The sequence below is a fragment of the Lygodium microphyllum genome, chromosome 3, assembly GCF_053477565.2.
Source record: "Lygodium microphyllum isolate KBCC chromosome 3, Lygodium_microphyllum_v1.1.10, whole genome shotgun sequence".
Lineage (NCBI taxonomy): Eukaryota > Viridiplantae > Streptophyta > Polypodiopsida > Schizaeales > Lygodiaceae > Lygodium > Lygodium microphyllum.
In genome coordinates this window covers 55,828,543-55,889,490 of record NC_141137.1, presented here as the reverse complement: position 1 = coordinate 55,889,490, position 60,948 = coordinate 55,828,543, and the positions used below count along the sequence as shown (strand labels likewise).

The 60,948-nt window shown below is 40.6% G+C and overlaps 1 protein-coding gene across 2 annotated transcripts; it reads right to left on the bottom strand.

Annotated features, from left to right (window-relative positions):
* Window positions 1-5,080: 5,080 nt before the first annotated feature.
* LOC148038363 (uncharacterized) lies at window positions 5,081-9,233 on the bottom strand. Of its 2 annotated transcripts, none has more exons than XM_087671073.1 (4): window positions 8,968-9,233; window positions 8,550-8,673; window positions 7,849-8,022; window positions 5,081-5,385 (listed from the first exon to the last, which is right to left on the bottom strand). In XM_087671073.1, the coding sequence occupies exons 2-4, from the start codon at window positions 8,646-8,648 to the stop codon at window positions 5,305-5,307; spliced, it is 354 nt and encodes a 117-aa protein (XP_087527199.1). In that variant the 5' UTR covers window positions 8,649-8,673; window positions 8,968-9,233; the 3' UTR covers window positions 5,081-5,304. The 2 variants fall into 2 exon arrangements, with proteins under 2 accessions (XP_087527199.1, XP_087527193.1); XM_087671067.1 differs by having other exon boundaries at window positions 8,550-8,657; window positions 8,968-9,227.
* Between the last annotated feature and the right edge of the window lie 51,715 nt (window positions 9,234-60,948).

Sequence of the window (60,948 nt, the reverse complement as noted above, 5' to 3'; positions counted from 1 at the left end):
CGAACAACACCTTTAACATGAGGCAACGACTACTTAGATCTCCCTCAGATAGACCTAACCTAAATTTGGGACTTCATGCCTTAATTACTAGTCCCCAACAAGAAAAAATTCCCCACAAGTACATGTACACATAAAAACAAGGTACTCATAGAAGGAAAGAGATCACTTGGATTGGGTCACACGAAGCTTCTTTGGCGCAGCAAAGGCTCTCCCCAAGTTCTGCTAAATCTATTTAGCACAAGACTAAAACAGAAAACTATTTACCACACTTGCACTAGATAGACACATGGCCCTCTTGGCCTAAAGAAATAGAACATTTTAAACAACCAAATACATGGTTTTCTTGGCGTATACATTGCATCTTATCTGGCTAGCCAAGGTGAGCCAAAGATGTTATGAGATGTAAGGGCTAGCACCATGCTACTTATGCCACACAACTCAACGCTTGATCTTGGGCTTTTGTAGATCCACTAGCCCAAGCCTTTCCACCATTGATATAACCTCAATATGGGATATTCCTCTTTGTGTGCTATTAGCTAAATGAATAACCTCCTTAGGCTCGAGTGTCTAATCATCCAAATAGACTGGTTTTTCCAGCTTTCCAGAAACTTCACCTACAAGGAGAATCATAGATTTATGATCATTCAACCCTTCCTTATTTGGATCATTACATGCATCAATGGTACAACCCAAACTAGGTAGAGCTTTAGTCATAGGCCCATCACATAGATGCATCTTAGGGCGGTGCATATCGTTAGATGTATCAATATGGCCTTTGGTCTCCTCCTCAGAATTCATCAAAGCATAACCACGTGGAATGCTTGGCCTTCCACCTAACACACCAATAGTATTTTTAGGGGTTTTGGGCCTCCAAACTCAAGATATATTTCTCTTTATATGCTTATACATTCTCGATTTGCCACATTGGTCTAATGGACTCAATGCGGGCTTATTGTTATAACCAGATGGCCTTGCATCCTTGTGACTTCCATTGAGCACAGGTGGACCTTTGGCATTATGTATCTTTTTCATATGAGATATCTTTACTTGCCTTTGTCCACTCTACAACTGCTTAGCCATAGGAACCTTGCTTTTACTAAAAGGAATAGCATCTGCTTAAAAGCATGATTCAGTAATAGGCAGTATAGATCTCTTATGAGCCTGACTAGGAGCAAGATAAGAACCACTCATAGGATGCTCATCCACGCTTGTAGACCTAATGGTTCTGTCACTGGTGCCTCCATAGCTACCTCTCATGGAATTGTTGCAAGCCTCGATGGGACTTGCTTGGCTCGAAATCTTTTTACCACCAAGAGGCATCTTATCCTTGCTCATAGGATTGCCACTTCCTACTTGGAGATTTTGGCTACCAATATCTTTTGCTAAGGTTGTCTTGGTATTAGCAAATGAATTTTCTCCTTGCAAAATTGGTTGGATATTTGGATGCACTTGCACTGAATGGGGGAAACTCCAAAAGTTTTCCTAACATCTTCGAATATATTTCTCATAGTCAATTGCGTGCATCTTGGACTCATTTAATGACTTAGGATCTCGCATTCTTACTTGGATTTGCGTAGTAAGCACTAGACCACTCATAAAGAGCTCACATAGCACATCACCTGGCAACATAGTGGCTCTTCTTGGACAAAGCCTGAGAATATCATCAAAGGCTTTAGCGTATTCTTTAGCAGAAGGGTAAGACTCCTGTCTAATCTATAGAAGCTGCCTCCCTAGAACCTCACTCATAGGCACTTTCTTTTTTTATTCATCTAAAAATTTATCACATAGCTCATTGAAAAAGAGCTCGGATTTGAGATCTATCTAGCCAAATGGCTTCGTGACGTCGAAATCCTTAAACCTAGGCCCCGTGACACACTTTTGAGCTCCCGGATTATGTAGCTACTTCATAATGCGAAACCTTGTGCGGATTAAATGGGGGGTTAAACGAACTCCGATCGACGAATTGAGACTTGTGTTGGGTTCCTGGCATCAAACTCCATTTAGGGAAACTCCAGCTCATCAATCTACAAACATTTCATTTTGCATGAAAAATTGGTTTTTATGGCTTCCTGACCTCTTTTCTGTTTCAAAAAGTGTATTTAAAATCCACTTTCATCTCTCTCTCTCTCTCTCTCTCTCCTTCTTCTTCTTCTTCTCTCTCTCTTCTTTTTCTTATCTCTTTCTCTCTCTATCTCTCTCTTCTTCTCCCTCTCTTTCTCTCTCTCTCTCTCTCTCTCTCTCTCTCTCCTTCTTCTTCTTCCTCTTCTCTCTCTCTCTCTCACACGAATTTTATGGGTTGGTTAGTTGGGTAGAGGGAGAGGGAGAGGGAGAGGGAGAGGGAGAGGGAGAGAGAGAAGTAGGTTAGTAACGTTGGTTAGTTAAGTAGGGAGAGAGAGGGGGAAGAGAGGGAGAGTAGGTTGACCATGTTGGTTACATTACTTACTTGATGAGTTGGTTGGTAAGTTAGTTACTTAGCTAGACACAGAGAAGGAGAGAATTGTTTATGTACCTCTCAAGGTTAACATGTGCTTTTTATCCAGTAGTATGGAGGCTTTTGCAACAAACAAGTGTGTGTGCATAGAAAATGTTGTATGCAAAATGAAAGAGGTCACAAAAGTAAGAAGGCAATTTGTCATGCACTCAAGCATATTGGAGGGTATGATACTTTTGGTGGTTTCTTGAGGATCGTTCATCACTTGGATGGGATTGAAAAGCACGTGAGGACATTGTATTGGTGTCAAAAAGCTTCGATTTCTCTTGGTGAGAACATTGGTGACCATTTGCAAAGGATCAAGTGAATATTGGAAGAGAGATATAAAGGGAACCTTGCTAATAGAGTAATGATACAAGGTGAGTTAGAAGAGATTAGGGGTTATATAGGTGACGTTTATGAACACATCTAGAAAAATTGGTGGCTGCGTGTGCTGGGTCTTCGGATTATCAAGCTGAAGAGAAGTTGAAAGATATTATTAACAGTGCAAGTCATATAGAGTATGGAGTATGTAAGTTAATTGCCCACAAGAATAAGAGCTTGGTTGCACCAAAGAACATTGCTCTTGATATGCAGCTTATTTCTTTGAAAATTATCTTAACAGATTCTCGATAATGTTAACATAGATGAATTATCACATAGACTCATCGCCATAGTTTGCATGCTATATGCAGTCTCTACATGACATTTGAAATGAGTTTTTGGTGAAAATCTCTATTTTGAAGCACATTGTCTAACTCTCGTGGATCATAATACTATTTTTCTACCAATTTGATAGTGCATTCTTCCCTCTATCTCACTCTCAATTATTGATGTTGTTACATGGCCTCGAAGTTCTCTCGTGTACTGATGCTGTGTGCTGATGCTCAGTTATTTCTTTTAACCAATGTACCTTGAAGCTTATGTGGCAATAAATAGTTTCATTAAATAAAACATGGTGGATACAATTTGATTAAAGTGCTCCCATTACTTGGTTTAGATACATAAAATAGTTGAAGCTTAAAGATGTTGGGACACAAAAATAACTTCATAGCATGTTTTTGTATGGAAAAGCCCTTGAAAAGTGGGATTCAGATTTGCAATTGAATTTGTTGTTGAGTTGTGTGCTCAGGCTCTACCACTACATTCTTCGATAATAATATATTGCTATTTTGCTCATGCTCATTTCTTTTGAAATCAGTGAGTCTCTAGGTGTTTTGGCAGTAGGTAATGATACAACAATGGGTTTGTGACATTCTCGCTTAATGCAGGTTGTATAGAGGATGGAGTGTGTGAGTTAATTGCCTACAAGAATGAGAGCTGATTGCACCAAAGAACATTGCTCTTGATGTGCAACTTACTTTTTTGAAAGTTTATCTTAATAGGTTTTCAGCAATGTTAATGCAGATGAATCATCATGTAGGCTCATTGCCATAGTTTGCTTGATGAAAATCTCAATTTGGAATGAGTTTTTGATGAAAATCTCCATTTTGAAGCATGTTGTCTAACTCTTGCGGATTATAATGCTATTTTTAAGCCATTTTGATAGTGCATTCTTTCCTTTGTCTCACTCTCCATTGTTGATGTTGTGACCTGGCCTCAAAGTTCTTTCGTGTATTGGTACTTTGTTGGTCCTTTTAACCAATGTACCTTGAAGCTTATGTGGCAATAAATAGTTTCATTAAATCAAACATAGTAAATATAATTTGACTAAAGTGCTCCCATTACCTGGTTTAGATACATAAAATAGTAGTTCTGAGACTTCGACACCTTCCCATCTAGGGCACATTCTTTTCGCCCAATAATATATCTTTATACATGTGTAGATGAATGGACAATATCCATTGGCAAGGCCTTTGGACAATGCTTGGCTAGCCTTTAGTGAGCATCCTGTGTGCATGGCGCTCCTGGATGGCCATATATGCATTTGTTCATGCATTTAAGGTTTGCGGTTGCGAGTTGTTTGCCACTCATGTCTTGAATAGCTTTGAGATTTGTTTGTTGTGTGACTCTTATATTTTCTTGAAGGTTTGATATGGTCATGGAACAAATTAGAGCCATGAAGATGTTTTAGACATAGTGCTTTCAACTCCATTGAATACAATGGAGTTTAATAGAGTTAAACAAAAAGGCCACAATATCATCTCTTCGACGCTTGCCAACTTGGAGCCATTCGCATGGGTATGGAAGATAGTTGTTTGGATTGTGCTTACATATTGAAGGTGCTATGTATATTTTTGAAGATGATCATTTGTATATTTTGTTACAACAAAAAATGCCACTCTAATAGAGTGAATGTGTGAAAGATGAAAGAGGTGGCAATAAGGAGACAAGGAACACATGTTGCTAAGGATATAAGAACTGTAAGGATTCAAAGAAACACAAGGAGTACTTTGAGTTCTTCAAACTTTAAAAACCTTGAGACAAAGATGAATGAGTTGATGGAAATGCAGATGGGTCTATGCGCAAGTGTGGATCATGCACTTACCATGTACTTGGTGGAGTTGCATGAATAGACTAAAGGTTTGCATGTTCAACTTACTACACCTTCAAAAAGTGACCAACATAGCCTTTTAGAAAAGAGTTACATGCTACATAATCTTTAAGGAATTAGCGAAAAAGAGTCAATACCATTCAAGTTTAGGACATATTAACAATGAGGGAATATAAAGCTTGATTGGTAATGAGTCTTCTATATTTACCTTGATTGAAATTGCTAAGTTGACTTCAATTATGCTTTGATGTGAATCATGGTGGAGATATTTCAAAAAAAATTGCTACATTTTTGAACAATGATCAAAGATGGAGCTCATTGATTTAGTCTCCAATGATTCTTAATGATAGGGGTGGTTGTGTATAATGTTGGTCAATATATTCTTCACGGTTGTAGCATCCACGAAAGGATGGCCTCTAACCTGCAAACACAATCAATGGTTTGTAAATACATAGTATGGCTTATAGGTTCAAGGGGTGCACATACAAAAAACCTTGCATATCACATGCATTCAAGGGTTAAGTTGAAAACCCCTTTGACAACATGTTGTGAGGTAATAAAATGATCACTCTCTAATAACGTGTGGTTTAAAAAAAGTTGCAATTTAAGTTTCCCATTTGTAACATAATCTTCAAAATTACCCAAACTTTATAAAATAAAATGCCCTCCTAGTAAACTCACATGATAGAGTTACACTTTTGGAGGTGCACCTTTAAGCTTATAAGGAATTTCTATGCATAAAATGATCTGTACATAAGGCAAATATATATTATATTTTTGGAGATGCACTTAATTCTAATTTGAGTTGGAAAAGTTAAGAGTAAGGCAAATCCCATATAAGAGCTCAATCAATTGAACTTTACTAGGTATGGAAGGATTAAGAGCATTTGAGGCCATTTGTTACAAATTAGTCAAATTAGACACATAAAGAATAATTCTAGCGCGAATAATATTTAAAGTTCTTGAAAATACAATAAATGTGATCAAATAAAAAGACGATCATTTGATAATATAATAATAATGACAATATAATACATACAACAATATTCCTCCACACACACACACACACACACACACACACACACACACACACACACACACACACACACACACACACACACACACACACACACACACACACACACACACACACACACACACACACACACACACACACACACACACACACACACACACACACACACACACACACACACACACACACACACACACACACACACACACACACACACACACACACACACACACACACACACACACACACACACACACACACACACACATTTTTACTTTATATATATATATAGTCCAAGTGAGACTTCTTAGTTTAAACAACATTCTTAAACTCCATAGAATTTCTATCCTAAAAATGTCAAATATATGTATTTTACTTCAAAAATTCTTCAAAATGTGCAGTGGACAATTTTGGGGACTCTTGTATCTATAATGGGATATGACTTTTGTGAACCCATTAATATAAGTGAGATGTGACTAGATTTATGTTTCAAAAAATCCCTAATTGCTAAGAAAATAACCATATGATATGATAATGTATAATGAATGTTTTCCAACAAAAGCTTAATAATAGGTTTATGCAACTTATTTGATAATAGATTATTCGATAGTCATGGTCATATAATGTTAATGGTACTATAGTGGTTGTAACACATGAAGATAATAATGATAATTATTTAGCTTGAAAAAAGAAGAATAAGTATAAGTGATAATAATGATGATGTTAGTGATAGTGGGGATTTACCTTAAGAATAATATTAATTCTAAATGCAATTATGAGTAACACAATAAAAATAAGAAGTGGTAATAATAGTGATTTAGCTTCATGAATAATAGTGGTACTAATAAGAATAGTGATAGCAATATTGCTATTGATGATTATGATGATAATGATGATGATGATTTAGTTTAGCCTAAAGAAGAATAATGACAATAATAGACAAATAGAGCCATTGGGGTTGCAACCCAAGTGGACTAAGTGCGTGGGTGTGTGCATGTGTATGTGCATTCGAGGCGTTAGTATATCTATTGTGACACTTTTAAAGTTCATGCACCTTCTTAAAAATGATAATAGATAAATAGTTATAATAAACATGATAACAATGACAATAAATGATGGCCTTGAAGATGATGATTAAGTTTAGGAATAATAATGATACTATTGATAGATTATAGTGATAACTAATGATAGGAATAGTAGTAGTAATAACAATGCCAATAGTTATGATGGTAAGAGAGGTAGGAATTTTTGTGATGATGATAATATTAATAGAGATGATAGTAATGATTATGATGATGATGAATGCACAAATAGATAAATGAATTGACGATATGATTATAGTTGTAGGAACTAGGAAGGTAGTGGGATGCATTCACAAGAAGAGTTTTAGATATATTCCTATAAAAATTCCCACTTTGGGAATTATGCCCAAATTATGATAACAACATCATGAGCTTTTGTAGGGGAGGGATTGCATACCTAGCTAGGTGCGGTTGGGGGCAAAAGGCTCCTGGCCCAGGGTAGGTATTGCCTCCTGAGCAAAAGCTCGTGATGTTGTGAACACTATAGCGAGGCCGGTCATCCCACCCCCAACTACATCTAGCTAGGTATGTGGTGCCTCTCTCAAGAAGAAGCTCGTGATGTTAAACATTATAGTGGCTCCTCGCCCCCAAAGAGACCTAGCTAGGTATGTGCTGCCTTGCCTGGGAAGAAGCTCAAGATATTAAACATTATAATGGGTCTCCCAAGCGTCTAAGCATATGGAGTAAAACAAGGGAAAAGAGCCCTCTAAAATGTCTAAGAAAGACTACTTGTTGTGCAGGGGTTATAGTAGGGAATTGTAATTGCCTGGGAGAGGAGGGCGTCGAGAATGATGCAGGGCTGGGTGGAGATGTCGGTCTCGCAGAGGAGGAGGCCGCTCACCTCCAGCCCCTGCACCAGCGCCCGCAGCAGCCCCGGCACCTTCTCGCACACCACATGCACGTGAAGCGACCCGCTGCTGTGCATCTGTTCCACCTCCATCTGCATGATCATCATCATAGTATTATCACCTCATGATCATCATGATACTACTCTCTCTCTCTCTCTCTCTCTCTCTCTCTCTCTCTCATATTCATCCATCCATTCATCGCTTCTAGGGTTATACATCCTCAGTTCTAAGTACCTGTGATGCTATATAATCTTACCTTAAGCGGCAATACAGTAAGGTTGTCTATACATAAGATGATGATGCAGCCACTGCCTGGGCCAATACATGAGATATTGTTATAAACTGCAATGCCGGATTCTGTCAGTGCTTTACGAATAGGTTTAACCCAAAAGACTGCTGCAAACCTTTTACTTGCTGATGCATATCGGTTCTATCTATCACCTAAAGGTTATCATGGTCTATAGACTAAAGGTTATCATAGTCTATAAAACTGCTTGTAAATCAACACGGCGCACATCAGGAGTTCATAAGATCCATTAAACACTTTCCACTGCAGCTTTAACATGCAGCTGGTTCAATGGTGAACGTTAGCATATTAAGTGCACCTTAATCCAATTACCTCGAGAAGAATGGGGCCTCCTTCTTCTTCTACTGTACTGTCTTCTTCTTCTTCTTCTTCTTCTTCTTCTTCTTGTTTATGATCTCTATCGGCGGCCATCAGCCACCCCTACACAACAGTCAGTCTGCTATGATGAGAAAAAGAAAAGAAGATTACTGTGCTCAGAAGATGGTGGTGATCATGAGTGGGTTGGTTTGCGCATGACGACGATGATCATGTGTGACAAAAACGATCAATTTGTTAGAAGTAGTACGAAGCTGGCAGTACCCTCAAACAAGCAGCAAGAAACTGAGATGACGATACGATCACGAATTGACAGAAGAACGATAACTGTTCTCCATTATCCGACAAGAAACACTCATCGGGGGTTAGCGATATCTATCTAATATATCAAACACTGAGAGTCTGAGACCTGTACCTGTGTCCGAATGGGGCTGATGGATGAAAGAAGAAACGCAGCACAACCCAAGAGAGGAAAACGGAAGAACTAACGAAGAAAGAGGGTGATAGATGATGATAATGATGTAGTTTCTTCTTGTCGTAGTAATATATAATGCACATACAAAAGAAGCATGGTTTCTGAAGGCTCCGGAAAACAGCAATTTAACAGCAATTCGAGGGGGGATGGATGGCGTTTCAGACCTAATGCGATTCAATGCGGCCGGCTCCCTCGCTCTCGCCCACACACACACACACACACACACACACTCTCTCTCTCTCTCTCTCTCTCTCTCTCTCTCTCTCTCTCTCAACACTCTCTCTCTCTCTCTCTCTCTCTCTCTCAGTGGCACGAGGAAATTCCAACACATACTCCGCATTAAAAGCCAAGGAGACTAGCATGAAAGGCACTTCTCTCATCATCACCACCACCCGTACCTCACAACATTCTCCCCAATCCCTAAAGGCTAGCTAACAACCCTAAGGCCTAAAGGGTAAGCCAACAACGGCAATTTGTAATTCCTTAACTTATATTATACTATAACTGTACTCAAAGGCTAACGTACTACAACGACATGAGATCCTTGATTTTAAGTGAATAAACGATCCAATACATCTAGATTCTATAGCATCTTCACAAATTATCAATGATGCTCTTTTTTTTTTTTTGGTAATGCAAGTAATATATTATCATGATGAAAATAAAGTAGTTACAACATCATTTGGATGTATCAAGGCCCTATGCTTGGATACTAAGCTTTCCGAAGAAAAGCTTAAATAATCGAAACTTTAACTTAAGAGACCCTAAGTCAACTAAAACCTTTCTTCAATTGCCTTGTGCATGTGCCAGGCTTCTCTTCTCTGCTTTGAACAAGTTAGCACATGTTCCTTGTAGACCATGTGAATTTAATGATCCTTTGATATAATGGACATTATATGATTCAACACACACATGTGCTATATAATGCACATCTGCATAGGTGTATGTGTAGGCATGTGCATATATGCATGTTGCACACAATTAGTTTGTGTAATGCTTATGGAAGTGACATTGCTTTCCAAAAATGTGATATATGTCATATATGCAACATTTGTGCTTTAACATTTTCAAGAGGCTACTTTAACTAGTGTGGGGTTTAACTTATGACCACATTGTACTATTTGTTTTACCATTAGGCCAACTTACTTTCCTCCAAAAGAAACTACACCTATTAGCACGTAAGAAAAGCCTCTTTTGTCAATGGGAAGGGGAGAGAAACATGAAAACACATGTAAAAATCCCTTTTGATTAGGTCAATAAAATGCATGTAAAAGAGCATGTGGATCCAATATAAAGCATTGATTTACACTAATTATGTAGAGAGAATGTTAGAGAAGATTTTACAAATGTATTAAACATGAATTGTGTAAGCTAATTTGTAAGAGCTTACAATAATTAAAATTTCAAATATTGAAAAATTTTATGTGCTTATTCAAATACTATAGCTATTAAATTCTTAAAGTATGGGTATGAGTTCTCTAAGGTTGCTCATACAGTATTGCAACTTAGATAGAATTATAAGTGAATATGAACTTCTTTTGTGACAAGTGAAGTGCATATGTTGATATACTCCAAGTTATAATGAAAGGGTTCAAAATAGCAAAAGGCATATCATGTGCTAGGAAAGGTTTATTGCTTTCAATAAAAAGAGGAGAGGTTTGTCTTATGCAAATAAATGCAAATTGACATTCATATGCATGTAAGCTCTTGATCATACTCAATAAAACACTTTGTATTTCTCACATTCTTTATTTTATATAGTGTGTTCTACTGCCATTTCTTTTAGACACTTTCTTCATGATTCTTGTTTTCTTGATTCCTCCTCTTTTGCACCATATGCACAATACTTATTTCTTAGTCCAACATGCTTTTACACATTTATTGATTTCCAATAACCAAAGCATTTTTATTTGCAACACTCACATTTATGCCTTTTGCAACATGATGTGGTCCTATAATGTTTTTCCAAGGTTTAAGAACACACAAGAAACACATGGTGGGCTTCACCCTTATGCTACCAAATTTTGTGATTTGCATTTTTGTTGGTTTAAAATGCATCAAGAAAACCCCAAAGGCCTTTGTGCACCACATTAAAAGGCTGAGTAGGAGTGCAAGCACGAGTGGAATGAAGAGAGAAACAAGAGCTATGGAGGTTCAAGCAAGAGAAAGCAAGACAATCTGTGAGAAGTCTAACATTAATCACAGTACGTGGCCTATCTTCCCTTATTCTATTGTCATGTAAAGAAAAAAAAAAGTGATAGTGATAGATAGCTGCCTCCACCTACATTGTACATGTGTGTAGGCAATAAGTACAAGTAAATGTAGGTGGCTAGGCACATGCGGCCTTTAACCCTAAATAACCTCCCACTTAAAGGCGAATGTCCTTGAGTGTGGAGAAAAAAAGAAAAATGTGACAAAGTACAATGTATATATATAAGTATAATAGGATGAGGAATAGATGTTATCTCATTTTATGCATGTCAAATTCCTAAGGAAGGCATAGCGTTCCACTAGGAGACCTTTAGTGAGTAGATTTTGTAGGATTCTCACCATTTGAGATCTTAACAAGTTCTATCTACTTTTCCTCAATCACCTCTTTAATGAAGTGATAACAAGTCTCAATATGAGAGAATGCCTCACTTGATTGATCATTTTGCAATGCATTTCTTGTCTCAAATGGATCACAAGCACAATATGCCACTCCATCTTTGCCATCATAGCGGCATGGGAGACAGCGACTTGCAAGGCATCTTCCATGGGGCTTTTAGTGTGGACCTCTACACATTGACTCCTCGATTAGTAACATATTCTTCTCACTAAATATTACAATAGTTAATATTCTTGATACACATTTGTTTACCTGTGTGTGTGGTTTGGCACATCTTGCACCATTATAGCTTTGTGGGAGATGATGTCTTGCAAGGGGACTTCCACATGACTTTCAGTATGGCCCTCTGCACGATGAATTCACAATTAGCAACATATTCTTCCTTTGAAATGTTATTGTAGATAGTATTGTTGAGGCACGTTAGTTCACCAGTGTTTGTGGTTGGCACATCCTCCAACATTATAGATTGATAATAAAAAATTGTATCCTCCTATGCAAAAATACATAACATTCTTATTAACATTGTATTGTGGGAAAAGAAAACCACGAGTCACGCTTGTTTACCGGTAGCTACCATATCCCTTGGCACTAGTTGTTTGTGTTCTTGCATTCTTTCCTTCCCTACATTGGGACACACATCACTATTAACATAATATAATAATAGAATGTTTTAATGCTCTAACATAATTCAATCACGGCATGTGTGGAATTCACGAGCATCGTTTCTTTACCTTTCTGTGCACGAGACACATCCAATGTGACCTCAAATCCAAGACACTTAGTTCTTCCACCCTCTACACAATAAAAAATATTCTTGTTAATGTTACTTTGGTGATGAACAAGAATTATGTGCCTTCACATCACGAGTTTTGTGCAAAAGCAAGCTTACCATCTTGGTGCTCTATAATACATGTGTCAATTTGATGTGATGCCTCAGTGCTTCTCGTCGTTGTCGTGCATCTCTTTGTAACAATGTGTAAGGTAACACTCTCCATCGCAAGATATGGAAGAACTTGTTGTATCCTTCTATCCATGCCAATGATATGGACCTCCTTGGTGGTGCCTTCCATTGCAATCTGCCCTTCAATGGTATCAATCAAGGGGCCTACATGGTTTGGTGGTTACGATTCATATTTAATGAAATATTTTCACTACAGGGACATAAGAGATGTCTTGGCTGTAGCACTTCAAAACATAAAACCGTTTGGGTGCGGAGAAACCAAAATAAATTGGTAATGAGGGACCCTCACTAATTGGTAATGAGGGCCAATCTTTGCTTGGCCTCTCTTCAATGATATTAGATGTGCACTTTCTCTTTTGTTTCATTTTTTCACAAACCACACTACTAGTATCAGTTTCCTGTGAACCCATCATAGTCTCTTTATTAGGAGACAACAAAGTGAAATGTACTCCTAAAAATGTAACTCATTTTACTTACCATGTCTTTGGATACTTGTGTCTCATGTGTTTGTTTTTTCCTTGAGTATTTTTTGTACAAACCCTTCTCATTGGAGGGGTATTCACCTTTTAGATAGTCGAGGAACATAGGGCATCTTTGATATACCTCCTCATCCCACTCTTGCTCTATCTGGTAATCCTCATACATGTATTGATCCTCTTGTTTTAGGTTTGCCCAATCCTCACATTCTCCTGGTAGAGTTTGTATAGCCTCCCTCTCCATCTACTTATACGAGGCCGGTACATGGACCTGACTTGCAAAGTCACCATTATATTTCTAATGGATTGGCAAGATAACATCACAGACATGATAATAAAGAAGGATATTGTGAAATACCTATACAAAAGCTTCCATGCTGCCAACTTTGTTGACTTCTATGACTCTATATCTTCATTTGGCTTGAAATCATGGAAGACAGTGGGAAACATTTGCTCTCTATGTTTTCTCTTTATCTCCTAGGTGTATTGGAAGAATAAATTATGTTCGACTCAAATGTTATAGTAGTTCCTCCAACTCAAAAGCAATCTCTTTCTGCAATCTTGCAACATGGCCCAAAAAGTCTCTTGTCTTACCCAACTTTGAAATGGTACATTTCCATCTACTTGAATCAAAGTGATGCCATTTAATACCAATTTCTCAGACTTATGATGCACATAATTTAGATGAACAAGAATAACCTACGTTGAGGCATGCCCATCAACATTTGAATTTTCCTATTAGAACTCTCCATGGCCTTCAATTATCCTTACACGATCTACCTCATTTAGCTGTGAGGATGCCAATGTGTATATTCTCTCCTAGTTCAATACACCCCCCATCTTGGAGCCCCACTCCAAGCATGAGACAATTTTGCAATGACAAAAACATTGTTACTCTGGGGACCAATGTAGTTTGAGCACATATAAATGGTTGGTATAAAGAGGCAGAAACTTATTGATACCACTTCTCTTCGAGACTGGGGCCTGCAACTCTTAGTAAATGTCAAGTTTTCTTGATGAGCTTTTCATTCACACTATAGTACTCCTCGCCCCACTTGGTTCTAAGCACAAAGTCAGAGAGCTGTGTCCGTTTCTATTTGATTGGTCGCATTGCCTTATCATACTCGTTGTGCACTTGGTAATTAAGGACAACGTCATTGCATTAGGAAAAAATGCATTAGGAAAAACATTGTTAAGTTAGCTTGAAGAACTACCTACCTTCCACATAACATGGGCAAGTGCAATCAATGGTGCCTTGTACCCTGTGGGAATGGGTGCCGGCTTTCTGTGCACTTGCACCCATGCCTTTGCCTCATTAGTTAACTTGTCAAAAATAGTGGCGTGGTCAGCCTGCCCTAGCATCCTGGCTTTGCAAACAAGGTTTAGATACGAGGTGTGGACAACCGCCTTTTGTGCCAGCATGTGTACATACATTCTATGTTAGGGTCTCATGCATATTTCATCATCCATGTGACCTTTAGCACACAAAGGTAATCTAAGCATATGAGAATATGGTCCATTGCATACCTATTTATACAAGAAATAGCTAACAAAATCTCCCCCTCTACCACACTTGCCACTTTCACAAGGTGACAATCAATGCACACATGCTGCCTCACATTATCTGGAAAGGATGTTGCAAATAATCAATTATGTGAATGATGACATAAGCAACAAACACATTGCAAAATATTAAGGTCCTATGGTTTAGGGCCACTCACATGTGTGTATCTCATTCATCCATGCAATGAGCTGATGGTTACCATCCCAAATATAAAACATGGAATTTGACAAAAAGGCCCAATCAATGCTGTTGATTTTTGCCTCAAAGTCCTCATGCTTCCTTAGCCAATGGGAGTCCCACTCATTTCTAATCATATCATCAACCTCCTTGTATTGGTGCCTTGGAGTATTTAATTACACTATGAATACACCTATCCCTTTGATGTACCCATTGTTGAAAAATGTCTATGAGAGTTGCTTGTGCCTCAATGTGACTTGTCTAATTGTAGGCATGGAAACCAAACGACATAATAGGATGGGTGGCAAAGAGGTGGATGTCCACATTTGAATGAGATGATGAAGTAATTAATGTCCATCAACATAAAGAAATAAAAACCATAATCTAAATCATGCTACCTTCTCTTACAAGCACTCATCGTTAATGTTTCCAACTGGTCTTCTATGCATGCTTGCACGATACGTTTATCACAAGTGACTGTGAGAGTAGTCTCACCAGTCATTTCATCGTGGTCTTTGTCATGCGCTTGTTTTCAATTTTGTGTTCGATTTTTCTTTCTTTGTGTGCGACTATGCCTCTACTGTGCACTAAAGGACTCGATGGTCATCACTTTTCTCGTTAGTATCACTCTTTGATACTATGAGCTTTCTCTTGCCCTTCCTCATGTGCATCACTCTTTGATACTATGAGCTTTCTCTTGCCCTTCCTCATGTGCATCATCAAAGCATCCCCACCTTCTCCTGATGACACTCCTTTTCCACATGTAATTTCAATGGTTGCCTGTAGCTCGACAAAAGTCAATGATTGCGTTTGTGTTGCTCTCCCCCTCACTCTTGGAGGGCGACTCCCCCCTTGTGATTGCATGTTGCTGGTGACAATAGCATGTCTTACTCTAGGTTGTGGAGGCAAGCTAGAGTCCTCGAGAGACTCATCTGATCATTGCTCTCTTTCTTGCAAATAACAATTTGAAATAGGGTGAGAGGGGGAGATAGAGCTTCTGTAACAAAAATCAAGAGAGGGGTTGCTTACCATTTGTTCCGTTGGCCATTGCACACTTGCATTTTCCTCAACGTCAATCACAGTATTGCCTTTGCCATGGGCCTTCACACCTCTCTGATGCACGATGGTGACAAGAACTCCCAACGATTCGCAATGTGAAAAGGGGGGATGGGTCCTTTTATAGGTGAAGGAGAGAGAAAATGGGGGGAGAGAGAAAGAGTTATGAGAGAGAGGGGGAAGAGAGAGAGCACGTGATATGTGTAATTTTTTCTCACCAGAAAGAGGTCGTCATTGGTAGCCCCTTATTGGATGATTTTTTTCGTCAACCCATTCTTGGAAAAAGTAAAGTTTTTCCCAACAATCGGTGACCCCTTTTTGGTGAAAAAACAAACCATAGTTCTGAGAATAGACAGCATGGGGAGAAGAGAGAGTAACTTGTGTGGGTTTTTTTTGCCCGAGAAAGGGGTTGTTGGCAACCCCTTCTCATCGAAAAAAAGAGTCCACATGTTTGAGAATAGAGAGCATGGGGGAAAGAGAGAGTAACAGAGTGATGAGAGAGGGAGAGCATGCAATATTTTTTTATCCAAGAAGGGACTGCTAGTGATGCCTTCTTGGCAATACAAAATACTACACATTGCATGCTCACTCTCTTGTAACGTACCTGCCTTAATTATGTAATGAGTAACATTTTAGTAATCACCCAGAGTTTACCTTCTAGCCATCGCCATCCGTACTCTAACTAGAATGATCAAGATTTTGTTCGGCTAGTTGACCCTAGGTCTACCCCGCAAGGGAAGCGTCCTACCGTTACCCATAGAGGACCGACCTGAAGGTTCCTAATTGATCTAACAATCATCTACCAACAACTAGCTCACATCTGGAGGTGTTCTTCAAGAGGCTTCTTGTTCCGAAGGAGTGACTGCCATTATCCTTGGTTCACGGAGTACAACACTTTTTTCCAGTAGCAGACCAAGGATTTATGAAATCCCTCTCAATGCTCTGGCACAGCCATCGTACCTTTACCCTAAGATAATTTATAGTTCGGGTTCTGAGACCAAACCCTAGGTAAGTTAGCAAATCAACCCTTCCTAGAGTTTTTTCCTAGTGCTTGTTTTTGGGGAAACCTCTCGGCTAACCAAGACCACCCTTCTGTAGTAGGACTGGATTTGTCTAGAATCCATCCACCCACTTCCCTCTATGGAAGTTCTTAATTATTTAATTACCTACCACATTATGTGAAACTTATAAAAACAGCTTCATTAATTAAAATCCCTTTATGCATAGTTGTTTGTTTACGTAATTTACTCACGGACATACAATCAGAATAAAATAAATTCATTGATTATGTTCCATAATGTGTGTTCTCCCACCCATACACGAGAAAACTTACAATTTCACGTGCTCATCCGGTGCATTTGCACATCACCAATATCAAATCCACCTATAGCTAGCATTTATAGGTGTCCCAAGTAGAACTTGGGCCATATAGGAAACCAAGTAGTTCCTAGGTGTGAAAAGGATTTACTAGCCAGAGCCCCCCTAGTGCCTTAACCACCTCCTACTTAATACGATCCTTGTTGGGAGACCTCTTGCTTATATGTTCCAATACTTAATTCAATCATGATCTAATCTAGAAAATCACAAACAAGATTGATGTCTTCAAGCAGTTATGACTTCAATCAATCATGCAACTTAAAAAAAAAAGTGGTATTGCGATTGGTGAAGGGTTGTTATTTGCGTCCGTGACTCCGTTAGTGACTCCTGTGCTCGCAACTCCAGCTGTTGCTTCTACGTTAGTAGGGCCATTTGTGATTTTTGCATTTGAATTATTTTTCTTTGGAGCCATGACGGAAATATGATTCGTAGAAGAAGAAGAACACGGTAGTAATACCGGCTAGCAAACGTATAAGACTCACGATGATGATGATGGTTGTGGAGTGAGCTCATACTCAACCGCCAAGACCCATTGACCGCTTATTGCTTTAAGCGTTTCAAACCTACGAGTGTAGTTAGCTTACCTTGATGCCAAAATGAGCTGCCTCCTCCCTCACACACATTGGTAGCTCCATGATCCTAGATGCTAGCTCAAGCATCCTCAAGCCTTCTCCATCAGGCTTCATCCATTATAGCTGCGCGTGCATGCGAGAGAAGAGAAGAGAAGAGAAGAGAAGAGAAGAGAAGAGAAGAGAAGATGGTGAAGAGCTTCACCCTCTTGATTCCTCACTCCCACACACTCACTCCCTTACACTCTCACACTCCCTCTCTCAAGAGCATACACACAAGCAAGGTGAAGAGAAGAAGAGAAGGAGAGAGGAAGAGAGGACTCTTGTTAGCCACACACCAAAGAATGAGCTCCCATTTACTTTTTAAACTTTATATACAAACCCTAAAATCCATTGCGCACCCATCCCTTTTTACATGACCGGCCATTGTGGCAAGGTCACTTTTTCTATTTCCCTATTCTTGCCTCATGCCTTAAGCCTACATCCATCTATTCTTTTATAATTTTTTGCTTGTTGAGTTACATGATTCGAGCAGTAGCTAATTGCTAGTTATCATCATCAGAATGTGGTGGAAAAGTGGATTTAATGGAGTGACTCAAAAATCTCCAGCTCTACATGTAACCCTTAAGATTCAAGTGGATATGGAGAGAGGTGGTGGAGAGGAATGGGCGGTTACAGTAGGTGAATTGGCTGTCACTTATATCCTCAAGAATAGCTAGGCAGAAGGAAGGTAGAAAGTAGGAGGGTCTAAGGCATGTGGGTGGTTGGGGTTTGACAGAACTAGAGAGTTTGGCAATAGATGGTTGCAGTTTTGATGGTTCTTGAGATTGCGGTTAGGTCCCTTGCACAATGGGCTAATAGGGCACTACTACTTGCGAGTGGGGCTTTTTGAGCCTTAGTAGAGGTATGTGGTACTGGTCTAGGAGTAGCAGACTGAGATTTGGGTTGATAGACTTGGTCGGCCTTCATGGGCATAATCGGTTGTAAGTCTATGGACTTGGTGCCTCAAGGATTATGCGGCTTTAGGCCTTGACACGTTGTATGGCTGGGTACAGTTAAGCGTGAGGGCGGCGTTTGATCAATGCCTTCTGTTGTTTTAGCCTTAGGGATCCATATCGAGGCATTACCCTTATAATAGCCTTGCGCTTGCAATAGGGTCTTAGGAACCCATTGTGGCTTTGACCATACATCACTGTTTGTAGCTTTGTATTGGCCTCCTAGGTTTTTACGCTGCATTCTTAGCCTTGCAAAGGCATGGCCAATTGATCCTTGGTGGCAGGCTTTGATGTTTAGGTACCCATCTAAACTGGGGTTCATGGGCATTGGCTTTGGCCTTAGCGGGTTGCTGGCATAGAGGCTTAGTGGGTTGTAACAAGTCACAACCGCCCTCCTTAGACTTGGTTGTAGGTGTTTCTACCAGTGGTTTTGTGGATCTTATAGGAGTCGCGCAGCCCTTGTTGAAGGCTGATACTATGCAGACATTGCCAATGGCTAAGTGGATATGTTGTGACTCATAATTGACATTGGAGTGTGAGTTTACTTTTTAAAGGTTCAACCTAGCAGCGATTCCGTGCCTGCATCTTTAGTGTTTGGCAACACATAAAAGATCATTGGTATGCTCTCAGACTCGATAGAAACTACAGCCCTATACTTCCCTAGGAGTGCGTATGATCAGCCCCCATATGGGCTTAGTTTGGTGGTAGTGGGCTGTAATTGTGGTTTGCCAATGTGGGTCCAATGATCGTGGGTTAAGACATTGAAGTCAGCTTCCTCATCGATCAAGGCATTGAAAGTGCATGTTTGCTTGGCAGTAACTGTGATGAGGAGGTAAGCAGGTTCTAGGGCTTTCTCATTTTCATCATCAATCTCCATGATTGTGGCTACTCGTACCTTGATAGGGGGTTCTAACATTGGTGGTTCATGTAGAGGATGCATGGGAGGGTAGTACTTCTTGATGTGACTACCATCGAAGAGGCCTATGCCCTCACCTTTCAGAGTCTTGAGTTCAACATTACCAGTTTGGTTGATGGCACGAACCTTGAAAGGCCATGGACCTTTAAACTTCACTTTTTGTTTATGCCTCTTAACAGAGTACAAGTGTACTAGGTCTCCCTATTCAAAGTCGCCTGCTTGACGTGCTTGTCAAACCAACTTTTGCATCGTGCTTTCTCGCATATGAGCGCATGGGTAGCTAGAAATCGAGTTTTTGAGAGGCATTCGAGTTCAACTAGACGTTCCGTCCAGGTCTCCTTCCCTTTCCATCGTTCGTGAAGTGTGATCCTCAGGCTAGGAACGAAGAACTCTACAGGTAGAATTTCTTCAGTTTCATAGGTCAATCTAAAAGGCGTCTGATAGCCTACAACCATTTTATAGGCTGTGTGGTAAGCCCAAATGGCTTCCATCAACTTGTTATCCTAGTCACTGTGTGAAGCAGTGACTACCTTGGTCAGGATGTTTACTAGAAATTTATTTGTGGATTCTGCCTGGTTGTTTGCTTGAGGGTAGTATGGTGAGGATTTTCGATGGATAATTAGAAAGGTGGATAGAAGATGTGCAATCACTTAATTAATGAAGTGTGTGCCCTGGTCTCGCTAACCAATTCGATGGGACAGCCCAATCGTGAGATTACCTACTCCCATAGGAACTTGGCAGTTGTTCTAGCGTCATTCTTTCTCGTAGCTCTTGCTTCTGCCCATTTTGTTAGAGTCAGTGGCTACAATGATGTACTTGGCTTCTTGCAAGTATTGTGCCGCAGGACTAATGGGTCCTATGAAGTCAATTTCTCATTTTTCGAAGGGTTGTTGTGTAATTATTGGGGTTAGCTCCATCTGATCCTTGTGAATCGGGACCTTTGTTCGTTGACACTTGTCACAGTGCTTAACGAATCATGCCACATCATGAAAAAGCATGGGCCACCACAATTGAGACCGCAGCACCTTGTGGGCCATCGTATCTCCGCTGAAGTGTCCTCTAGCGATTCTGTTGTGTGCCTTTGAGAATGCATCATGCATCTCATGCTCACGTATGCATCTACGCAACAATCCGTCTTGCCCTAGCCTATATAACTGGCCTGCTCTATCAATTGATAGGGTCAGATCTTGAGGATAAGTTGCCTAAGTCAATCTTTCTCTATCGATCATTCAAGTAGTCCATGCTCAAGCACTTGGACTATGTCGTCTTCCCAATATGGCGTCAAGTTGGCTCGAAATAAATCTCTCTCGCTAGATAGGCTAAAGAAGTGCGCATTTGGCAACTCATTGGTGATGCCTTGTCCAAGGGACTCTCCCGTGGGGATGCATGACATGTGGTCGGCCATGTAGTGCTACTTTCCTTTTCGTACAACCACGAAGAGTCAAATTCTAAAAGTAGAAGGATCCATCGAGCTATGCATCCTATAGTGCAAGGTTTGTTTACTAAATATAGCAAGGCTTGATGGTCCACAAAGAAAGTGAAAGGTGTGGCTAATAAATAATGCCAAAACTTCTTCACGGCAAATACCATGGCCAGACCTTCTCTTTCTGTCGTCGCTCATCGAGTAGTTCATCTCGGTCTCAGTGAGTTGTCTGCTAGCAAAGCTCATTGGATAGTCAATATTGTGTTCACTAGGTTGGCACAACACTGTCCCCACAATGAATTTTGAAGCATCAATATGCACGTGGAAGGTAATGGTCCAATTCGAGGCTTGTAGAATCGGTGCTTTGGTCAGAGCCTTTTTCAATTCTTCATATATGCGTTGGCATTCTTTAGTCCATTCGAATATAATCAACAGTTTGTACAGAGGTCTAGCAATCAATGCATAATTCAACACAAACGATCGACAATACCCCGCATGACCTAAGAAGCATTGAACTCCCTTATAGTTGGTTGGGGGTGGAAGATCAACAATGACCCTGACTTTCAAAGAGTCTGTGGCAATGCGGTTCTTCAACACCACGTGCCCTAGGATGCATCTGTGCACGTGGTGATCCTAGGGCACAGATGCATCCTAGGGCATGTGGTGTCGAAGATCAATATGCACGTGGAAGGTAATGGTCCAATTCGGGGCTTGTAGAATCGGTGCTCTGGTCAGAGCCCTTTTCAATTCTTCATGTGTGCATTGGCATTCTTTAGTCCATTCGAATATAATCAACAATTTGTACAGAGGTCTAGTAATCAATGCATAATTCAACACAAACCATCAATAATACCCTGCCTGACCTAAGAAGCATTGAACTCCCTTATAGTTGGTTGGGGGTGGAAGATCAACAATGACCCTGACTTTTGAAAAGTTTATGGCAATGCAGTTCTTTGACACCATGTGCCCTAGGATGCATCTATGCATGTGCCCTAGGATGCATCGTCAGGATGCACCTGCACCTAATTGTATCCAGAGAAGAAGTCTAGAAAACTGTATGCCTCTTTGCCTGCCACTCTCTCAAGCATGTGCTTGGTGTAAAAAAATGGGTAGTTGTCCCTCTTAGTGGCAGCATTCACCTTCTTGTAATTGATGCACACTGTGATCTTTCCATTTTTCTTCATTACAATGACTATGGGTGACACCTAGTCTCTGTGCTCAATTTCGTAGATGAATGCCGCTCTCATCAGCTTGTCAATCTCTTCCTTGACCGCATGAGAATGTTTTGGATTCATAGGGTATGGTCGCTACTTGACCAGCATTGCGTTTGGCGTCATGGGTATGTTATGAGTCACTATACTCAGATCTATCCCCTTAAGCTCTTTTAAGGACCAAGCGAATATGTCTATATACTCTCACAAGAGAGAAACGAGACTTGTCTCCTCTTCCTCCATCAAGTCATCTTGGCAATAAAGACAGGTCGGGGTGTCTCCCCTTCCTAGGCTAGGTTCACCTCCTTGACTTTGGCAGGTCCCTCGATGGGTTTACTTGCTTGCTCTTGACCTTTGGTACCCAGCAAGGTCACTACCCTATCACCCTTCTCAAACTTTGTAAATCTCTTAGGGGGGTCCTATGGTTTTTGTTGTTTGTCTGCTCGTGCGTCCTTAGGCTGTTTTACCCTTTCTTCCTTTAACAAATACCAAGTTTGTGGCAATGCGGTTCTTCGACACCATGTGCCCTGGGATGCATCTATGCTCATGCCCTAGGATGCATCGTCAAGATGCACCTGCACCTAATTGTATCCAGAGAAGAAGTCTAGAAAACTGTAGGCCTCTTTGCCTGCTACTCTCTCAAGCATGTGCTTGGTATACGAAAATGGGTAGTTGTCCCTCTTAGTGGCAGTGTTCACCTTCTTGTAATTGATGCACACTCTAATCTTTCCATTTTTCCTCATTACAATGACTATGGGTGACACCTAGTCTCTGTGCTCAATTTCGTAAGTGAATGCTGCTCTCATCAGCTTGTCAATCTCTTCCTTGACCGCATGAGCGTGTTTTGGATTCATAGGGTATGGTCGCTACTTGACCAACGTTGCATTTGGCGTCATGGGTATGTTATGAGTCACTATACTCGGATCAACCCCCATAAGCTCTTCTAAGGACCAAGCGAATATGTCTATATACTCTCGCAAGAGAGAAACGAGACTTGTCTCATCTTCCTCCATCAAGTCATCGGCAATAAAGACAGGTTGGGGTGTCTCCCCTTTCTAGGCTAGGTTCACCTCCTTGACTTTGGTAGGTCCCTCGATGGGTTCACTTGCTTGCCCTTGACGTTTGGCCCCCAGCAGGGTCACTACCCTATCACCTTTCTTGAACTTTGTAAATCTCTTAGGGGGGTCCTATGGTTTTTGTTGTTTGTCTGCTCGTGCGTCCTTAGGCTGTTTTGCCCTTTCTTCCTTTAATTGTCTGCGCCTCGGGTGGACGGATAGGTCCCCCTTGGTACACCTAGTCTTGGAAGGCCTAGGTATTTTTGGGTCGCTCTCTGAACTCACTTCCAACTCAGAATCAAACTCCCCGTCTTTGCTAGAAGAGGTAGTCTCTCGCGGTGGTTGCAGCTTAGAGGGTGACTCTATTCTAAGCATTGGTGTGGTACCTGGTTGGGTTAGGCTTGCTTGTTCAAAGTCTATGGCTCCTATATGTCATATTCTATGGTATCTATCTCACCCTCACTCTTGTCACCAAAGGAGCGGTAGTCTTCGTATTCATCATCGAAAGAAGCATCTTCGTCTGACTGCTCATCGTCTCCTAGGTCTTGGTATGTCTGGTGTCTTTGATCGGGGATTAGGGCCCAATTGTACATGAGGTTTAGGTCATGCACTCTGGTCCATTGCCACCTTGGTTCATCTAAGAGATCTTGGAGTGGCTTGAAATTTGCTATTGAATTGCCAGCTAGCTTGGTGGTCAAATACTCTAAAATCTCCTGGAGTTCCCTCTTATTGTTTGGCACTTGGAAAGTGACAGGGTTGGGTCTTTTGCAAAGATTTCCTACCATTATGCAGGCCAATACCGAGAGTATACCCTTGGGCTTGCCGATCATTTTAATGGCATGTTCCTACTCCTCGTTGTTTGAGAACGACAGGTTGATGGTAGCAAGGACATGCATCCAATCTCACTTGTCTTCAAGACATGGGATATACTTAGTCAAGGGCCTGTAGGATTTCTTGATCTGAGCATCATCCTTAAGCATCGCAGAAATGGTGTCGAGGTCGATTGGTGTAGTCTTTTAGGAGTCCATTTCTACCCTTATGGCTTCTGTTCTATTGCCTAGGAAGATGAGACCATTCCCCCAATCTTTTATCACTCTAGCATTGCGCATCTAGGGTCAGCCCAATAGGATATCGTAGTCCACTCCCTTCATGACTATAAAGTCAACTGAGAATTGGACTCCTGCGATTTTCACTGGCCACTTTTTTAGCACCTTGAATGCCTTCACTTTCATTCCGTTAGCTAATGTGACATTGAACCTAGCAGTCTTGACTTCCTCTTTGATACGGGTGAGGTCCTCGGTTATGCTAGGTTGAATTTCTCCTTCCTCTAGCTTGGGGCTAAGATGAATGTCAATCAATAGCTGCCTAAGTGATTGAATCTCCCCATCTTGGGTTTCTATCTTCAATTCCAGCTTTTTAATCTTATCGTTCAGCTACTTGTTCAGTATGCTCAGTCCGTTGTCATACTCCTTGACTTTGTTGATGGCATTAGTAGTCATCTGCTCTATTTGGACCTTCTCCATTCTGGGGGGGCAAACTCCGTCTTATTGTGTTGGGCCTGTGGGGGAGCTCGATTCAAAGTTCAGAATAGAGGATAACCATTTCAGTGTTTGTGAGGAACAGCCATTTCATGACAGATTTAATGTCTGCAACAGGAGGGACTGTGGGACTAGGAGATGGTAGTAGGGAACTGGGGGTTGCAAAGGTGGTGGGTGGGGAGCTGATGGATTGATGGATGGCGGGAGAGGCTAGCGTTAGGTGGCACAAATAAAGCAGGTGACAAAGGGTTGAGGTGGCGTAGGTGACGAGGGGTTGCGGGATGGCGAGGGATGTGATAGTAGGACCAATGGGTAGGAACTAGCTAGTAGGCGCTCGGCGACGGAACGGGATCGCGACCTGACATGGAGCTGTCGGACGAAAACAGCTTGTCTTGTCGCACGTGTCCAACTGACGTGGAGAGAGAAAGATTCGTTAGGCCAATATTCCATCACGCCATAGCTGATGTGGAGAGAGAGAGAGAGAGAGAGAGAGAGAGAGAGATGCGTGTATCCAAGTGACGTGGAGAGAGAGAGAGAGAGAGAGAGAGAGAGAGAGAGAGAGAGAGACACACACACACACACACACACACACACACACACACACACACACACACACACACACACACACACACACACACACACACACACACACACACACACACACACACAGACAGCCAACACACCAAGCAATGCCAGAGAGAGAGAAACGTGGAGGCATGGGGCGGGTGGGTAGGCAAGACGAGTGTGGGATGATGTGGGTGTGAGCTCAAGTATGGTCGCCTCTCCCCCCCCCCCCCAAAAGTATACTCCTTGCTATATTAGTTAATTAACTTTATTTGTTAATTAGCAATTAGAAAGCTAGTTAGTTTACAAAAAAATTAATTAATCAAAATTATATTAATATTTAATAATTTTATTAGTTAATTAATTTAATTAGACAGTTAATTTTGTTAATTATACCTTTTAAGTTGAGAAAAATCAATTAGCTAGTTAATTGATGTAGTTAGTTGATTAATAGTTAATTATAATTTTTGTTAGTAATTTGTTAAAAATAGTTTATAATTAGTTTAAAAATAGTTAATAATTAGAATTTGTAATTAAATTATTAGCTCATAATTAGTTAAAAAGTAGTTAAAAATTAATAGTAACTAGTACTTAGTTTATAATTAAAATTAGTAACAAATAATTAGTAACTAGTAATTAAATTATAATTAGTAACTAATAATTAACAATAAATCATTAATATTTAATAACTATTAAGTATTAATTAAAATTTAATTAGTAACTAGTATCTGTTTGAGTAGTTAACCATTTGATAACTTGATTAGTTTATTATTGAAAATTATCTCCCTCTCTCTCTCTCATAAAGTTAATTAAGTAATTACTAGTTAATTAGTTGAGAAAATGGGGGGAGAGAGAGAAAGAGTGATGAGAGAGGGGGGAAGAGAGAGAACATGTGATATGTGTAATTTTTTCTTGCTAGAAAGGGGTCGTCAACATTCCCTTATCAGACAAAAAAAATTTCTGGGGACCCATTCTTGGTGAGAGTAAATTTTCACCCAATTGGATTTGTGGGTTTTTTCCTGCCCAATAAGGGGCTATCGACTATCCCTTTTCGTCAAAAAAACAAACCACAGTTCTAAGAATAAATAGCATGGGAAGAAGAGAGAGCAACAAAGTGTGGGTTTTTTTTCGCCCAAGAAGGGGATGCCGGAAAACCCTTCTCGGCGAAAAAACAAACCACAATTTGAAGAATAAACAGCATGGGAAGAAGAGAGCAATAGAGTGTGGGTTTTTTTCCATCCAAGAAGGGACTGGCGGCAACCCCTTCTCGACGAAAAAAAAAACCCACATGCCCAAAAATGCATGGGGGAAAGAGAGAGTAATGGAGTGATGGGAGAGGGGACGAGAGAGAGAGAGAGAGAGAGAGAGAGAGAGAGAGAGAGAGAGAGAGAGAGAGAGAGAGAGAGAGAGAGAGAGAGAGAGAGAGAGAGAGAGAGAGAGAGAGAGAGAGAGAGAGAGAGAGAGAGATGTAATCCCCATTACTTAGTGCATATACATGGTGTTGCATGTCCACACATGGAAAAACTACAGAATCTCTAGAGGATTTACAAGAAGCAGGACTAGTTTACAAGAACAGTTTGAAATCTCTAGTATCATGTTTAGATTACTTAATTCCCACTTTAGATCGATCCAAATATATACTGTGACTTATTTTGAAGAGAATAAGTCGTCCAAGACAAAAGATAAAGAAAAATTATGTGATCTACGAAAATCATCATTTTCGTCTATTTTTTATGGATTTTCATGATTTTGTTCACGTAAGCTTGTCGATTAGATGCATTTCGATCGTTTTGAGTACCCGGACAACTATATTCAAAGTTCATATTACGAAATTATGATCCAAACAAGTTGCAGACATGCACATGATTTAAAAAATGAAAATATGAAAAAAAACATAAGCTTTAAAGCTAAACACCTTAAGATTTTATGAAAAAACAATGAAAAAACACATGTGAGAGGGAGTGGAAAAAAACTATAAAAGGGAGGACAAGAAGGGGAGAAGGGCCATTATAAAAAAATCACGTGTGTGTAAGGCTTGAGGTTGAGATTTTATCCCTCACCTTCTTCGATCTTACCATCAAATTTCGAAGGTTTGAGGATGTGCTTTAAGCCCCTCGCCTACATTGAAGTTCCAACATCGCAAGTCACTATGGAGATGAGTTGAGCTTAAAGCTTCTCATCTATTTTTGAAGATCGACAACAAATTCCCAACCCTGCGATGCAAGTGACTTCACGAACCCTCGCACAAATTCCATGTGACATCTGGCTTCATACCAAGAGAGGGGGACAAGAGCAATCTTGATGAGGACGAGATGCTGATTAGGAAGGAGGAGACTCTATTCCACGAGATGAAGAGACATCATTCCATTCAACCCAAGGAAGGGGATATGTTAAAGATCTCTCATCCTCTTCTACTCTAATCTGAGAAGAGAAGACACTGAAGAACCTTATCCTATTCTATAAAACCGGTTAGAAGTCATACCTCTACTCTCATCCCTATTCTGTCTACTAGAGAGAGAGAGAGATCATACCTATTCTCTCACTCTTGCTCTATACTAGAGAAAGAGCTACTCTTGTTCTTGCCAGAGAGAGAAAAGTATTGCTCTCCATGAAGCAAGAAGAACCATCTGCAAGGCCTACATCATCAAATCCCAAAATAACCATCATCATCATCATGAGCCTTACACCTTTGCTAGTCGGCATTACTACCATGTTCTTCTTCTTCTTTGAATCATATTTTCGTCATGGCCCCGAACAAAAAGAATTCAAAAGTGAAAATCGTGAATGACCCTACTAACGTGGAAGCAACAATTGGAGTTGCGAGCACAGAAGTCACTAACAAAGTCACAAATGCAGATAACAACCCTTTACCAATCGTGATACCATAGGTTTTTTTAAAAGTTGCATGATTGATTGAAGTCAAAACTGCTTGAAGACATCAATCTTGTTTGTGATTTTCTAGATTATATCATAATTGAATTAAGTATTGGAATACATAAAAATTGAGGAGCCCTATACCTCCCTCAAGGATAGGTGTTGAATCCCCATACCAAGAGGGGATGTTTTTACCACCACGGAAGCATAGACCCGACTCCGATGGCAAGAGGTCTCCCAGCAAAGGATCGTATTAAGTAGGAGGTGGTTAAGGTACCAGGAAGGCTCTTGCTAGTAAATCCTTTTCGCACCTAAGAACTACTTGGTCCCCTATATGGCCCAAGTTCTACTTGGGACACATATAAATGCTATCTATAGGTGGATTTGATTTTGGTGACGTACAGATGCACAGGATGAGGCAGCATGTGAAATTGTAATTTTTCTCCTATATGGGGGGGAGAACACACATTATGGAACATAATCAATGAATTTGTTTTATTCTGATTATATGTCTGTGAGTAATTTACGTAAATGAACAACTCTGCATAAAGGGATTTTAATTAATGAAGCTAATTTTATATGTTTCACGTAATGTGCTAGGTAATTAGATAACTAAGAACTTCCATAGAGGGAAGTGAGTGGATGGATTCCCGATGAATCAAGTCCTATGGCAGGGTGGTCTCAGTTAGCCAAGAGGTTTTCCCAAAAACAAACACTAGGAAGAAACTCTAGGAAGGGCCAATTCGCTGACTTACCTAGGGTTTGGTTTCAAAACCCGAACTGTAAATTATCTTAGGGGAAAGGTATGGCGGCTATGCTAGAGCACTACGAGGAATTTCATAAATCCTTAGTCTGCTACTTGAAAAAAGTATTGTACTCCATGAACCAAGGATAATCGTAGTCGCTCCTTCCAAACAAGAAGCCTCTCGAAGGACACCTCTGGATGTGAGCTAGTTGTTGATAGGTGACTATTAGATCAATTACGAACCTTCAAGTTGGTTCTCTGTGGATAACGGCAGGACACTTCCCTTGTGGGGTAGACCTAGGGTTAACTAGCGAACAAAATATGATCATTTTGGTTAGAGTACAGATGGTGACGGCCTGGCTAAAAGGTAAACTCTGGGTGACTACTAAGACATTACTCATCATGTAATTAAGGTGGGTACATTAAAAATAGTATTAGATCCAAAAGAAATAAAAAACTTGGTAATTGTAACTTGAGATATGAGTTGTTTTTCCCTTTCCTTGCTAATATATGTTTTTATCCTGCCCAGAGGGATGAAGATTGGGAGCAGTTCTTAGTCTTTTGAGCAATGTTTACATTAGTGATGCATTCTTCGGATTATGAATGGAGAATGCAAGTAATGCAAATTCTGGATCGCATCTATGATCCTTCTCCACTATACTAGGAAAGACGTTGGATGATAAGCGATGGAATTTGTTATATCGATGCAAGCCATCTTGCCTTCCTTCAAACCAATTTGAAGAGGATAAGATGGATGGAAAACCTTAAAGTCGTGAAGGTTTATTTATTCCATGAAGCCAGAGTGAATTTAACTTTATTCACTAGAGACCGGGAGGTTAAACTAACTCGAGATATTTACGAGCAAGTGATAAAGGTCATCCCAGCAAACGGAATTATAGTTGTTGGTCGCTCTAAATGCCACTACTACGTCAAAGATGGACTTTTTTTATCTTCCTTCAAAGTACCAATTTTTAGATATCCATTCTTCAAAGCCCGATTATTACCCAATGGATGTATCCAAATGCCATGCTTAGATTGTACTATGGAAATCTTCTCTCCCAAATAACCAGTCATCCCTAAATAAACCATGTATTTTTTCCCTTCAACAAAAGAAATTATTTTGTCTATCCATTGAATATGAAATTGGTTACCATTCTAGCAATTAAGAATTACGAGTTAGTAGATATATCAAAAATCCATGGTTAGATTCCTTAAGTTAATTCGAAAAACTCTATCATGATGTAACACTTCTCAAGTATGCACCATCTATGGATATTATGTAGCAAGTACCCAAGTTTTGCCACAGATTGGATGATCTCCTGAACACATGGCTTGAAGCAATGCGTCCATCTGACCTCCAAGACACATTGATAAGAGCAAGACCGATTATTGTAGAGGAACTCCGGTCCAAACCAAGAAACAATAAGCCTTGGAATAATAAGTTCCAAAACAGAAATATAACTAGGGGCTATGCAAAAAGAGCCCAAGGTCAATTTCAATCTGCTAATAGCAAGAAGGCTAAGACTTCGATGGTGGAGAACTTTACTAGTAGTAATAAGGATACTTCAAATTCTATTATTGTAACGAACTTGGCCACATCCAAAGGCGATGCCTAAAACTCGAAGAAAATGAACACCAAAGCAAGTTTTGTAACGACTAGATTCGCGATGTGGAGAGAGAAAGAATTTACGCCTCTCTCAACAAGAAGGGACCAAATCGAAAGTTCTCAGTGATTCAAACACCATCCGCCTATAATGGTAAACCCTTTAAAATTTTGATTGATTGTGGAAGCACACATTCATTCATACCACCAAGGTGTGCTAGAAAACTAGGCATAGACATAATACATGCACCTAGGATGATAGTTAAGTTAGGTTATGGAAAATAAGTTTCCTCAATACAACGGCAAGTAAGGTGGAGTTTAATCTGAGTGACAATCTGACAAACATGCAATTCAGAGTGATGAACTTGGGAACCTATGAGTGCCTGTTAGGAATGGACTAGTTAATTCCAAATCATGCTCATATTCATTGTGAAAAGGGCCAAGTCACATTTTTGAATCTTGTAGGACAAGTGATCACACAAGGAGCAGCAAGGAAACCAAAGATTCAATTAATGAAAGCTTCTCGAATCGCTAAAGTTTAAGAAAAGGCTCACATGTATACCTAATCAAATTAAATAAGACTGAACATGATAAAGAAGTTGAAGATGAACCGTCGTGGCTTAGGGAATATGCTGACATATTTCCTAAATAATTAACTAGACTTCCACCATAGAGAGAAGTCAACGACGAAATCAAGCTAGTACCAGGAGATGCACCAGTTGCAAAGTGACCATATCAAATGTCCATTCTGGAAGCCATAGAGCTAAAGGAACAACACAAACAACTCTTAGATCAGGGATACATTAGACCCAGTAACTCACCCTGGGGAGCACTGGTGTTATTTCAAAAAAAGAAGGATGGGACTCTTCGTCTCTACATTGATTATCGAGGGCTAAATTAGGTAACGATCAAGAATAAGTATCCTATTCTGAGAATCGGCGAACTACTTAATCAACTACAAGGAACAAAGATTTTCTCCAAGATTGATCTCAGACCAGGGTATTACCATACCAGAATCAATCAAGAAGATATCCCAAAAACCGCTTTTAGCATAAGGTACAATCATTACAAGTTTATTGTAATGTCATTTGGTTTAACAAATGCCCCTGCTACCTTCAACATATTAATGTAGGATATATTCAAACCTTATCTTGATGATTTCGTCCTTGTATTATTTGACAACATCTTAATATATTCCAAGGATGAAGGAAGTCACGAGTCACAACTGCGGATAGTTCTTGAGACAATGCAGACTCACAAGCTGTATGCTAAGAAGAAGAAGTGTGCATTCTTCAAGAAGCAAATCGAGTATTTAGGGTTTATAGTTTCAGCAGAGAGAATTCCAGTAGATCCGACCAAGGTTAAGGATGTACAAAATTGGTCACATCCAACCACCGTAAGTGAAGTTCATAGCTTTTTGGGTTTAACAAGATGGTATCAGATCTTTATCAAGAATTATGCTTTGATTGATGCACCCCTCACCGACCTACTCAAGAAGCATGTTGCCATTAAATGGACCCAAGTTGAACAGTCTAGCTTTGACAGCTAAGTTTAGTCATAGTCTCGATCCTCAAACTACCCGTTCTTAGAAAAGAATTTGAAGTGGTGACAAATGCGAGCTCTCTTGCTTTGGGATGTGTACTCATGCAAGAAGGACATCCAGTAGCATATTCCTCCAGAAAATCGAAGACTCATGAGAGAAATTATGCTACTCATGACTTGGAATTACTTGCAATTACCCAGGCTCTTAAGTTATGGAGACATTATCTACTCGTGAAGAAATTCTCACTAGTAGCCGACCATAAAAGTCTTAAATGGATCTTTACTAAACCAAATCTAAATATGAGGCAACATTGGTGGATCAAAGTCTTGCAAGAATATGATTTTGAGATCAAATATAGACCAGGCAAAGAGAATGTAGTTGCAAATTCTTTAAGCTACAAATCATTTCTCAATACACTTATCTCAAAAGACCATCCTACAACTCAAACACTAACTACAATGATATCAATGTCTAGCAATCCCAAAATCAAGCTAGCCAAGAAGAAGGCGAATAATGATCCCAAATATCAGCAAATGCAGAAGTAAATTCAAAATAAGGAACAAAATTCTAAGCTTAAGACAAAGAATCTTAACTTCTCTGTTGACCAAGGACTTATCTACTTCATGACAAGATTATGTATTCCTTCAAGTCAAGAACTTAAGAAGAAGATACTATGGGAAGCTCATGATTCATCATTTTCAGGACATCCTGGCTATGCCAAAACTCTCAATATAGTCAGGAAAAGCTATCATTGGAAAAAGCTCAAAAGTGACGTACTTAAATGTGTAACCAAATGCTTGAGTTGCCAACGAATAAAAGCCAAATGAGGCAACTTTCCAGGAAAGCTACAACCACTAGATATTCGTTAGATGAAATGGAAATTCATTAGTATGGATTTTGTAGTTGGATTACCCTCAGTTCAAGGAGAATACAACTCGATCATGGTAATTGTGGACATGTTGACTAAGGTTACCTACCTTATTCTGGTCAAAACCAACTACAAGGCCTTAGATATTGCATGGTTATTTATCAAAGAAATCTTTAGACTTCATGGACTATCAAAGAGAATTATCAGCGATCATGATTCTCTATTCACTTCGCATTTTTAGAAGGTATTATTTGAAGCTCTCGGTACACAGCTTTGTTTTAGTATAGCTTATCACCCTCAAATGGATGGGCAGACAGAGCATGTAAATCAAGTCATTGAAGACATACTTAGGGCATATTGTTACAAAGAACCTGGACGGTGGATACAATATCTACCTTTGGTGGAATTCTCTTATAATGCATCCTATCATCAAAGCATTTAGATTACCCCATTTCAAGCTCTATATGGGCAAGAATGCCTAACTCCACTAAACTTCTCCGACCCTACCTTGAAGGTTGAAGATTCTAAGAAGATGCTTGAAGACATGGACGACCAAGTCAAAACCATCAAGCAAGATATACAAGCTGCCAAGGATCGGCAGAAAGCCTATGGTGACCTAAGGAGAAAAGAGTGAATCTTCCAAGAAGGGGACAATGTTTTTATCCGTGTATGCCCAAAGAGTAGTTCTTTATCCCTGGGAAAATTCAAGAAGCTAAGCCCAAGATACTATGGACCTTACAAAGTCACAAAGGTTTTTGAACCTAATGCTTATAAGCTACAACTTCTTGAAACCCTAAAAGTTTATGATGTATTTCATGTAAGTCTCTTGAAGCCCTATGTAGCTAATCCTAATCATATTCTTGATGATCAACAAGTTGTAATGCCGAGCCAAGGTATACTTGAACTCTAACCTGATAGAATCTTGGATGTAAAACAAAGAATCCTTAGGAATAGGACCCTTAGAGAATATCTCATCTAGTGGAGGGATTATCCTAAACAGGATGCCACTTGGGTCGATGAGGTAACCCTTATGAAAGAATACCCCCGATTTCTCTCGAGATGAGGACATCTCAATTTCTCTGAGGAGGGAAGAATGCAATGTCCCCATTACTTAGTGTGTATACATGATGTTGCACATCCACACATGGAAAAACTACATAATCTCTATAGGATTTACAAGAAGCAGGATTCGTTTACTAGAATAGTCTGAAATCTCTAATATCATGTTTAGATGACTTAATTCCCACTTTAGATAGATCCGAATATATATTGTGACGTATTTTGAAGGGAATAAGTTGTCCAAGACAAAAGATGGAGAAAAATGATGTGATTTACGAAAATCATCATTTTTTCCTATTTTGATGCATTTTTATAATTTTGTTCGCATTAACTTGTCGATCAGAGGCATTCCGATCGTTTTTGAGTACCCGGACGACTATATTTAGAGTTCATATGACAAAGTTATGATCCAAATAAGTTGCAGACATGCACAAGATTTAAAAAAAGAAAATAGTGAAAAAAACATAAGCTTTAAAGCTAAACACCTTAAGCTTTTATGAAAAAGCAAAGAAAAAACACACGTGAGAGGGAGTGGAGAAAAACTATAAAAGGGAGAACAAGAAGGGGAGAAGGGCCATTATAAAAAAATCACAAGTGTGTGTAAGGCTTGAGGTTAAGATTTTATCCCTCGCCTTCTTCAATCTTGCCATCAAATTTCGGAGAGAAGGTTTGAGGATGTGCTTTAAGCCCCTCGCCTACATCAAAGTTCCAACATCGCAAGTCACTATGGAGATGAGTTGAGCTTAAAGCTTCTCATCTATTTTTGAAGATCGATAACAAATTCCCAACCCTGCAAGTGACTTCACGAACCCTTGCACAAATTCCGTGCGACATCTGGATCCAGACCAAGAGAGGGGGACAAGAGCAATCTTGACGAGGACGAGATGCTGATCAGGAAGGAGGAGACTCTCTTCCACGAGAAGAAGAGACATCATTCCATTCAACCCAAGGAAGGGGATATGCTAATCCGAGAAGAGAAGACATTAAAGAACTTTATCCTATTTTATCAATCCAGTTAGAAGTCATACCTCTACTCTCGTCCCTATTCCGTCTACTAGAGAGAGAGAGAGATCATATCTATTCTCTCACTCTTGATCTATACTAGAGAAAGAGCTACTCTTGTTCTTACCCTTGCTTGCCAAGGTGAGAGAGAGAGAAGTATTACTCTCCACAAAGCAAGAAAAACCATCTGTGAGGCCTACATCATCGAATCCCACAATAAACATTGTTAACCTCAATTTGAGATGGTGGAAATATGAAGCAAAGAGCGAAAAAAGGACAGAAAAAGAGCAACGGTGCAAAGGCAGCCCCTAAAGCTAAGCTGAGGCAAAAAATGTAATTTTAAATGAAAGCTGCCTCAAAAAACTCTAAAAACTCTGGTAAAAGAGTGCCAGGCTCCCTCCTATGCCATTTGTAAAAGAATAGACGTGTGTAGGCTTAAGGCATGAGGCAAGAAGAGGAAAATAGGAAAAAGGACCTTGCCACAACAGCCAGTCATGTAAAAAGGGATGGGTGCCCATGGGATTTTAGGGTTTATATATAAAGTTCAAAAAGTGAATGGGAGCTCATTCTTTGGTGTGTGGCTAACAAGAGTCCTCTCTTCTTCTCTTCACCTTGCTTGTGTGTGTGCTCTTGAGAGAGGGAGTGTGAGAGTGTGAGGGAGTGAGTGTATGGGAGTGAGAGATCAAGAGAATGAAGCTCTTCACCATCTCCTCTTCTCTTCTTCTCTTCTCTTCTCTTCTCTTTTCTCACGTGTGCACTGCTATGGTGGATGGAACTCGAGGATGATTGAGCTAGCATCTAGGATCGTGGAGCTACTAGTATGTGTGAGGGAGCTAACTACACTTGTAGGTTTCAAGGTGCATTGGCTAGGTGAGTGATAGCCATTAGAGCTCGCTTGAAACGTTTGAAGCAATAAGCGGTCCGTTGGTCTTGGCGGTTGAGAGTGAGCTCACTCCTTGGTTCCGTTGTTGGGATCAACGGATTCAAGATTGAGCACTTGCGCGCCTCATATTGAGCATCAAAGTAAGGGATTCATCCCCAAAATGGAGATTGAGATAGGTAGGAAGTTTGAGTTTTTTAATCTTTGATACAAGTAAGTATTTTGGTTAATTTGGTTGTTTGATGATTGGAAAAGAAGGGAAAATCATTTCAGTTATTTTCTTTCGATTCTTGTTGCATTTAGCGCAAGTTAGAATTAAGAAATCGGATTGGAAAAGTGTAGGGTTTACTACTATAAAACAGGACAAAACAAGGCACAAATCATGATAAATACGAAAAAAAAAGTGTTTGAAATTATTAATGTCAGCAAAAGTAAGTGATTGGGGATAGCAAGACCTTGCCCGAGAAGGGGTTTAAGGGCCAAGAGACCATAGAAGAGCTCATTTTTCACCCTAGCATTAAGAGAGAGAGAGAGAGAGAGAAAGAGAGAGCTTCCATTGGTGATTCAATTTTATCTTGCCCCATCAGGGAGTTCTCCACACGCGTGAGGTATATCAAACCCTTCCTCATGTGTCCTTGTTGTGATTTGGAAGTTTGTGTGCCTTGTGATTGCTTGGATCGCCGAATTTAACAAAATCATTCTCAATGTTGCCATCATCGTGCGCAACTCGGCCCATCCGAGTGGCTTAGTTCTAGGCTGAGTCCCAAAATCGGCCCTTGGCCCTCTTGCATTTGGCCAATTCGGCACGTCCGAACGGACAACTCGGTCAACACCTTTAAATTCAGCCCTCGGCTCTCGCGCGCCTTGGCCCCATTCGAGCATATCATTCGATCATGTTTGGATTCAGCCCTCAGCCAACTCGATTCGGCCCAAACCAACTCAACCCATCCGAATGATCAACTCAGCCCACTAACCTGACTCCGCCCTTGGCCACGTCCATTTGGCCGTCCGAGCCGCAAATTTGGCCATTGTTCCTATTCTGCCCCTAGCCTGCCGTCCGAATCTACCACTTGGCCCCTACGATTCGGACGAGTTGGGCAGCTAAGTTAGATTTTTGTAATTTTTTTTGAAAAATTCCACCAGATAGAGCTAGATTTCAACCGTGCAAACCTTTGTGAGCCATCCGGATGCCCAGAACTCCATTCTGGCACAAGAAATAGGCGAATTTGCAAGACACAACGGCTTAGCAGCTTGAGTAGGTTATTGAGAGAGTCAGCACCTTAACGGCAGCCACTGGAGTCATAAACCCTGAAGTGAACCTAAAACAAGTAAGACGACGTAGCAAGAAACCCTAAAACCTATCAAAACGGCCAGAAATTGATCAAACAAGCCTATCAAGCCTAAGACGAAATGAGAGTACGTAAGCTGCTTTAGACACTTATTCTTCACACTCACCTTGATTTCCAGCACTTGAAGTACACCTAAGAATAGCCAAAAGCCTGATTGAGCACAAGTGCACAGAAAATCACACACACACACACACACACACACACACACACACACACACACACACACACACACACACACACACACACACACACACACACACACACACACACACACACATGCTGAGTGGAGGTAATTTGAGGATTGTATGCAATAATTAAGGAACCTGCTCATATAAAAGAACTTGAAGGAACCCACCAATAGGAGAAAGTCCCAAGACATAGACGAGCAATTGGAGCCCAGTGTAGGACCAAGCAAATATTAACAGACTCCAAAAAAAGGAGGAGAAGACGACGAAGGAGGCTGTTTCTTGGGTAGAGATGCTCAAGAAAACCCTAACAACAAGTAGAGGAGGCAAAGCAATGGATTAAATTGCAAAGAAGGGAAAACACCTAGCACACGCACCTACAACAACCATAATCAATGACACATTGGAGGAGGAACAAAAAAGGAAAATGAGAGCACTCCATGTTTGGGTGATAGGGCTGAAGATACATGAAAAAGTGGATGAAGACACCAAGGTGCTATACATGTTAATGAATATTAAGAAAGATATGCATGTCTCCACTTGGAGAGTGGGCAAGAAAAGCACAGAAGGGGAGAGCTCAAAAGAGCGTACACTTATTCTCTACTTCCCCACCATGGAGGCTAGGAGAGACTTCCTAGCTCAATGCCATACATTGAAGGGGACCAATGTGTTTTTGGGTGACGATCTCACACCAACCCAACTAGCCCACATGAGGGAGTGCATGCCAAAAATTAAGGCAGCTAGGGAGGAGGGAAAACTTGCCTTCTACAGAGGAGGGAGAGTGGTAGTCATGGAGAGGCACCACAAATAACGGTGTGAGACCTATGGGACCAGCCTTGCAGTGGCAATTTGGAACTGTAATGGAGCCCTCCAATTGGATGTGGGAGCTTTTGAGGAGACATTTAGAGGGAGAGATATAGTGTTCTACTCAGAGACACATCATGGACCACATACCACACTTCCACTGGTGACAAGCTATAGGTGGGAGTCGGCGTGTAGGAAGGAGACATGCACAGACCACAGTAAATGCAGGTCAGGGGAGGAGTGGCAGTGTTATTCAGGGAGGAGCTGCAATAGATGATCCAGGTAGCTCGCAGAGATGAGCAAGCTAGATACATGTGGGTGAGAGTGTGTGGTGAGGAATGCACTTTGTATATTGTCATATGCTATTTCCCCCCTATGACGTCCCGATACGCCCCACCCAAGGGGCAATCACCATATGTGGCTTTGGATGAGGATATTTGGGAGTTCTCGAAGGAGGGAGAGGTTATCCTACTAGGAGAATTTAATGCTAGGATAGCCTCCCATTAGGTGTCTTTCTTTGATGCATTTGAGGAGATGCTATAGGAGCAGGATGTGTTAGAGCTACAACTGGAGAGGACATCTCAGGATATGGAGGAAGTCAATGATGGGAGATACCTTGTGGAGATGGGCACAATACACATGTTGGCCATTCTCAATGGCTTGGCTAGATACTCCCTATTTGGCACCTTCACATGTTATCCTCAATGACACAATGCTAGCACAGTAGACTATGTTCTTGCCCCATCGATGCTGACATCTCACATCCAGGACCTCTCAGTATCCCCATGCCTTCTTGGAGTTGTAGTGGATCATGCCTTCCTATCATTCACCATCAACCTTGAATTCACTGACAGGTAGACCCATCATGCAACTCCCCGACACCCGAGATACCTCTTTTCCAGAGATATAGAGGATATCTATGAGGCAGAGATCCTTAGGTTGTTACATGATGCAAACCCCGATGTTCCATTACAGGAGTTGACTCAGCAGTTCAGTGAGGCCCTACACATCACCGAAGGTATAGCCTTTCCACACTCACGATCGACACAGAGAGCCTCCACTTGGGTGACACCTCGAAATAGCTGGTATGATGATGAGTGCCATGAGACCAAAGCATGTCTATAGAGAGAGATAGCATTGGGGTCCACTACCCATAGATAGGAACATATACTCTTTAAATGCCTCACACAGTGGAAGAAGAGAACATTCTTGACCCAGCTGGAGCGAGATCTATATCAGTTAATCTTGAGCAAGGACTCTAGAGAGGCTTGGAGGCTTTCTAGAGAGCATTGCCCAACCACACCTATTACGTCCACCGCTGTATGGGAGGAGTATGCAGCTAGTCTTTATACTATGGAGGGTTAGCCACCTCTTCTTGATGAACCACTTGAGCCTTGTCCAGAGACCACCACTTTTCTTTTCAGAAAGTAGGGTCCGAGAGGCCATTGATAGACTTAGCAAAGGAAAGGCACAAGATCATGATGGATTAGTAGCTGAGCACTTGATCCATGCTAGAGATTTGGTGGCAGGATTCCTAGCATACATGTTTAATAGAGCCATATGTGAAGGCCTGCCAGAAAGTTGGAGCACGAACACTATTGTTCCTATCCTCAAGTCAAGGGACCCTACTCTACCCAGTAACTATTGGACTATCATGGTTGGGCATACATTGGCTAAGTTATATGCTTTCATTCTTGAGCTTGAGTTAAGCAGGTGGGCAGAGAGGTGGGGTCTTAGAGCATAGGGACATGCTGGCTTTAGGAGAGGCTTCTCCACATTGAATCACATCCTCACACTCAGAGCGATCATGGTCAACGGACCTACTGTTTCTTTGTGGACTTTTGCAAAGCCTTTGACTTCCGCAAAACCTTTGACATAGTACCGAGAGACAGGCTGATACATAGATTGCATGCCATGGGAGTACCAAAAGAGCTCAGTTGGGGTGTTTTGGCATTGTATGAGAGAGTTGTCAATAGAGTCCGGACACTTGAGGGCCTTTCGCCACCTATTTACTCCACCATTGGGGTGAAGCAGGGATGCCCCCTCTCTCCGACATTATTTGGCCTGTACATTGATGGGATTGCTAATTATATTTCACAGGAAGGAGATAGAGGAGCTCCACCTGGCACTCGGATTCCTCTCCTATTGTATGCATATGACATTGTATTGATAGCCGACTCTCTCCAGAGGGTCTATAGAGACACTTGGATGCATTACACTCCTATGCTTTGGACAGTGGGCTTTCAGTGAACCTTGGTAAAACCAAGGTGATGGTGTTTAATACTACACCACAGTGCGTCATAGATCAACACCTACATTCACATATGGATTTTGGAGTATGTGGATTCTTATACATACTTGAGAGTCTTATTCACAGGGCCCACCTTTTCTATGTGAGAGGTAGCAGACACTAGACTAACTCGCAGATACATAGCACTAGGTGGTTTGGAGAGGATGTGCTCACAGGTGCAATTCCAAGAACCCCGCACCAAGCGATGGCTTTTCGATACACTGGTCACATCCACACTACTTTATGGAGTACAGATATGGGGGCCCAGTCTTGACCACCGTGATGGATGGAGGTCGATGGAGAAACGCCTAGTGTCCATGATATCCGGGATGATCAGATATAAGGCCTCAGTGCCACATGAGATCATCAGAGCCAAGCTAGTAGCTACACCGATTGTGGTAGAGGCCCTCACCCGATCAATCACATACATACATAGACTATGGGACTTACCCAGACACATATATGCACGGTTGGCCCTTGAGTCCTCCAGGGAGCTTGCGAGAGAGGGTGATACTTCATGTTGTTATGCACAAATGTCGGTCTGGTTTGAGCTGCATGGCTTTAGCATGGACAAGTTACCCCCCCTCCAGTACTCCCTCGATGCACCATCTCTTTATTTGAGCAGGTTAGAGATTCGCAAGATCATTAGGTTGGATCTTGCCCAGTTGGATATCAGGCGGACATGGTTGATGCTAGGGCAGGAGCTAGGGACAAAGATGGCTTTCTACTGTGAGCATTTCCTTCATACTATAGATGATGGATTTATTGTTCGCTCGAGATACATGGACACCCACATTTCCCATGGGATCAGATGTACTATTGGCCAGTTGCGCACCTCCTCACATAAGCTAGAGATTGAGATTGGCAGATATAGATCCACCCCAGCAGAGGAGCGCATATGCCAGATATGCCAATTAGAGCCAGAGGCAGAGGAGCATTATATTTGCTGCTGTTGCCCAGTGTATTATGAGGTCCGTGGTCATTTCCAATGTCTCTTTAGAGACAGATTTGGACCACTATCCAAAGTCATGGATTTTACCTATCAGTGATGCCTTGGCCTCTTTCTTATTGAGATACGACGGCTTCGTGACATGTGCCTCAAGAGTACATCTACTCCAGGACAGCGAGGCCCTTCACAGAGGTAGCTCACAGACTTCTTTGCAAAGGAGACTCAGAAGACTTCTATACAGTTACAACCACAGTCCACACGAGAGCCTCTCTCACTGCCATAGTCCTCCACACATAGATAAGGAGTACTGATTGATCAAGCCATTCAGCTTAGCCGATCCAGAAGTCCTAGGCCTCGACACAGACACCGACGACACCTTCATATGCGGATATATGGGATTATTGCTCGGGCTAGAGCTAGGCCCTCCATACCCACATGAGATTGTACATATGGTCTGTGCAGCATGTGTTGAGAGTGATCATGGAATGGAATCTCATCTTCTAAAGTTAAAGAAACATTGTGCATATAGATTTTTCCATGGTAGCCTATTTCCTGGGCAAGTTGTTGACAATGATAATAGGTGCTTTATATTCAAAATTTCAACAATTGGGCCAGCCTCAGGGGTTTACTTAGTGAGTCGTATGCGAAGGAAGGGCACTGGGGGCCTACACAATAGCTAGATATGCTTCGACCACATGCATCCTATTAATGATTGGACCACCATGGCAACACATGTGTATGACCCAATGTAGTTTCTTTTACACAATTCTACCATCACAACATAAACTTAACTAACATAGTTCTTACTCTTCCTTTCCTATCTTGTGTTTCTATAGTGTACAAGAGTTGATGACTTTGGCAATATGTGAGATGAAGGAAGAGGATACAAATGCACAATCTCTTTTTTAGACAAAGATGAATGAAGTGTGGACACCCAAGCACTGATTTTTGAGGATTCGTGGCCGACAAGGCAACCACCAACCAGAGGGCTATTCACATAGTATTCAATGCTGGTCCAGACAACATAATGCAACGAAGGGAGAGATCTTGCTTATTTCATTGGGAACAAAGTCTCTAGATACACACATTAGAGTATGTCCACAAGAATTTCCAAGATGAGCATAAGCACTTGTGCTGCATGTGGATATGTGCTACCACAGAAGATGATGCAACAATGCAATATCGATTTATTGCGGCTCGGTGGGCCTCAGGGAAAGTTGCAAGATTTCAATACACCAGCGATGGATTGTTGGCTTAGTTGGTGGCATATCAGATATCCACATTGGAGGTGATGCTTTGTTGGGGTAAGACTAGTTCGTAATAATAGGATGTGATATGTGGTGCATTTGTTTTCTCATGCTCCATACCTTCTTGTGCTGCATTTTTGTCCAAGTGGTGGGGGACATTGCTCATATGCCAACCACGAACCTAGCATAGCAAATGCATGCAAGTTGGTTAGTAGGGGAGGAATTCAAGGGATCTATTAGCTTTTACGATGCATGTGTCAATGATTTGGCCAATGCTCTCAACTATAGAGCACAAAACGACATGCATTTATTGGTGGAAAGTTCCATGGTGTAGGAACCAGTGCTTGCAGAGAAGTTTTTGAGTCAACTATAACAAGGAATTATCCCCACACTTGGAGCAACGACAAAGATGGTTGAGGAGATGATAGGAGGAACTGAATTGCATCAACGTCTTGATTTTCAAGGGGACAATGTGACTGTAGCAAGAAAACACAAGGTTGATGGGAAAGTGGGGTCCGAGGAAGCCAATGACTCTCACATGCCTGAGTATGTGATCGAAAACATACCTAGAAGAAAGGGTACAAGAAAAATAAGCTTTGAGAACCCTTTGCCTTCTGACCAACAAGCAAGGGTAGTATCACCAAATTATTTAGAGAAAATGGTGGTGGAGACAATCCTTCATGACACCGTTTAAGGCTATAAGAAGGATTCTAGCTCGCAGTCGTGTACAATGTCAAGGATGCTTGGGAGTTAGAGCGGAAAAATGCAAAAAACCTATCAAAAATACGACACATGGGGTGCTTGCACCTTTGTTTTGGGGCATCATGGAGTGGTCTAGCTCAAGAGGAGAAGCTAGCAATCAACATGGAATGTGACACCAGTTCATGTGGTTTTGTAATGATAGTATGGGCCATACATGGAACATTTGTTGTTCCATTCATCACGCACCACCCAAGGTTCCACAAGTATGGCCAGTGGCACGAGGCAAAAATTTGACTGTAGAAGAAATCCACATATCAAAGAGTGGTGGGTTTGTTTTACAAAAAGCGGCACAAGAGGTGGATGCTAACGAGGGCTCATGTAGATATCAAAGAGGTGTTTCACATGCTGCAAGGAAAAGGATAGACTCAACATTGGCTTTGGATGCAGCTGTGAAGGGCCACAAAGTGGTGAGCCCTTGAAGCATGAGGTTTTCAAACTAGATACACCTAACTCAAGTGTCATGCACAAGTGTTATGATGTGCACATTGCAAATAATCCAACATGTAATTGCCGGGATTTCATGGACCGTATCGTAGAAGGAAAAGCATATTTGGCATGCAAACACCTATACTATGTGTATCTTTGAGTGTTTGGAATGGATGCGAATGCCAACATATTTATACACCAACCCACACTCACTAAAGAAAACTTGCACATTGTATTTGGAAGTAGGAGAACTTTTCCAACACCACCTATACTGTGACTAGCAATGAAAGCTTGCTATACACCACATATTTATACACCAACCCACACTCACTAAAGAAAACTTGCACATTGTATTTGGAAGTAGGAGAACTTTTCCAACACCACCTATACTATGACTATGCCAACATATTTATACACCAACCCACACTCACTAAAGAAAACTTGCACATTGTATTTGGAAGTAGGAGAACTTTTCCAACACCACCTATACTATGACTAGCATATTTGGCATGCAAGCACCTATACTATGTATATCTTTGAGTGTTTGGAATGGATGCGAATGCCAACATATTTATACACCAACCCACACTCACTAAAGAAAACTTGCACATTGTATTTGGAAGTAGGAGAACTTTTCCAACACCACCTATACTGTGACTAGCAATGAAACGCCAATGCTACCTCTTAGCACAACCACAATTTATTTTGCCAAGAAAGTATTGTTATACAATCTAGTTGGATGACTTGTGTCAATATTTTGACAAGCCTTTGGTGACCTTGCCTCTCTTAATTTGTCAAGAAAAAGTAAATTTTTTGGAGTTAACACAATATAAATGTACATTTGGATTGCTTGTATGAATTGTATCGTATCAAATTTGTTGGGGAGAGGGGGGGAAGGGAGAGAGGGGGGAGGGGGAGGAGCTATCAATCCATTTCAATTAAAGTTCTAAAAACACAAAGTGGATGCCCGAGAGAGAGAGACAGAGATAAACACAAAGAGTGAGTGAGTGCTGAGATTATATATATATATATATATATATATATATATATATATATATATATATATATATATATATATATATATATATATATATATATATATATATATATATATATATATATATATATATAGGTGAGAGGGGGAGAGAGAGAGAGAATGTAGAGTGAGAGGAAGAAATCGCATATACAACCCTAAATTGAGAGAGAGTAAAGACATGGAGTAATTTGAGAGAGAGAGAGAGAGAGAGAGAGAGAGAGAGAGAGAGAGAGAGAGAGAGAGAGAGAGAGAGAGAGAGAGAGAGAGAGAGAGAGAGAGAGAGAGAGAGAGAGAGAGAGAGATGTGGGCCGTGGTGTTCCATTCCGGGGTGATCACATGAACGAATCCATGTTACGTGCTAGAGAGAGAGAAATTGTTTACACGAGATGGAGTGTTATTTGATTGAATATGCTAGAAAGAGAAAAAGGGAATATACACATAGAGAGAGAAAATGAGAAACTGAGAATGAGAGATGAGAGAGAGAAAGAGAGGTACACAGAGTGAAGGTAGTGGGGGTAATGGTAGTGGTGGTGGAGATGGAAGTGGTGACAGTGGTGGCAGTAGAGATGTTGGTAGTGGTCGTGGAGATAGCCATGGTGGTGGTGGCGACAGTGGTGGAAATGGTGATGGTGGTGGTGGTGGAGGAAGCTATGGTGGTGGTGGTGGAGTTCAAAAAAATCTAGGGGTGGAATAAGTAGACTATGGGGAACAAGAAATGGAGGTTGCCGAGAAAAGCTCGCTTCTTTCCCTTCCCATGTAGACTGTAATGCATAGTTAATAGCAAAAAATAACACTCTAATGGATTGCTCAAGTAGTAAATACCAATGCCATGTCACCAAAGGGTGAATGTCCAAGAGTTTACCAAGGAGCAGGGCCAAATGGGAGGTAGGAGAAGTACTAGATGAGGTAGAAAGAGGGGCAAGGATAACAAGCACAAATATGCTACATGTAGCCCTCTTATTGTAGCTATTCTAGTCCCCAATGGAACCCAAGGCAAGGATTCCTCGGGCCAAGGGAAGGCTTAGAGAAAGCCTTAACAAGTCTCCTATCACTAGGAAGAAGAAGCGCACCAAATCATACCTCTCCAAGCTAAGCCATGGCTACCATTAAAATTGTGAACTGAAGCTTTTCTCCACAAGCTAAAGCAATGTCACATCAAGCTCCTCAATGTCGGTGCAATGGCTCTAATACCAATTGAGGGGAGTGAGCCATGAAGTGGAAGCATGGAGCAGAAGCAAGAGGTATGGTGGAAAGAGCAAGGGAAAGAGAGAGAGAGACACAAGATGTGGGAACTCCAATAGTCACAATATGTGATCAACCTTCCCTTTATTCAAATGTCATTGAAAGAATAAAGAATCAAGTGATAATGATGGGCACCTGCTACTTGCAATGTACAAGTGTGCAGGTATGCGAGTATTATCAGTGTAACTAATACATGGGTGGCTAGGCATAGGCACATTTACCCCCAACAATATACTCATGGCATGGCTATACATACACATGCATACACATAGGCTATGCATGTATGCGAATAATTATGCATATGCACAGCGTATGCATGTACATATGTATATGTATATACCTATGTATATACTATACATAGTGTATGTATGCATAAGCATATGCTATGCATGTGCATAGCCTAAATAGCCTAGTCTACACATATGCCTATGTATATGCTATTATGCATAGCCTATGTGTGTAACCTATGCATATGTATATATGCTATACATAGCTTATGTGCATGCACACTCATGTACATATGCATGCACATACCCATATGCATATATGTAGCCTATGTGTATATGTGGTCTTGTTGGGGGTAAAGGCGCCTCCGCCTAGCCGCCCGTATATTACTACAATGATAGTACCCGCCATTGCACACTGCAGGTGGTGGGCGCCCATCACCATCACTTTATTCTTTATTCTTTTAGTGATAGTTTGAATAAAGGAAGGCCCAATCACACATTGTGACTATTGGAGTTCCCATTTGGTCTCCCTGTCTTTCTTGCTCTTGCTCTCCTGCCATATCTCTTCCAAGCAAGCTTCAATCCTTCTCACCTTTCAACTAGTATTAGAGCATGGGTTCATGACTACTCGAGCTTGGTTCGTGGCATCTTCAGCTTTCTATTGATTACCTACACTCATTAGGTCTCCTTCTCGATAGCCATAGCCGACTCCTTTGAGCTCCCATCACTCCTCAACTTCCCAAGCACCTTCTTGATCCCTTTGGGCACCCTTAGGGCATTGTATCAGAGGTATTGCTTCTTTTGCTTCAAGGTTTTCACTGGTTTATAGGTCACACAAGGTATTTACATGAAGGGGCAACCACCATTGGTCCTCCCTCTTCTCATATCTCATTTAACTTGATACAAGAATTGCTAAGGCTTGTTGTGTGCCTTCTTTGGCACCCCCTCAAGCTTCCTTTGACCCTACATCAGTCATTTATGAGCAAAGCACCATCAGATCATCCATGCCAGTTTGTGTCTATTTTATGCAGGCCTGGACTGCATCTATCTACTCCACAGCTTGGTTCTATGGTCATTACCCTCTTCCTTTGGCAGTTATTCATGCTTGGCAATGTTGGTTGCAATTTATTGATGCTTCTCTTGAACTTTGAGACATTGATTTGAGCACACATTGGCTGTAATATACATTAGCAAGTGCATTTAGGTTTGCAGTAGAAGTGTACAAGTCCTGGAGCCATTATCTCATACTTGTATGCTATGCCATTAATGTCTATGCTTGGTGGATGTTGTGCTAATGCATACTCAGTTTCAAGCAGTGAATGTCCACTGTACATAGTGGGCTGAAGTGCGTCTGATTGCCTTTGGTTATGCCTATTGGTTTTAGGCTATGTTTTGGATGTATGCAATGATGTATTGACATTGAGGGACAACTTTGAGCCTGGCTTTCATACCGGATCATTGATTGAGCTTGAGCTTGGCTTTGGAAAGCATTTGGATGCTCCATCTTTGATGTACTTATGTCATGTACTTTGCTTATGTCTGACCAGTCTTGACATGCTTGGCCTCTACCACTAGTACATGCTAGTTACATTGTTTGGAGTTGGATGCTATTGAGCCTTGCTTTGGCTTGAAATTTGATTTCTCGGAGCTTACTGGCTATTTCTCGGCTTGTCAGAGTTACAGTTTGGGTGTACTTGATGTCTATGGATGCTATGTATGGATGCTACATGGCCTATATGCTCATGAGGTCTTATTGATGCCTGATCTTGGATCTTCTGGCACTAGTGCTATGATATGCCCTTGTTGAGCTTCTTTGCTTGATATTTACGGCTTTTATGCTAGTGGGAGCGCCTTGATACACTTGACAGACATTGAGCAGGCGGTTTATGCTACTTGAGCATTCAGATACTTGAGATTGGAATCTTCACTTGGCTGTTCCATGGTTGATATGCCGTCCTCCTCACAGATGTACTTGGGATGATTTGGGCTTTGCACTCCTTGAGCATACACCTCTTTATGGCAGGTCTTGCTAGTGTTGTGTACACTTTTCCCTATTACACAAGGGGTGTGCCAGCTTATTGACAGATTCATTTGACATGCTTGGGTGTTTGCTCGATGTCTGTATGACTGTCACATGCTAATTTATGCCCACTTGATGCTGGTTATGCTTTGATAGTCAGTGGTTGACTTGGTGCATTCATTTTGCCTAGAGTTTGCTCTCATTGTACCTGGCTATAATTTATTACATCAAGCAGTTATGCATGGACCGATGTGGAATTTTCATGTTGAATCATTCTTGATTTTATGTACTTTTGATGGTACTTGGTGGGCAACATCATTAGCTATCAGTTTGTGGTCATTTTGTCTTAGTTTTGGTGGTATTTTGGTTGTTTATAATAGAAAACAACAAGCAGTTTTGAAGTGTTTGCACCGTTTTGGAATGCACTATGGCATCTTCTTCTACTAATAGTGCTATCTTCAACATCACTAAGCTTGATGGTACGAATTATGCCTACTAGAAGAGCCAAGTTTGGCAAGTATTAGTGTAGAAATCATAGATAAAGCCATGAAGGATACATGGTGAGCAGCCTGAAACTATGACTGATGATGAATGGGATGAGCTTGATGAGTTATGCAAGTCCACCCTCATCTTATCTCTGACTAAACATGTGCATTACAATGTGGTTGAGGAAGCACATAATGCTTGGCAGCTTTGAGATAAAATTAAGAACTTGGGATGAGCTTGATGGGTTATGCAAGTCCACCCTCATCTTATCTCTCATTGAACAGGTGCATTACAATGTGGTTGAGAAAGCACAGAGTGCTTGGCAGCTTTGAGATAAAATTAAGAACCTCTATGACAAGAAAAGTCCAGCAAGTCAGATGAATTGTATTGGCGGAAGCAACTTATAGACTTACACATGAAGGAGAATATGACAATGTCTCCTTATTTGAGCTAGTTCCATGCTATTCTAAAGAACTTGACTTCGTGTAGGACATTACCTTTAATGATGAGGTTACTCCTTTGTTTTTGCTTGGGACTCTGAGTGAGTCATGGAATGTATTCCGCACTACCTTATGTGCTCCTGCTACTATTTTGAACTTGCTTGATGTAGAGAGTGCTCTTTTGCAAGAAGAGATCATCTGTAAGAACTTAGATGCCTCTTGTGTGTCGCATGCTTTGACTATTAGAGGCAGAGATGGTAATGGAAAGAATGATTGTGGGTATAGACCTGGTAGAGACTCATAGAAGTCTAGGTCTAAGTCGCATAGTAAGTTGCGTAGCAAGTTGTGGAAGAAATACTAATGTGGCATGTCATCATTGCGGCAAGAAGGGTCACATACGCCCACAGTGTCATGAGTTGCGCAAAGAGAAGGGGAAAGACAAAGTACAAGAAAAATCCTTTGATCACAGCATTATGCTTACAAAATCGAGTGTGAAAATCGAGGAGATAAATGTCGTGCAGATTGATGACTCCGATGTGGAGTATATACTTGCGGCTAGTTCTTGTGATGCTATGTCATTGATCAAGGTTCACTCTATGTATGCGCAGTGCTGGCTTTTGGATTTTGGTGCTTCATTTCATGTTACACCATGCCGTGAATGGTTTCACTCCTACCACACTCTCTGGTTCAATTTGCTTGGGTGATGGCATGTCACTTGCTATTGTTGGCATTAGGGATGTATGGTTGTAGTTCTCTACTAGTAGTACTTTTCTATTATATGATGTATGTCATGTACCTGCACTTACACGCAGTCTTATGTCTGTAGGGAAGCTTGATGATGTTGGGTTTCATGTTTCATTTGGGGATTCTGCCTGGAATATCACACGTGGTAGACTTGTGCTTACTAGAGGTGCCAAGGTTGGTAGTCTCTATCCTCTTGTAGTTGATGGGTCCTCTGTTGATCATGTTTTGTCAGTCATTTCCATCCAACATGTATCTCTTTGGCATGCCCGTTTGGGCCATATGTCCTTGATGAAGGGAATGAAAAGGCTTTCTGGTTTGTAGTACTTACTGCCCCTTGACTATGCATGTTTTGATTCATGTGAGCATTGTCTTTATGGCAGAGAGTACACATAAGAAGTTTGGTAGGACAAGCAAGCATGAGTGAGCCCCTCGCATTGGTACACTCGGGTGTCTATGGGCCCATACCCTGTTAGTCTATAGGTGGTACAAAGTATTTTGTGACATTCATTGATGATTTTTCAGATGTCTTGGATGTGTTTCAAAGATGGCTTTAATTTGTTGAGAACCAGATTGGGCATAGGTTGAAATGCCTTAGGACTGAGAATGGGGGAGAATATGTGTCACGTGCCTTTGAGCAGCTATGTGACAAGAGGGGTATTAAGTGTTAGTTGACCGTCCCCTATACCCCACCCTAGAATGGTTTGGTTGAGCAGATGAATAGAACCATCCAGGAGCATGTATGTAGTATGCTTAGCCATGCAAGCCTACCACAAAGATTTTGGGCTGAGGAAATCAATACAGTTGTGCATGTCATCAATAGATCACCTTCCAGTTGTTTGGATTTCCAGGTTGCAAAGGAGGTATGGACTGGGAAACCTTCGTCTTATGTGCATCTACATGTCTTTGGATGTGAGGCATTTTTCAACAAGCGGACTAAGTTGGATCCTACGAGTGTCAAATACATTTTCCATGGCTATGGAGATGTAGGGGAGATGGGCTACCGCCTTTGGGATCCGCAAGCATGGAAAGTCATCCGTAGCCATGATGTAGTCTTCCATGAAGACAAGATGCATTGACAACCTGAGAAGGTGGTAGAGATATGCAGGGTTATATTCCAGAAGGAGCCACGTGCTCCTGCACAACCAGTTGGATAGCCTACAACAACAGTTGGTACACATGGCCAGGGTGTTGGACAAGATGCTAGACATGCATCAGAGCCTGCAATGAGACGGTCTACTAGAGATAGACGTCAACTTGATAGATTTGAGCCCTTGATGCATTATGTCTTGGTTACAGATGCAGGAGAACCTCTCACCTATGATGAGGCTATGCGTAGGGGTGACAGTCACTCCTGGGAGAGGGCTATGCAGTTTGAGATGGAATCCCTACATAAGAATATGACTTGGGATTTGGTTGCATTGCCTAACAGCAAGAAGGCTTTGCCATGTAAATGGGTGTATAAGTTGAAAAGTACCCCTAGGCACCCCAAGCCGGCTTATAAGGTAAGACTCGTTGCTAAGGGTTTTAAGTAGGAGCATTGGAGTTGACTTTGATGAAGTCTTTTCTCCTGTGGTCAAGATGACCAGCCTATGCTTGGTTTTAGCCTTAGTCGCGTAGCTTGACTTGGACGTGTATGAGATGGATGTCAAGATTGCATTCTTGCATGGGGATTTGCATGATGAGATTTACATGGAGCAACCTAAGGGCTTCGCAGAACTTAACATGGAGTATCTAGTGTGCAAGTTGAAGAAAAGTTTTTATGGCTTAAAGCAGGCACCTAGGGAGTGGTATCATAAATTTGATGCCTTTATGCAGTCACAGGGCTACAACAAGAGTACTATGGATCCATGTCTTTACACGAAGAAAGCTCGTGATGGCTCATTGCTTATTTTGGTAATCTATGTGGATGATATACTGATAGCAAGGAAAGCTCATGATGAGCTGGATGATCTTAAATCTCAGCTAAAGAAGAGCTTTGAGATGAAGGATTTGGGATAGGCCTCCCACATTCTTGGTATGTGCATTAAGCGCAACAAGCATTAGGGACTACTCTACCTCTCATCTCTCATAGAGGGAGTATATTCATAAAGTCCTTGAGCGTTTCAGCATGCAAAACTTGACGTAAAGCCTATTGGTTGTCCATTACCTTCTTATGTGAAGGTCTCATAGGCCAATTATCCGCAGATAGATGAGCAGAGGGCTGAGATGGCCAAGATCCCTTATGCATCAGGCATGAGCAGCTTGATGTATGCAATGATAGCCACTCATCCAGATATTACCTTTGCAGTTGGTGTTGTGGCACGCTATATGGCCACACCTTGCAAGAAGCATTGGGATGCCATGAAGGGTATCATGAGATACCTAAAGGGCACAGTAGATATGTATATTTGCTATGGCAGCCAGGACATAGGAGTTGTGGGGATACATAGACTCCGATTATGCAGGTAGAGAAAATGATGACCATTAATCAAGAGAGGTAGAGGATGATCATAGCATAGGATACATAGATCATGATAATGCCATTGTACATGAAGATGATCGTGTGACCATTCATGATGATAATGAGGATGAGCATAGTGGCAATACTAGTAGTGGGATTAATTTGTTCACAGGTTTAGACATTCATATGGAACTTGAAGTAAATAGTTTAGCAAGGGTTAATCTCATTGTAGATGAGATTGAAAATCCATCCTAAAGGTTATACTTTTGTATTTATTCTATAATTCCACTACTTTTACATATCTTATGTGTCTTATATCAAATTTTGCATATCTTGTGTCTCTGATCTCAAACTTGTTGGTGAGGATATACATGTTTTAGGCAATCCCATTGCTAAATATGATGCTTATTTGTGACTTTACATAACAATACGCTCGCAAGTCTAATGTGAAAATTTATTTATGGATTTAAATGTGTGAAGTATGTTTGATGATTTACTTTTTCTCAATTTGAGCAATGCAACATGACAAAAAAGTTTCTACAAACTAAGTACTTTTTTAAAGTTCATTGTATCATATCAGCATTTGTAGATGTGTGAAATTTTGCCTAATTTTGTGCATATCTATACCTAACTCTTCTCTATGAAAATTTAAACACACAAACCACTTGACTGATTATATGCGATTTTAACTAGGATGTAGTAGGTCCAAGCAACCTGCACACCTAAATAGGGTGTCTCATAGATGCATAGATGCGCTCCTAAATTCATCTTAATCACCCACATCTCTACTCTAATTTTGTTGTAGTGATGTCTATATATATGGTTGCTAATACAACTAAAGACATGCTAGTAAAAGTGCATTGGTTGATATTATCTATATGTCATTATGTTTTAGTGCAACTAAACCTTTTTTGCACAAGAAAATAACAAATAGAATTTTCATCTTGAGAATTTGTTCCTTTGTTAGATGCAAAAACATTTTGATGTGTGCATCCAAATACTAAAAGGGATCTTACTTGCTACATGTATCATCCTCTTCTTTATTTCACCAAATTGTAACTTCTTATCCTCTCATTTACAAACCCCTGATATTTATTTAGAAGTAGAGGACAAGAGACAATATTTTTTCTTTCTTAAGGCTTCATGCTTGTGATCAAGCTCAATGTGGAGGTGATATACATCTCTCTTATGCCTTTTTTATGTTGACTTGACTATTCCTTCAAATTTTTATGGGTCCTTTTTCCTTATTTTTTTCTAAAAGTTTCTTATAGAAAATGAGAATTGCTAAAGTGTAGCACACAGATTCCACTCAAATTTTGATGAAGAGGGAGGGAACCATTAATGATGATTGATGCAAATATGGGCCGTTGCATGTTATCACTATTTCTCTACTCTTAAGTAAAGGTAATTGACAACTTAAAGAGCTTTGTGATACTTCATGCATTTTTAAATAAATGGAGAGAGAGAGAGAGAGAGAGAGAGAGAGAGAGAGAGAGAGAGAGAGAGAGAGAGAGAGAGAGAGAGAGAGAGAGAGAGAGAGAGAGAGAGAGAGAGAGAGAGAGAGAGAGAGAGAGAGAGAGAGAGAGAGAGAGAGAGAGAGAGAGAGAGAGAGCAAAGCCCATGGATTGGCTACTATAATAGGCCAAAGGAAAAATAAGCAAAGCATCGTGTAAGTGACCTTGTTTGTCACTTATGTGACACATTGGAATTTTAGTGGATAAGCATACCTTAAATTATGCCTACCATGGCATAAATGACACATATAAGCATCACTACGAGCATGGCATAAAGGATGATAGTTTGCAAACCCATTGGTGGCATAAAGGTTGATTGATATCACTAACATCTCCCTCTATCTTGTAGTGATTAAGCTCACCATGAAGATTGTAGGTTTTCTTATTTGCAAGAAGAAATGAAAGATCCTTATCTATGAATAAAGTCTCAAATGACCTATAGAAAAATAATAGAAAAATACAATTCTCATTACTATGAAAAAGGTGAAAAGACGTAAAAGCATTCAAGCTCTAAACAACATGATAGAAAAGCCTCATTAATTTATTCTAAACAAGTGTTCAAATGACAATCTCAAAAGATCTACCAAAAGATTTAATATTTGAGATATAAGTTATTGACTTGACCCTTGTGAATGTCAATGTTTTCAATTTTTAATCTAGCATTAAAGTTATGGAAGGTCTTCAATTGAGAATAATAAAATATTTAACAAATGTAAATATTTTGAATCTAAAACACTCAAAAATATTTTCATATTACATTCTTGGAATTTTTTGCATTCTCTTTCTAAGCTAAGTTTGCATTTCTTAGACTAGTGATGAGACCTCATAAAATTCTCTCTTCTGCTTGTGTGCATAATTATTTTTTAAAATTTTATAGATAGAAATTTAAAAGTATAAGAAATATACACTCAAAGATTGAGAGGATATAAAAGAAAACCATGTTTGACACTTTCCATTGCACAACTAGGATAGCTTGTAAACAAAACGAACAATAGAGATTGATCACATTTGGGCCCTGCTATTTAGTGACCCCACGAGGAAGAGGATAAGTGAGTAATTTGAGCATAAAATAGGCTAGACTTACACAAATACATCATCTGAATGCGGATCCCCAACTAACTGATACAAAAAATAAAAAAGTAACCAAATAATTTCATGATTATGAGCCTAAGTGTTGACTGTGAGGCCATCACCTTTTGGACTAGATAGCTTTCTATTGACTGCAATAGAGGAAGATATCATAGATATTGAAAGATGCCCCATTTTTAAGATTGATAAAGTACAAACACAATTATTAGTTTTAGGATCACAAAAGATCAATAAGTCTATATATCAAATTTTAGCAATGAAGTCAAAGGTGGTCCAAGAAGAAATTATTGTGAAAAGTTTTTCATAAAGATAAGAATTTCAACAAACTATAGCGTAATGAGTGGGGTACATGGGAACTAGGGGTTGGACACCCAATCACACTTACTGGGGTATATAAGGTGTAAGAGACCCAGTTTAGGGTGACCATATATTATCAAGAACTCTTTACCTCCATCTCAAGCTTCCATGGCTTCCTCCTTCTTTCTCCCCTCTTTCCTATCCTTCTGTCTCCTCTTCTAATCTCTTTTTCTCTCTCTCAACTCATTCTCCTCTCTCCTCCAAGCTTCATTCATACAAGTGGTATCATAGCATCAAGCTTTGGTCCTTTTCTCCTTTCTTCTTCCTCTATCTAGTTCCCTTTTTAAATTTGAAATCCTAGTTACTCAAGTCATAAGTACATGTATAGCAAGTAGGACTACAATTAGTTATAGTTTTCTTAGAGTAAGCAAGAGAGCTATGGCTAGAGCTTTTGACATATCTGGAGGTAGAATGGTTAACTTAGTAAGTCGTCACTCCTTTTCATGCAACTTTTAGAGATATTAGGAGCAAAGTTGGAGGCTCAAGAATTATAAGAGGGAAAAATCCTAGCTACTTTTTGCTTCACCCCCCTTCTCTTTCTTCTCATGCAAGCTTCCATGGTCATTTAGAAAAGAAAACCTCTTTTTCATTCCTCAAAGAAGCCGTCAGTGTGCCTAGTTGAGACCACAGGGACCTTCCCTACTTCCTAGGACCAAGTGGAGCACCCTTATGAAGGGTTGCTACTAGGCATTCAACCCAGGGAGGAATAGCCTACAATTTGTGGTGCATTTTGTGTGATGTTCCCTACTCTAGCTCTACCTAGCTCCCCTAGTGCTTTCCCATGGCCGTGGTAGTCCTCCACCTCCTTGACCATTTCTTGGTCTTTATTTCCCAATATCTGAGGTCCCCTCTCCTGCAAACCCTAGTTCAATATTGTACCCTACCTTGATCAACCATTAAAGCTTGTTGACTCAAGCTTCCCCACCTCTGAAATCTCAGCCCTCAATAGCTCCTTCAACCATTATTGATCTCACTTACTCGAATTGAAGACATGGAGCTTAGCATGTAGGGATTTCTTATGGGCTGCCATGAAAGCTTCATTTGAAGCTTTCAATTCTTGAAGTTCAAGCTGGGGAACAAGCATGGGAGTCCCTACCATTAGAGAAAGCACCAAATCCTTGAAGGGTTCATCCATTGGAGTGCTCTAATCAACCAAGCTTACTTGATGGAGAACTTGACATCATAGTGGGATCATGCTTCATCCATCTACTCCAAACATTGAAGAGGTTTATCAATCCAATCTTAATCTTTCATTTTAATCCACTTGCTAAGCTTAATCCCTTTTGTTGGAGAGATTATAGTTGCATATGACCTCTTGGTTGAATCTTTCACTGTATGCATGCTACCCACATGAAATCAATAGCCCACTTGCTCCCATTTTCCTTCCAATACATCATGATTAACTCTCCATCATTTGTTCTTGTTGATGTTGTGCATGAAACTGTTACAAAATGCAGATCTAGAGCATAGCACTAACTATGGAGGACCGAAGTTGATAACAAGACTCATGGTGACATAGACAAGAGGACAAACTATTGCTCAAGTGAATTAGGTTCCAAGATGTAGGCTTGGACTCATAAACACAATATTGAGCTGACCATGACAAAAACACAGAATGAAGTACAAAGTACAAAATAGCATTGCATTGAAAAGTGAACCAAGTACATGTCTTTATAGCTTTTCAGCTTCTCAACTCTCCTCACTATGCAGATGGGATTCAGTACATCTCTTCTTGGAGCATACATCATTTGTTATTTCTCAACACCCACCCTCAAATGATGAATCCCTACACTTGTTGGCTTTTGCCCCCCCTACATGATAACATGGCCCGGGAAACTAGCTCATAGGCAACCTAGTCAAGTTAAAGTTAGAGACTTTATATCTTTGGCAAGGGTTTTAACAAAGCAGATCCACTATGGGAAAAAATTCCTTAGAACAATCTGTCAGAATTTTTAATGGTAGCGGAAGCATCTTCTTCATTCATGAATTGACTTTGGTGGTGGTCATTTTGCATATGCTGTGCTCTCTTCTTGTGAAAACATTCATTAGCAATATGGCTAGTTTTACCACAATAATGACATGTCATCCAACTTTTGTTGTCAGTGTTGAATCCTTGACCTCTTCCTTTGGGTCAAATAGCTCCTTTGGTGTATAGGAGTTTTTCCCTTGAGCTGGTCTCTTTTACATCTTTGCTTTTAAATTTACTTTCTCCATCAAGTAGTGAGTGCTCAATGTCTTTGAGTGAGAGACTGGGAACATTACTTAGTGTTGAAACAAGGTTCTCATATGGTTCATGATTAACACTAGCAAGTAGCATTGCTATTGCCTCATCCTCATCAATGTTCTTTTTAAGAGTTGCTAACTGAGTTTTAAGGCTCTTGAACTTATTGATGTGTATAGTCATAGATGAACTGTCTTTTACATCCAACTTATAAGACTACATAAGTAATTTTACCTTCGAGTTCTTTGCTTGGGTACCAAACATTTGGTCAAGTTCCTCCCAAGTAGTTCTAGCATCTCTAATGCCAGAGATATGATGTAGCATATCATCACTTAGTCCCCATGAAATGATGCCTAGTGCCTTGTTATTCATCTTCTTCCATTCTTTGGTTTTTGATGAAGTTATTGCAAGGATCCTACTTTCTAAATCTTCTTCCCTGTCATCTGCATCACCTTCATCATTTTCAAAGAGATCCCAAAGGTCTTTGCTCATGAGGTGGTATATGGTCTTTTCCTTCCAGGCATGGAAAACTTCTCCATTAAATTTGCTATTTTCTCAAGTTCTGCTATGTTGATAATCTTCAATTATTCCACAAAAGAGTTGTATTTTGATGTGTCAAGAGACACAAGTGCAAGGTAATGTGAATGCACACTCTGTAGTATCAAGAGATACTCTATTTAGTCTTTAAGCTTGACTCTTCTTACTTCTTGATGGTGATTATTTGATGCTTGTCTTTTCCTTCAACTTGAGTCCTTGTTGGAAGCTGAGCTGGGAGCTTAGATCAAAGTGTTGATGATATTTGATTAAATATTCAAAGTCTTCCAAACACTCCACAAATGTCTTCTCCTTGATGTTTATCACTGAGTAAGTCAGTGAATCAGAGTGGAAGTAGGTTGGTTTGAGTGTCAAAAGAGAGAAAATGAAGTGATTTTGTGAGCTTTAAGCTCAAAAGGCTATGGCTTCTATTAGGGTTAAACAGGTCGACTCATTTTTTGCTTGTAGCAGGAGCTGTAGTGCATCTTTTGAAGAACCCTATGGTGGTAAGATAGCTCATACAATGGGCTTAAAATGCCCTATAACTACAAGCTGGAGCATGGCACGCATGAGTGGTGGGAGTTGTACGACAACACACAAGCACAAATAGGGTAGCAACGAGTTCTAATTTCTGCAATGCTGGAGCTTTAGAGCAGCAATGTCATCAATTGAGGTGCTACGAGGAAGTGCCTTGAGTAGAGGAAGATATCTCCAAAAGGAATCACTGGAAGATATGGCCTGTAGAGAGAGATCTAGAAGCTCTAAGGTGGGTAGGTACAGTCTGGCTATGGCTGCCACAAGGTCTAGATGAGATTTGAAGTTAAAACTAGAGACATGAGCTAAATGTGAGTTGGTTACAGATCACCAGAGGTGAAGGGAGACTAGAGAGTCGGAGTATGACCTGTGCCAAGCCCAATTGGGCTCTGATACAATGTTACAAAACACATATCTAGAGCATAGTACTAACTACGGAGGACAGAAGTTGATAAAAAGACTCATGGTGACATAGACAAGAGGACAAACTATAGCTCAAGTGAATTAGGTTACAAGACTTAGGCTTGGACTCATAAACACAATCTTGAGCTGACCATGACAGAGACATAGAATGAAATACAAAGTACAAAATATCATTGCATTGAAAAGTGAACCAAGTACATGTCTTTATAGCTTTTCAGCTTCTCCACTCTCCTCACTATGCATATGGGATTCAAATAGGAACACGTGCAGGAGTTCACGAAAATCGCTTGTCGCAAGGATGCTATTCGAGATGGAAGCAAGATCAAGATCGATACAAGACAATAGATTTGATGACAAAGGTCTAATATATTGCAATTCTATTCCAACTAAAAATCCAAAGTTAGATTACAAATCCAAAGCTCAATCAAGAGAGCTAAATCCATAGCCATAAATGCAAAGTCGAGTATTCAAAGAAGTACAATAGCTTCTAGTCATGAATAAATCCCAAATCCAAGTGCTTGTCCTTAAGAATCCAAGTCAAGTTCTTCAAGTACATAGATCTTCAATAGCTTGCAAACGAACTTGCCAACTTCCAAGCCAAGACCAATATATTTAAGCAAACTAGACTCTTTGTAATCTCCCTATCAAAAGCATTCAAAAACTCCATAATATCTATGTGGCTTATTGTTAAGCCTTCTTTGGAATCCTAACTCCATGGAACAGATGTGGCAACTGGGAGCTAGATGGTTGCATAAACTACCAATGTACACAGACATTCACCCTGCTTCCTTCTGCTCGGTCATTGCACTCATCAGTTTTCAATTTTGATATAAGATCAGTCCACCACCATGAAGCATGTCCATTGCTAGTTCAGTCATTATTTTGGTTGCTAACATGAGATGAAACTCTTTAGGCAACCCTTTGTCATTAGTTTTTTCGCTTCTCTCCACCGGTTTCCATGAAGCTCCAAGGTAGGAGGCAAGGAGCTATCAATGACAAATCAGCTGAAAGTATCTATAGTGACTCCTCTCAATCAACGCGTCCACCTGTTCTTTCTTAGATTACAACAAATAATACATATCCAATAGTCGTCAGTCTATAAGTCTTCAGCAAAATTGCATGATTTGATGAACATTATGGATGGTATAAAGGATCATCCTCAACATACTGATCGTTCCCGTGAGCTTCAAGTCTTCGAGACTGTTCATAGACTTCCCTACTATGAATCTGCATATTTGCAATCCTGTCATGTTTGATGTCAATAGAATGCCTCACCATGGTGGTTTGAACTCCATGAGCTGGTATGCAGGGCATGTCATCCTAACATGTTAACTCCATGACATGGCTGTGGATATATTTCAACACGGGCCCCACAGATTTTGACGGGTTCAGCCTGTACCAGGTAATTATGGGTCCCAAAGATTAAAAAGGCCCCTAAAATGAGGTTTCTCTACCCGACTGACTCCCAGGTTTCGAACCCTTCACCTCGTCTATCAGAGGCAGACGCTTAGAACCATGCACCCGTGTGAGAGGATGTT

Excerpts from the sequence above, each read along its gene's own strand:
- LOC148038363 (XM_087671073.1), bottom strand. The coding sequence starts at position 8,648 with ATGGCCGCCGATAGAGATCATAAACAAGAAGAAGAAGAAGAAGAAGAA. Across the intron at positions 8,023-8,549 it reads GAGGCCCCATTCTTCTCGAG|ATGGAGGTGGAACAGATGCA; the intron begins GTAATTGGATTA and ends ATGATCATGCAG. Across the intron at positions 5,386-7,848 it reads TCGACGCCCTCCTCTCCCAG|GTTAGAGGCCATCCTTTCGT; the intron begins GCAATTACAATT and ends TTGTGTTTGCAG.